This window comes from Vigna unguiculata, chromosome 10, assembly GCF_037176805.1.
Source record: "Vigna unguiculata cultivar grain cowpea cultivar isolate G323 ecotype 2 chromosome 10, ASM3717680v1, whole genome shotgun sequence".
In the NCBI taxonomy this organism is placed as follows: Eukaryota; Viridiplantae; Streptophyta; class Magnoliopsida; order Fabales; family Fabaceae; genus Vigna; species Vigna unguiculata.
The window spans coordinates 3,840,233-3,912,321 of NC_140801.1; the positions used below are offsets into that span (position 1 = coordinate 3,840,233).

General features: G+C 34.4%; 4 protein-coding genes and 1 pseudogene across 4 annotated transcripts; 4 read left to right on the plus strand and 1 right to left on the minus strand.

Annotated features, from left to right (window-relative positions):
• The first annotated feature begins 11,770 nt into the window (after positions 1-11,770).
• LOC146882016 (uncharacterized) lies at positions 11,771-12,798 on the plus strand. Its single transcript, XM_085668147.1, has 2 exons — positions 11,771-12,384; positions 12,759-12,798. Exons 1-2 carry the CDS (start codon positions 11,771-11,773, stop codon positions 12,796-12,798), a joined length of 654 nt encoding a protein of 217 aa, XP_085524273.1.
• Positions 12,799-28,067: 15,269 nt separating this feature from the next.
• LOC114166528 (flotillin-like protein 4) lies at positions 28,068-29,901 on the plus strand. The gene is made up of 2 exons (XM_028051277.2): positions 28,068-28,999; positions 29,143-29,901. Exons 1-2 carry the CDS (start codon positions 28,073-28,075, stop codon positions 29,608-29,610), a joined length of 1,395 nt encoding a protein of 464 aa, XP_027907078.1. The 5' UTR covers positions 28,068-28,072; the 3' UTR covers positions 29,611-29,901.
• Positions 29,902-37,273: 7,372 nt separating this feature from the next.
• Positions 37,274-37,948, plus strand: LOC146882017 (uncharacterized). Its single transcript, XM_085667750.1, has 2 exons — positions 37,274-37,612; positions 37,714-37,948. The coding sequence occupies exons 1-2, from the start codon at positions 37,274-37,276 to the stop codon at positions 37,786-37,788; spliced, it is 414 nt and encodes a 137-aa protein (XP_085523876.1). The 3' UTR covers positions 37,789-37,948.
• A 1,293-nt stretch (positions 37,949-39,241) lies between these two features.
• Positions 39,242-43,049, plus strand: LOC114166234 (DNA-directed RNA polymerase II subunit 4). The gene is made up of 6 exons (XM_028050940.2): positions 39,242-39,440; positions 40,657-40,765; positions 41,097-41,174; positions 41,459-41,492; positions 41,622-41,690; positions 42,634-43,049. Exons 1-6 carry the CDS (start codon positions 39,392-39,394, stop codon positions 42,709-42,711), a joined length of 417 nt encoding a protein of 138 aa, XP_027906741.1. The 5' UTR covers positions 39,242-39,391; the 3' UTR covers positions 42,712-43,049.
• A 3,298-nt stretch (positions 43,050-46,347) lies between these two features.
• On the minus strand, positions 46,348-47,474 carry LOC146882018 (uncharacterized; annotated as a pseudogene).
• Between the last annotated feature and the right edge of the window lie 24,615 nt (positions 47,475-72,089).

Here is a 72,089-nt window from a genome sequence, read left to right on the forward strand (position 1 = left end):
AACTCAAGTAAACTTCTTCCTTGTGCTATTTTCATTTTAGTATCCTTGATGTTTGTTTTGTACTCCATTGTTGATTCAATCACTTAGGGTTTATTTTGATTTCATTTACTCAGTGTTTCTGTTTCTAATTGAGTTTATAAACTCTTGTGTGTTGTTCTTGGGGTGCCACTATTTTGCTCCTATGCTGTCTGTGCCTCGTTGTTTTCCAGAACCATGGCTGCCAGTTTTGTACTGCCTGGCGGTGGCCATTTTGGCCTGTTTTTCCGCCAGGCGGTGGCGCCTAGCAGTGCTCCTGTCGCGAGCAGGCGCCTGGCGGCAGTTTTCGTGGGGCCAGGCGGTGGCCCCTGTTTTTTTTGCTCTCTTTGTCCCATTTTCATTCAATTGCTGTTTGGATTTTCAAACTTTAGAGCTGCATTAGTTTTTGGCATCTGAATGAATCTACATTTTGTTGCTCTAGTTTAGTCTTTAGATGCAATTAACTCTCTTTTTGATTGAATCTCTCACTCCAATGCTAACTTTAAATTGCCTCTTTGTACTAATGTTTATTTTGCAGATGGCATCCTCCTCAAATCCCAAAAGGATGAAGACCACCGTTGGCAACCCTTCGAAAGGGCAAACGCGAAAGGAGAGAATTTACTCTCATTACTTCCTCACAAAGGATAATGAGGACCGCTTCCAAGTGGTCATGCAACGAAAGTTGGTGGCAGAGAGGAAAGTGATTCTTAAGCCCGGGGAGGTCAACGAATTTCAGCTGGAGTTGATCAGGCGTGGCTGGGAAAGGCTGGGTAGCTATCCTAGCACTTTTAGTGTAACTTTGGTGAAGGAATTCTATGCTAACGCCAAGGTTACCACCTCAGCAACCCCCACCTTTCTCAGTTATGTGCGGGGGAAAAGGGTGCCCTTTGATGCTGACACGATCAATGAGTTTTTGGGCACCCAGCTGGCTGATGATGTGGAGTGCCAGTTTTCAGTGTTAGATGATGAGGGCGTGGCGCTTGGAGAGCTGATCCAAGCACTCTGCTTGACAGGTGAAGGATTTCACAGGGGTACGATTCAGAGAGGTTCCCTTCACCCTTTGGCCCGCTTCTGGTCAGCATTTGTACACGCCAACATCTCCCTGTGCTCCCATGTGTCTAATCTTACGGAGGGACGCGCCACCATTTTATACACCATCCTGACAGGTCGGGTGATGGATGTAGGGCAATTCATTGCCAATGAGATCCACCGGTGTGCTAACGCCGCTGGCAAGGCCACTCTTGGCCATCCCTCTCTCATCACCCATCTTTGCAGCCTGGCAGGGGTGGATATTTCTGTACCCCCTTTGGAGAAAGCAACGCAGGACCTAGACTTTTCATATTTTCAGAGGTTCTGCTCAGTTGCTCCCAGACCCAGGAGGCACCATCAGCCACAGCCAGAGGCTGAGCCAGAGCCCGAGCCCGAGGCAACTCCCACCATTGACATGCGGTTGCAGGCTTTGGAGGCCAAGCTCGATCACCTTCAGCTCCTGGAACCCCAGATGCAGGCCTTATACCGGATGAGGATGGCCAATGCTGACATGCTTAGGGGCATCTCCCTAACTATTCCTGAGTTGCACACCCCATCAGCTGAGGAATTTGCTGCCACTGTTGCTTGGCCTGGGGCCCAGGCCACTACTACTGGAGGAGGTGGAGCCTCAGCTGCTGTAGAGGATGAGGAGGAGGATCTAGACGAAGAGGGCGAGGATGACGCCTGAGCACTTGGAGAGAGTGATTCACTTTTTGCAGGACTTGTTTTGTTGATAGTCCTGATTTATTTTATGCTTTTAGTTTTCAGTCTTAACTTTCTTTTGATAGTTTTGAGCTTTTTAGAATAGTGTAGAACTTTGTAACTTGGTTTTGGTGAACTAATCTTTTGCATTAAATTACTACTTTTCATGATCATCTTTTGTGCTTGTTATGAAATGATGTTGAATTGGCTTGTGAGCATGAACATGTGGTTGTTCTCATTTTGATATAGTGATGCTTGAGTTTAATTGTGATCAATGATTTTGGCATATGTTGACAATTGTGGAACCCAAATACCCTGTGAGAGGTTGTGCCCCAGAGTTGATTTGTGTGAATGCTATCACTGTGGACTCATAATTGACTTTGCTTGAGTTCAATTGTTATTCATTTACTTGCATGCTACAGGTGATCAAGGCCATCTTTCTTTTTCTTGTTACATAATTGAGCCAATCCTTTTTAAGTTGATTTCTTGTGCAAATCCTTTGAGTCTTCTTTGAGCCTTAAAGATAATATGTGCCATTCCTTGAACCTTGAGCATAGTGAAGATTTTGACTACCTTACTTTGAGCTTGAGAGAGCAAATGATTGTTAGTCATGAGTATGGTTCAAGTTTGGGGGAATTATTGCTAATACAAGGGAGCATGGGAAAATTTGTAAAGTTTTTGGTTCAATTCAAAAAAAAAAAAAAGAAAAGAAAAGAAAAGAAAAGAAAATTGGTGCAAGCAAGTTGGGAATTGGTTTCATTGGTTCAATAGAGAAGGGAGAAAAATACTTTCATGATTTGATTAGTTGCTCTCTTAGCTCAAGGTACTTTTGTTATCCTGAAAAACCAAATTTCCTTCTTAGCCTAGCCACGATACAAGCCATAAAAGACCTTGTGATGATAGCATGCTTGTGAAAGTTTTAGCCATTTTGAACAAAAAGCAAAGTTAAATTGTGTGACATTGTGATGGTAGAGAGAATGTTGTTTATATCTATACACTAGTGGGCTTGAGTGAAACACATGTTCTTGTGAGAAGTGGTTCCCATTGATCAAGGAAACATTTTGCCATGATTGTTGATCCCTTATAAACTCTTGCATGCACTTGTGATAATTTTGTTTTGTGAACACCATAGCTTTAGTTTGCCTTGCTAATGAAACACATGTGCTACACAATCTTTCAAATAAGAGCAAGCACAATTGACATATGTTTTCTTGATTTGCTAGATCATAGCAATTGTGTTGTTCATCTAGGCCAAGTTACCTTTTTGCTTGAGGCCAAGCAAGGTTTTAAGTTTGGGGGAGTTGATAATGTTAATTTTTACCATTATCCAAGCTATATTTCATTAGCAAAATCATCTCTTCCAAAGCTTTTAACCTACTTAATCCTCAATTTTACCTTACTTTTGTAAATAAATACATTTTGGGTTACATTTATCTAAATATACCACTAATCCCCATTTTTTGTGTCCTTTTTGTAGATGGGAAGCTTTGTCCAAAAATCCAGATTAATGAGTGACCCGGAATAGCAAGGAGAAGAAGAAAAATGTCAACAGGAAGTGCCTGGCGACACGAAGCAAGCGCCAGGCGGAACAGACCGCCAGTCAAGCGCCAACCAAGCGCCAGCCAGGCGCCCCTGTTACGAACCGCCTGGCGGTAACTGGACACCGTCGGGCGGTAACTGCCAGTTTTGCCCCTTGTTTGCTCGATACCGCCTGGCGGTGAGACCCTTCCGCCAGGCGCCAGTGTTCGCTGATGTGGCAAGTTGGCTCTTTTTCTTCTGTCTTCGCGAGGGGAAACGTATCTTGGACACTTTGGAGCTCGAACAACACGTCTTGGAGCACTTGGAGGTCTGCCAGGGCTTGTGGGAACAGCTCCATCTTCCTCTTTGTGTCTCCTCCCTCTTCCATTCCCATTTTGTAAGCTTGAGCTCTCCATTACAATGGAGAGCTAAACCCATTTTTGTTGGGGTTAGATGTAGCCACTGAACTCTTATGTATTTTCGAATGGTTTGAATATATATATGCTTCTTCCATTGATTTCTAGTATCTTTGTTTATGCATTTAAAGCTTGCTTTGTTTTACCCATTCATTGCATGATATTTGGGTCATTAGGTATTGGAAAATATCTCTTGAAACCTTGAATTGGAACAAGATACCTAATGGAACTTGTATCTAGGAATGGAACTTGACCCATTAGTTGTCTTAAATCCTAATTTGTAAAGCGGGTTTGTTTATTTAGGGATTCAAGGAATTGACTCTAAATAAGGAAACCTAGGCTCATTCAACTAAGGGATTAGAGTTTGAGTAAACTTGTGGGTTGACATTAGTAATTAATGGAGAAGAGTTTTATTGCTTAATATACATGAGAGTGAAGTAGGTGAAGTCTAACTCCAACAATATCAATCCATTGCATTTCTAGCCTTTACCATTTTCTAGGGTCTTCAAATATCCAAGTTCAACTTTACTTGTTTATGAAACATTTACTTTATTGCATACAAAAACCCAAATTATGAATTTATTCATTAGTTTAAATTAGTCACTAATTACGCAAATATTTAGTATACACGAGTCTCTTGGGAAACGATATCCCGGTCTTACCGGTTACTACTTGCGCGACTTGGTACACTTGCCAAAGTCAAACTCTTCTAATATTATTGCTAGACTTGTCTCATCAGTATATGGAAACACTCGTATAATTTGTACTGCTAGACTCGTCTAATCAATGCATGTTCAGACTCATCTAATATGTATTACAAGACTCATTTAATCAACGAGTGGACAAACTCGTCTAATGTGTGTTAATAAACTTGTCTAATCTGTGTATGAAAAGACTTGTTTAATGTATTTTGCTAAACTCATCTTATCAGTGTATGAACAAACTAGTCTAGTGTTTATTTATAGATTTTTCTAATCAGTGTATATGCATACTTGTCTAATGAGTATTCTTAGATTCATCTAATAAATATATGGAACAACTTGTTTATTATTTTTGTTAAACTTGTTTAATTAGGTTATAGATAAAGTTTTCTAATCAATGTTTGTTCAGACTTGTCTAAAGTGTATTGTAAGACTCATCCAATTAGTGAATGTACAAACTCGTTTAATGTGTATTAATCAACTTGTCTTATTTGTGTATAAACAAACTTCTCTAATGTATATTGATAAGGTCATCTTATCTGTGTATATTATTGCTAGACTTGTCTAATAAGTGTTTGGATAGATTCCTCTAATAAGTATTTCTAGACTCCTGTAATCAATCTATGAAATGTCTTGTTTAATGTTTTTTGCTCTATTTGTCTAATGATTGTATAAACAAACTCGTTTAATGTATTGTTAGACTTGCTTAATCAACATTGATAGACCTGTTTAATATTTTTTTTTGTTATATTTGTTTGATTAATGATTGAATGACTCATCTAATATTTTTTGTATACTCATTTAATGTATATATTGTTTAATTTTTTTTATACTAATCTAATCATGAGTGTATGACAAATTCATCTAATGTGTATTGGTAGACTCGTTTGATATTTTTTGTTATATTCGTTCAACTAATGAGCAAAATGGCTTGTCTAATGTTTTTTGTTATACTCGTGTAATTAGTAAATTAATAGACTCGTATAATGTATATTGTTTGAATTGTCTAATTCTTTTTTATACTCATCTAATTAGTGTATAAATGAAATTATCTAATGTGTATTATCAAACTCGTCTATTTTGTTTTCTATACTTATCTAGTGTGATATAATCAATGCATGTTTAATGTATATTTTTATACTCATTTAGTGATAATATAAATACATTAGTGGTATACTTACTTCATTGGATGATGGCTTGGGACTCGAGGGATAATTAAGCAAAGACAAAGCTACACAACACACTTGATAAAATTGTGAATCCATAACATCCAATTTTAATAGTATAATATTACTAAAATAAAATATTTCATTATGAATATTCAAAAGACAGATAATCCAATGTATATCATATTACAAGATTATACCTAACATGATCTAACATCGCTCAACCACGCATACAACTGACTCCTCAACATCAAGAGGTGCCTCTACACCTACATCTCCTTCTACTCACACCAATAAGGTGATCATTGCAAAAGAAGAACACAAAACATAATAGACAACAAACCAGAGAGAGTAAGCTAATTTACGAAAAGAATATCATATATTAATAAAACATGTTGTATCACAATACAATGCACTCCAACTAACCATAAACTATATAATCAAAGACTTTTCTAAACTCAATTATCTGGATACGTGCACTGGAGTAAGATTTGTGAAGCCTTGCTGATAATGTCCATTTTTACCTTTTTTTTATGTTTATTGTCATGAATAAATCAACTCTTTCCTAGCTTTTATCTTGTTATATCCTCAAGTTTAGTGTGTTTTGTTTTGGTTTATGTTTTAGTTATTTTATGCTTATTTTGCCTTTAATCTCTCTTTTAAATGTGTTAAATAAGTTGATAGGAAACATTTGTAGTGGAGGAAAACAAGTAAGAACTCAAGGGAGCATGATTCAACAAGAAAATGTTAATTTTGAAGAAAAAACCCGAGTCAAGCGCCATTGGAATCATGCCAAATGCTTCAAATACATAATGCTGTCAAATTGCCCAAGGCTGAGCGGTGGCGAACTGGGGCTAAGCACCACAAGGCTGAGCGGGGGAAAGTGGGACTGAGCGCCATTCAATTCATAAAACCTGACGCTGAGCGCTGTTGAGACAAGGCCTGGTGGCGCCACTGATATGTCAAAAAAAAGGTTTTTAATCTTATTTCTCGTGAGGGTTTGGGCTATTCCTCATTTTTGATGATAAAGAAACACTTTTGAGTGCTTGAAGAGCATCTTGGAGGTTGTTAGGAGTGTTGGGAATCTCTCCTACTCCTCCTTGGGTCTTCTCCTCCATTCATGGTGGTTTTTCCCTTTTTTGGGGTTGGAAAGGAAGATGGGTTGCAAATTGGAGATGGAAACGCAAATGGGAGGCGCAACTAAAGCATGGAGCAATTGCCAAGAACCTTTGGAGAGGGCTTGCATCTTCTCTTTGGTTTTCATTTCTTCCCTATCTCTTTAATTTGTAAAACCTAGGTTCTCCACCATGGAAAGTTAAACCTATTTGTTGAGATTAGATGTAATGAAGTGAATTCTTATGTATTGTGTGATGTTAATCCATATGATTTTCCATTTTTATGTTAGTATTTGATTTCCATGCTTAATGCTTGCTTTGGTTTGGCTACCCATGCATGATTTGTGGTTCTTGAGGTGTTGAAAAATGTCTTTTGAACCTATAACTAAAATTGAATGCCTAATGGAGCTTGTATATAGGGATAAAACATGATTCATTAGTAATCTTAATACTCTTGATCTTAATGCATGATTTCACTTGTTGAGGATTCAAGGAATTGGAACTTGATGAGTTATCATAGACTCAAAGTTGCTAGGAATAGAATTTGAGTATTCTTGTGAGTTGATTTTGACATGAAACTGGAATTGAGACGTTTGTGAATGTATGAATATAAAGTGAATGAAATCTAGTCTTGACAATGGTATATAATCTATGTTAAATTTCTGTTGCACACCAAATTTCTGTTGCACACCAACTTTTTAATAAAATACCAAAAAGAGTTTCTTTGTATTTTTGTGAGCTTTGTTGTCTATTTGAGTTGTGAATTGTGAGATTTGTCATGTGTTGCACAAGTCCTTATGGAGAGAACAATATATTTATTACTTGCTACGTGCGACCGATGCACTTGTCGTTTTTCACCTAACAAGATTTAGGCTGGGGACTTGTGTTCCAACACAAGGCAATTTGAGCATTTGTGAATCTTTTAGACTTTGTTTTTTTTTTTTTCTTTCTTGTGCTTTCCTTTATGCTGTTTGTTAGATGTTTATGCTTTCCATTGGTTTGGTTTGTGCTTAATGCTTGTCTCGGAGTACGCCTTAGAGCATGATGTAGTTGTTGGAAGGTCCTAAGAATATGATTTCAATAGCTGAACTAACCAAATCAACCTAGATAATACAAGTCACCAGGGATGAGATTGTGTGTTTGGCCCCCACTATTCTAGTTCTTAAGGCAAGTCTTGATGCATTCTTAGGTCAAAGGATTGGTTAAGGTATGTCAGGCTTAGATAGGCACAACCAGTGGCGGAACTTGACTAAAAAATTTAGGGGGGCCAAATTATATTTGTTATGTATAAATTATTTTTTTTAATTAAAAAAAATTAATTTCTTTTAATTAAAAAAAAATAGTTTCTTTACATCATTTTTTTTATTCAAAATAAGCACTCATGACAATAGCATCCAAACAATATAACAATAATATATATGAAAGAATAACATAAAGTTTATCATCAACAATAATATATAAAAAAAAGTTACCTTTATTCAGAATGCTCATTTACGCTCTTTTAATAACTTAAAATCTTCAATAATTGAATCAGAGCTGAAGCTAGTTGCAATATCCCTTTCAATATAGATTATCATAGTGCTTGCTAAAAATTCAGCCTCCATCTTATTTCTCAACTTGTTCTTGATTATTTTCATTGCAGAAAAAGATCTTTCAGTTGTAGTTGTAGAAACTGGAAGAGTCATGATAAGACGAAGTAATATATCTATCAAGTAGTAAACTTCAGACTTTTTTGTTGTTGTCAAACATGTACATAACTCTTGCATTGTTGATAAATTTTTCAAATTTGAATCTTGACGAGCATCAATAATGAAATGTTGAAGTTGAAAATTCAAATTAATCTTCTCTTGCTCATTGAAATCCATGGGATAATATTTTTCCACAAGAGTGTAAATTTTACCAGACAATGGATAAGTTTCTAGATGCATTTGATATGGACCCCATTTTAGATAAGCTTCGTACCTCATCAATTTGATTTGGTGGGTATTGCCAAATTTGAAGACGCTTTCCTGGATCACGTTCTACAATATTTTCAAATTCATTATATGTAACTTTAGGAACCTTAGAGAGTTGTTTTTCATTTTCTTCAATATTTGGATTCTCATGAAGTTTCTCAATTTTAGATGACGTAGATGCATTTTTTTCATCTTCATCACAAGCCTTCCTCTTGAAAAAAGAATCAATTCTTTTACTCTTTATCATAATTTTTCTAATATAAATTTTTCACCTCTCACCTATTTACAAAAGGATAAAATTATGAATACCTCGAATTAAATCTTAAAAGTAAGATTCAATATTTTAAGAAAACTAATAACTTCTAAATGATTAGCTTCCCTTACCTTAGAATAGATTCCTAATCTTGTTCTTCCCTTACACAACTTCAAAGCCTAAAATAGCTCTATCTACACAAAGAAGAGTTTGATCAACAATTAAAGCATGATTTTATGATCTCTAACAGTTAGAGATATGCCTAGAGCGTAGAAAAGTCACATACAAGAGAGAAACATATTGCTTCAACAAAAAAAAGAGGAAAAGATGAACTTACTCAAAAGAAGAGATTGTTCGATCCAAAATGTTCCTTAACTCTTCAATTTTGCCATAGTGCAATTTGATTTTGAAAATAATAAGGAATTGGTGGTGAAAATTGAGATGGAAATAAAACGAGAGAAAGAGAAGGAGGCACAGAAGAGAAAAACCAAATAAAAAAGTATAAGAAATTATAATAGAGAAAAAAACGTGATTTTTAAATTTTAAAAAGATTTTTCAAACTAAATTAATATAAACAAGGTAATAATATATAAATAAAGTAATAATATATAAATAAAGTAGTAATATATAAATATATATTTTTAAAATATATAGAAAATAAAATAAAATAAAAATTAATTAATATAAATAAAGTAATAATTTATAAATATTATTTTTTAAATATATAGAAAATAAAGTAAATAAAAAATGGTTGAGGGAGCCGTGGCTCCCCTTGTCCCTTCATTCTTCCGCCCCTGGGCACGACAAGAGGAATCTGAGTGTTTTTATCTTAGAGAACATGGAAAGTAGGATTCATCACCTTTTGAGAGTATTGAATGATCTTACAACAAGAGGGATCTGAATGAGGTTACTTGAGAAATTTGTTTTAACCATTCTGCATATTGGAATTGTTATTTGGTTGGTGTGCTTGTGTTTATGTTCTGCATTTTTCTTTTCTTATTGTTATTTTTATGTTTTTGCCTTTCAATTACCTTTCCTATGATTATGTTTTTCGATTTTCAATTCTCAAATCTCGACTTCTATAAAAATGTGAGTTAACCTGCTTGTTCGAGTATCTTTTGTGCTCTTGTGAGTGCTAGGTATTGATAATGGTAATGAGAATGAAGACATAAGAAACAAAGAGACATAAGTAAAATATATTAAATAATCAAGTAATTAAAAATTTAAAAAAAGAACTAATACTTTAATTATAAATCACAGGTAAAAACCTAAATTACATCTCTAAAGATATGTGACAACACAAAAAGAAAAAAACAATAAAAAAATATCAAATGATAAAAGACAATCGAAATATTTGTCAACAGAATACACATTAATAAGAAGAAGGTAACTTTGATAAGATTATTTTCTTATATTATAATAGATATGTAAAATGTATTTAGCTTTTATCATCATGTAAGTGATTGCTGTTAAGATAATGAAACCTACTTTTGTAAACAAATTGCTTAAAAAAGCTTTTCTTAGTATAGATTTTGCAAATACATCCGCTGGACTTTCACATGATCGACTAAACACATTTTTGTTAGATGTTGATGTAATTGCTCAACTCGTGTAATTTCCCTCCCTTTTTTAACGAAATTGATTAATTCAGTTCACGTTTTTACTTTGTTGTGAATGTTTGTTTCGTTTGATAAGTCAAATCATCAGTGGTTTGGAAACCTCTAGTTGTTACACATTAGGGTGAGAAGACTTATTCATTAATCTTTAAGTCCCTAACTTTAATTAATGTTGGCTCCGCTTAACAAATTTCAATAGGGAATTCATATCTTAGTATAATATTAATTTAAACTAAACCTAAATGTTTAATTTTAATAACACATATTTTTGTCACAGTTAAATAACTTCAAAATATTACGTATTTTTAATTCACACACTTTTGTTATACAAAAATTCATATTAAAAAAAAAATACTATAGCACTTTAAAATAAAAAAATTACATATATCATCTTATTAATAACCACATAAAGTAATCATGTTCATTAACTTAATTCAATATGTAATAGGATATAATTAAGTTAATAAACTTCTTCAAATAGTCTAAATATTTAACAGGATTGTAATATATTAAAATTACTTTTTTGGTTATTAATTTGTTAAATCAGCTAATTCTTTTTTTAATTTTTTCAATTTCCCTCTAACTTCTGTTCTCCTAAGGAAAATCTAAATCTTAACGAATTTTTTCAGAAACTATAATATTTGTGGTCCTAAGAATTCCCCTTTTGTTTTCGGTGTCTTTTTTGCAATATAATGAAGTCTATAAGTAAGATGATTATACAACATGATTATCCTAAAAGCTTGATGCATGAGTGTGGAAACGTGGAAGAATATTTTCTGGATTACATCATTGTGTTGTCGTGAATCAAAGGTTTAAATAATTAGGGCACATAATTTATTCGCCTTTGAATAATTAGGGCTTGTTATGAGGTTGAAATGAAACAACTCAACCAAGTTTCGTGGACATTGGTTGTCACTCAACATCTTTCTATTGTCCTTTTCTTGACATTATATGCTGTTTCCACTTTTAACATTATGATGTGTTCATATGAATTCACTATATATTTGTGTCACAATGATGTGTTTCTCGCATTGTCACGTCAAATCTATTACTAAAGTAGTGTTTTTACCCTTTCCCTTTATTACCATCTTGGGACATCAATATCTCTCCGAAATATTTGGGACATTTTTTTTTTTTTATTGAATACAAAATTAGAGTTTCAAATTTGCAATTATAATATTTGGAAGCTAAACTTTTCTGAGATTGTGATTATAGTTCTGGGATTTAATTTCATAAATTTTAATGCAGTTTACCTATAACAACAGTTACCAAGCGAGTATAGGGATGACGCCTTATGAGGCTTTGTATGGAAGGAGGTGTAGGACTCCTTTGTGTTGGTACCAGGACGGTGAGTCAGTTATGGTTGGATTTGAGTTGTTGCAACAGACCACAGAGAAGGTGCAGTTATTGAGAGATAGGTTGCAAGCATCCCAGAGTCGGCAAAAGGCATACGCAGACCGAAGAAGGAGACCCCTAGAGTTTGAGGCTGGGGAGCATGTATTCTTGAGGGTGACCCGAACCACTGGTGTGGGAAGGGCTATCCGCTCGAGGAAGTTGTCACCTAAGTTTTTAGGTCCGTATCAGATCTTGAGGAGGATAGGGCCCGTGGCTTATGAGATTGCATTACCACCTCAGTTGGCTAATCTACACCCAGTCTTTCATGTTTCACAGTTGCGGAAGTACGTGTTCGACCCATCGCATGTGTTGGAAGCGGAGGATGTGGAAGTCAGAGAGAATCTCCAGGTGGTGGTACAGCACGTGGCTATAGAGGATCGCCAAGTGAAGGAGCGTAAGGGAAGAGCCACGAGTCTTGTGAAGGTCATCTGGGACCGGAGGACAGGTGACACTACTTGGGAGCTAGAGGAAGATATGAGGAGTTCATACCCGCATCTGTTCTGGTAAGTCTAATTTTTCGAGGACGAAAAATTTTTGTTGTTGGAGAGATGTTGTAAGCCCCTTTTTCCAGTGCTTTAGAACTTTGGGCCTGGCCTTTTCGGAGGCCCAAGGCCAGCCCTACAGTAGGACCCTATACCCTGCAGTGTTCACTCATTTGCTTTTGTCTCCCTTCTCAGAAAACAGTCCCCTCTGCTCTCTTGTCCTCTGCTAGGGGACACCAGCCGCACGCCTCCGAGCTACCAAGACCCTTTCTTTTCCAAGTAAGTGAACTCGGGGCTTCTGGTCCGTCCATTTCCTTTTCCTCTCCGTTTAAAACGCGTGGGTCAAATTGGGGTTGAGTTCTTGACTTCGTTTTGTCCCTTTTTCCATGTTTCAGCTGTACTCGAGTTTCTGGATCTGTAATACCCCTTAGTTAGGGTCTGCTTGCTTTTGGGTACTCCAAAACAGAGGTAAGGGGAGCTATGTGTTTAAGTTCAAAGTTATCGTGGCATGTTTATGTTCTGTTCCATGTTGTGGGTGCTTGAATGGTGTTGAATCGTGAAAATAAATGGTTGGCTATGTTCTGGATGTTGCTCTGTGTCGTTTTTCTGCCTTGCATGTGTGTTTGGGAGTGGATCTGGGCGGTTTCCGCCACTGCATGTGGGTTGACAGTGGTGAGCTCTGCTATTCTCGCCCAAGCGAGCTCGTCTCGCCTAGGCGAGAGTATCAGGATGGTCACCCTGGTTCTGCCTCGAGCACTCGCCCAGGCGAGGGGCTGCAATTTTTGGGTGACAGGTCAGCTCGCTCAGGCGAGACAGCGTCGCCTGAGCGAGAAATCGTGAAACCTTCCAGGGCCCAACGTGGTAGGCTCGCCTAAGCGAGAGCCAGTCGCCTGAGCGAGACAACTTCTCTCGCCTGGGCGACGTCTCCTAGCTTGAGCGAGGCTACTGCAGCGGGTGGTTCCAACTCTGTTTTCCTCTTTGTTTGATGGGTGAATGGTGTGATTTATTTATTTACCCCCTTTCTTTCAAAACCCAAAGCATGTGAATATATATATATATATATATATATATATATATATATATATATATATATATATATGGTTGCTTGAATCTTATTAACAAAAAGTTGGTATGTTGGCATGAATAACACATGGATTTTGTTTGGTTGGTTGGTTGAGAATTTGCATGAGAATTGGATGTTTCAAGATAAAGGTGGTGGATATGTGATATGAACCATGAGGTTGGTGTGAAATAGGCGTAATTCCATGAGTCTCGTGGGGAGACTTTATGGTGGCGTGTAGTGTATATATTAAGATAAGGATTCAAGTAAGGATTGCATCCCGAAACTCTAAAGGGTCAGTGAGTCTCAAGTAGAGCAAACTGACCCAAGTGGTGAGAGTAGCGGGAGGCCCTAGTCTTTGGCAGGATAATGGCCTTAGACGCTTAAAGGCTAACCTTGTGAGTGGTAGGGTGAAACCCATTGGCAATGGCTCTGCAGAGCAGTAGAGGCCACCACAAGTGCAAGCGTCCAGTGAATCCGATCTTAGTATATGTATCCGGATAATTGAGTCATAGTGTCTTGCTTGTCTGCCATAACATGATTTATGTGTCTCTGTGTTGTATGCCTGTGGATGTTTATGCACTTATTCTTTTACACTATGCTAAGTTTCATGTTACACTAGCTTACCCTTGCATTTTGTGTGTGTTCCTGTTATGTTTTCTCTTTTGCGATGATCACCTTTTGGTGGGAGCAGATGAGAGGGAGGTTCGAGATAGATCCGGGAGACGCAACAGTGCAACTTAGATCTTCTTGTCTGGATGTCTTAGGAGTAGTTTCATGGCCATGAGGCCTTTTGTATTAGTTGCCTTAGTGGCGACCTTTTTGCAAAACTGTTGCACCCTTTTAAATTCCCTTTTGCTCAGGACTATGTGGTATGCCTAAGTTTCCTTTTAAGTATTTCCGGATGACTGTAATAGTTATCTTCCCTACGTTTTATGTTCATCTAAGTGCTTCTCATCATTATAACTGTGTGATATTTTATTTAGTAGTATGATCTTATTAAAATGGGATGTCACAATTGATGTACCAACTTTTGAAGGTAGATGATGTTGTTTACTTGATCATTTTACAACTTTATCATTGTGCATGGCTTGAGACTTAGGAGTATCGTATTATTAGATTTGTACGAAGTTAAAACAAGAGATAAGATGTTTACTAATTGAAGTATGTTTAAGTTTGATGTATGCATTACCGAGGGCATGGACTACATGTTTATATATATATATATATATATATATATATATATATATATATATATATATATATATATATATATATATATATATATATATATATATATATATATATATATATATATATTATTTTGAAATATTTGGGTACTCCCAATCCGTATACAAAAAAGTATACACAATAATTCATCAACATTAGGTTTTTATGGCGTATGATAAGACCTTTACATTTGAAAAAAACATATACCTACCTATCCTTTCCCTCATCACATTTTACATTAAAATTGTTAAAGATGACATGGTGATATTAACAAATACTTAGAAGTGTGGTTGAACATTTTATTTAAAAGTTTATTTAATGTTGTGACTTTCAATGTTTAGTCTGTTTTGAAGTTTGAAACTTTGACATGATTTTGTTCTTAAAAAACATTTGAGAGGATTGAAAGAGGAAGGTGTATTTAAAATTTCATTTGCCTTGACTTCTAAGCGACATGAAATTATTGGACATATTGGAACAAGTATTCTAGTTGAGGGTTAGTAGAAACAAGGGTTCTTCTTTGAGATAATATTTTTGTTTCCAAAGATGGCATCAATGTTCCTACCTTAAGTTCGTTGAAATAATATTATAGGGTCAATTACCATATATTATATATTGTTTGTTTTGAAACTAAGAGTTTCATCATGATTTTGTCCTTAAAAGACATGTCAGAAGGTTAAAGGAGAAAGTTTGTTTTAACTCCTAAGTATGAGACTATTAAGCGTACTAGAATATTCATTATATTTTACATAAGCTTCCTATTATATAGGAGACAAGATATTGACAATAGTACTATAATAAGACACAAATAAAATATAAGAAAAAATAGTATCCAAAAGGAGTTATATATGTTTTTTTTACCAAACCATTATAATGTTGTGTTTTTTCCTTAAACTAAATTATAAAGTATTTAGTGTGTGTTATAAAACATCCTTTACAACAAATGGCTTGTAGAGTGTTTCTTGTAATACCCGAGAAATTTAAATAAGTAATTGAATAATTATTTAATATATGCGGGTAGTAAGAGCCTTTATGGCATTTAATACAAATTGTGGTGACGTGAAAAAGTACTAGCTCAAGTGGTTAAGAGTACTTGTTTGTGTGAGAGGGCTTGGGTTTGAGTCCTATGTATGCTAGTTGTATGTTGTTTTAAATGGTGCATATCTTTTTATGTTATATATTGAATGTGAATAATGATAATGCAATCCTAAAATTATAGGAATTATCATGAAACATGAATTGGTTGAATTGGTCGTGCTTTGACTTTGTGATTCCATGGTTGATTAGAAGGGTTTTTGGAAGTTTGAAACCTAGAGTGAAAAGAGAGCATGAATTTTGAGTGAAAAGAGAGTCAGAGGGAATCAAGAGAGTTGAGTTGGGAGAGCACTAAGGGAATCCAAATTGGGGCAAGAAGAACTATCAACCTTCTTTTCTTTTTAGGCAAAAGAAAACCAGGTTAGGAGAGCTCTTTTTGTAGGTATATACATGATTGTAATAATTTCGTATACTCTGTACTATGTGTGAATAAACGCATGTTCACTATAAAAATTTTCGTACTTTATGTGATTAGATTGAACTTTGACTGTTTTGATGTGGTATAAGTAAACCTTTATGGGATTGTATGTAAGTAATGAGGGTTTCTGCATTGTATGTGGGTTATGGTTCAATTTCGCATTTGGGACCAATTTAGGGTCTATGTCATGTTCATAATAATGGTGTTATGTGATGAATTGCTTGGGTAATGTTGAATGTGGAATTTGGGCATTTGTGTTGGTGTCTACGTGCAGGTCAGGGAGAATGTCTACTATTCTCGCTCAAGCGAGCAAGACTCGCCTAGGCAAAAATAGCAGAAACTCGAGTCTCGTGGTATTCGAGTATCTCGTTCAGGCGAGCGTGTCTCGCTTAGGCGAGAACTCGTGAATACTATGTGGTTTTGCTTGAGCACCTTGCTCAGGCGGAGAGCCCTATTTTGGGCGACGGAGCATCTCGCTTAGACGAGTGGTTTCTCGCTTAAGTTAGAAATCGTGCAAGGTTTTAGTGTTCTGCTTAACTCGCTGCCTAGGTGAGGGTTTTAGTTTTTAGGCGAAGGGCGATCTCGCCTAAGTGAGGAGAGGCTCGCTTAAGCGGGACTTCGCAGGGAGCCACTATAGCACGCTCGCTCAGGTGAGAAGGTTTAGCTTAAGTGAGATAGGCCTGGTCGCTTGAGCTAAGGCTTCTAGCCCAAGCGAGTTTAGTGCAATTTGTGTGTGTTGTTTGTACACATTTATGCGGATGTGGATCAGAAGATGATGTGCCATGAGCTGGTAGGTTCAGGGATGGTTGTTAACACATGATGGTATGAGCAGAGAGGTTCATATCCAGTTACTCTCGTGTGGGGATATGAGCGAGGTAGGTTCATATGTTCCATGCTCACACTTGAGAGATGCTGCGTGTGGGCAGGTACGTAGCTGGTGGATCACGTGTGTTGGACTACGGGCGAGCAGGTCCGTAGAGTAGGACTACGAGCGGGGAGGTTCGTAGAAGTAGGACCACAAGCGGGTAGGTTCGTGAGAGCATCATAAATCCTGAGTTCATGGCTAACCTTGTTATGTGAATTGAAGGTTGAAAAACCTTGGGGTATTAAGAACTTGGCCAAGGTCTAATTTTAATAATATAGTTGGGTGTAATTATATTATTGAATTGATGTGTTTCCTTTAATATTGAGCTCACCCTTTCTGTTTGTGCTTGGTGATGATCGTGTAATTATTTACATGAGAGGAGTTTATGATACAGGTGATGCTGCTAGTTCTTGAGACGGAGAGAGGGGCTAGCTTGGGATGAAGCTAGGGATTTTTGTTCTGTTTTTTTATTACTTTATCAAAATTTTGGAATTTGTAATAAGATTATTACTCTAATTTTGTTTAAATTGTGGCGCCTTGTTTAATGTTTTGAATTTTTTCCACGTTGAGATTAATAAAAGTTCGACGTTTGATATCTTTTTCTTATTTTTTAGTTTATTTAAATAATTTTTAATAGGGATGTTACATTTTTCGTATGTCAAAGAGTTTATAGTAAAAAACTAAAATATAAAATTCACATACCATTTGTTGGAAAAATATTCGGCTCCACTCATAAATTGTAGGAATGAAATACTTTATAATTTAGTTTAAAAAGGAAACACAACTCTTTATAATAATTTAACCACACAAAATATTTTTATCCCAACCTAAAAGTGTATTTTGGAAGGAAAGAAATATTAAATAATAATTCAAATGTGATAAATATAATCTCATGATCCCTTTCTACATTAATGGAGGAATGAGATTATAAAGTGTGGAGAACATGTATAACACAAAATAAGAATGAATATAGAAATAGGGGGAGGATGAACGTATATGAAAGGATGATGAAACACAGCTAAACCCTTGCCATAAACCCAAGACTTTTTATGGTGCTCTATAATCATCATAAAAAGGGAGTGTTATATTCAGGTGTTCATCAGTTTGTGATACAAATAATTAGGATACGGTTTTTTGAGACAACTAGGTACACGCTTGATGCACACCATATCATGTAGTATTATATTATGTAAATTTGGAACCGAATATTTTACGTGACTTTCATAAAATATTATAAGAACAAAATATCTTTTAATTTAATTTAAAAATGAAAATAATTTTTATAATAATTTAAACATGAAAATATATTTAACCCTTTAAACATCAAATACAACGCATTTGGTTATAATTACTTAACCTTGTGTTTAGATGAAGCATTTCAACAATTCTAAGAAATTGAAATGTATTGCATTTGAAATTCTTGCAATTGAATATCCTTCATTTTCTAAATGATCTATTTGGATAGAGTAATTGGAATACCATACATTTCAATTTCTTGTTTAGATAAAATAATTGAATTTTTCTTATGAGATAAAATTTCATTTTAATAAAGTTTCTTTTAATATATAAATTTTAAATTTGAATTTAAAAAATATAATTGTCAACTTAAAATATTTAAATTAGGTCAAATCTTGATCGAGCCGACTCGACCAAATTCGGCCAAATTTTGGTCGTCGACCCTGCTCAACTCACCCGACTTGTCCGAGTCGTTAGGGCGGCCCAATTCGTCTAGGTCGTTGACTCGGCACGTCTGGGTCGTTGAGTTCGTATGGTTCGTTAGACTGGCCTAACCCGTTAAGGTCGTCGGGCCCGTCTGGATCGTCGGCTGGTCAGACTTGTCTGGATTGTTGAGCTAGTCAGATTTGTCTAGTTCGTCGGGTCCGTGCAGCCCGTGTGGGTTTCAAGCCTACCTAACCCATATGGGTCTTCGGGCTTGTTTGGGTCATCTGGCCCGCTAGTCCTGTCTAGGTTGTTAGTCCCATTTTAGTAGTCGGGCCCCCTGACCCGCCTTGATCATTGACCCGTCTTTGTCACCGATTCTGCCCAATCTGTCAAGATCATCAGGTCAGCCCAACCCTTGTATGTCGTTGGGCTGGCCCGACCTGTCTAGGTCATCTTGATCGTCTAGGCTAGATTGACACCTCTAATCTTGAATAATGAGGAATTCCACAAATTGTAGAATTTCAATTACCTTCCTTTTTGAATAAATTTCAAATTCTACTATTTTAGTGATTTGAAATACCTTCTCAAAATTTCTCAATTTTAATTTCCTTCTAATTTTCTCATCCAAACAAGTCATTTAACTTGAAAGAAATTCAAATTCTCCAAATAAATGAATTATTCTGTTAAATTATCTCATCCAAACAAACTATAAAGATGTATTTTTCTGTCATATTGGTTCATTTTGGAGATTTTGAAGTTCCCTCAAATTACCCCATGAGGCCATTAGTAAAACCCAAGTTTTTGATGCAAGTGTATAAACATGGAAAGTGTTATTATGTTTAGACTTTGAACCTTTCAAACTATAATACTTTTCTTGCAATAGTATTTGAAAAGGGACATAGTTTACTATAATACTTATTACTATGTAGTGTTTTGCTACAAATTTAAAACTAACAAAGTATTGAATTTTAATTGTTAAAGGTATAAAGTTTCGTATAGTTTGTTGAAGTACAAAGTATTGAATATGGTTTTGATACATAAAATTAGTTTGATATAGTCTTTCATCATATATTAGTTTATGAGTTTAATATAAAAGGAAATTATATATTGAATTTAAATGATGAAGCTTGAATTGAAATGAGTAAATTATGGTTGTCATGATCATTTTAAAGTTTTTTTGAAAGTTGTAAATGTTAACTTGGTTTTGAGTAAAACCTTTGCAAACAACTTTTTATGTTGCATGAAGTTGATTCTTTTAGAGGGTGGTAAAGTGAGTTGTGGCCTGCAGACTAGTCTACCAGTTTGGATTGGAATTTTCAAGTTATTAGTCCGTTTTGGCCCGATTCGCATAACTCGTCAAATTGGTGGGACAAAGGGAGGTCAGACTAAAAAATATATTTATATGACTAAATATGTTTTTAATATTTATTTTTGATTATATATAAACAAATTTTAAAATTAAAACGTAAAAAAAAGTAAAAATAAAAAAGTGAAGGGTTACTCTGCCAATCCGCTCGGTGGTAGGGTAGGTTACAATTTCTGGCAAATTTTTTTGTGGTGGACTAGCCTTATCAGACCTGTTTTTAGAGGGTCACGGGCAAGCCAGGCTGAGAAAGGTCGATGGCTAGTTTTGCCACCACTAGATTTTTTGATATTTTTGTTCAAGCAAATGGATTTTTTCTCAAGCAAAAATAGAATAGAAACTCAACTTTGCTCTCGATGTAAATAGATGTAAATCAAGATAATGATATTCGGCAAGGACACTCACACGTGACAATACCTTTCCACGTGGCACTGATAATGTCATGTGTCACACCAAGAATATGACACATGGCAATTTTTTTTAAATTTCAAAAAACAATTAAAAATAAAAATTAAAAAAATATATACGTGGCACGTTGTTAACAACATTAATAATTTATTTCTGAAAGGGATCTAATTGAAATACTTCTGAACAAAAGTGTGTACTATTGGACTAATTAAGCCTTAATATTACTAGATTACTCGTTTGTTTCACTTTTAAATATTTTTCATTATATTATGTCTTTAACAGTAATTTTTACTTTATTTAAAATAAATAGTGACTTTTACTATTATTTTATTTTGAATGGAAAACCTAAGTTTGAATGCAAAAACTGAAAGATCATATAAAAAATACTTAATTTGAAGGTGTCGAATTCTTTTTTATAGATGTACAGTATATAAAGAAAATCCTCAACTTACATATACTTTCTAATATTGTCTTTTTCTATTTTTCTGGTTTTTGGACCTTAGGCCTAGTCCATTCTTTGGATCTGCCCATTCCCATGTTCTGTTTGTTACATACATAGAAAAGGTATCCCTTTCTGCACAGTATCTTTCTTCTTCCTGCACCCTACGAAAGATGTGAAATACCATAGATTACCTTTTTTTACTTTAACCCTAAGTTTGTAACAGTTTAATTCCCCAAAGCTGCAGTGTCTCGTTGAAAACATGATAGGGTGTAGGAAGCAATACCCCATAGAAAAATGAACATTGATTCATGTATTTTTTTTTTTCTGTCTAGTTTTCTATATAGAAACTGCAACAAGGTGAGAATCTAGGAGTGGTTCATGGAATAAGCAAAGAAATAGAAACATCATTAATCATGTGTGAACCGAAAACAATTACTTTTCATGGTTTCGCAGAAAACATATCTTAACATATATGAGAATAATCAAGCTAGTGAAATTATCAATAGTGAACGAATTCAAGAGCTTTTGAATTCCTTCATGTTGTGTTTGGATGAAGTATTTTAATGAAGTAATTCATTTATTTGAAAAAATTAGAATGTTTTGAAGTAAAATGACTTGTTTGAATGAAAAAATTAAAAGAAAATTGAAATTGAGAAATTTCAAAAATGTATTTGAAATAATTAAAATAGTATAATTTGAAATTTACTCAAAAAAGAAGAAAATTAAAATTTCACTCCTGGAACGAGTCGGTCCAGAATGAAGGTCAAGCTAAGTCGGTACGGGTTGATGGTCAAGGCGAATCGATCTGGGCCGAAGGAACAACTGAGTCAGCTGGGGTCGAAAGTCAAACTGAGTCGATCTAGGTTGAATCTTCGTGAGTCAACCCAAACCGAAAGTCAAGATGAGTCATTGTGAATAGAAAGTCGAGCTAACTCAACTCGAACTCAAGGATAAAACTAAGTTTGTCTTAAAATAGAAATTAAATTGTTTTATTCAAAAAAAAAATTGAAATCTAATATATTTTAATTACTCAATCCAAACAAACTATTTGATAATTGAAGGGAATTCAATTATAAAAAATTCAAATATTGATATTTCAATTTCTTGACATTTTTGAAATCCCTCGTCCAAACATATGGTTAATTCTACTAAAACAACGCAAAGAAGTTCAATATATCTAACATTCATTATAATGATAAGACAATTTGTGATTCTTGTAATTATACCAAAAACATAGCTATCTTTTCTAAATAGTAGTACAATATTTATAAGTGAATTTGATTTGTTTCATATTGATATTGATAGATGGAGATTCTTTGCTCCATCTATATTTATTACTATTTTAGATGATTACTTAAGGTATACCTTGATATATATGATGAGAGCTAAAAATGAAATTAGAAGTCTTCAACAAGATTTTTTCAGTTTATACTCTCAATCATTTTAAGAAAAACATTAAAGTTAATATTAAATATTCTAAAGCAAAGATTCATTACAAGAAAATCCTCAATTAAAACTCAATTTTAGAAACAAAAAATAGTTGATCACTATAGTGATCAATTTAGATATTACAAAATTAAAAATTATTGACTACTAAAATAGTCACTATTATAAATAAAAAATTATAATTAGTCACTAAATTAGTCATTACTTAATTAGAGACTAATTTAGAAACTAATTCATTTTGATAATAAAAACTTAGTAGTTAATATTTAGTAACCAATTTCTTTTTAACGGTCAAGACCATGATAACTTATTTTAGAGATAAATCTAGGGGCTGATTATAATTTTTTTATTTATAATAGTGACTGTTTTAGTAGCCAATAATTTTAATTTTATAAATTTATATCTAAATTAGTTATTATAATTAATAATAATTACCGGTCATTATAGTTTTATAGTTTTCTTGTAGTATTTGTATAGTGACAAAAATACTTACAAGTTTATTATGCATATAATATTAACTTAATATTAAATAAAATATTTAAGAAATTTATTTCTCTCTTAATATTTCATATATATCTTACGTATTTACTTTTAGTTTACATTTTGACCATTAAAAATAAAAAAAAAAGTACAAAACACTTCCTTATCTTTCGCTATGTATTGATCTCACAAATGAATATATATATATATATATATATATATATATATATATATATATATATATATATATTACATCAAACGTATATTCTCATGTCTTTTAACGTAATCTATAATCATTTATCTTTTTATTATATCTTCAATTTTAAATATATTTTTTAATAAAATAACTTACACATATAAATTGGCTGATGATTTTTTATGAAAATATATAAATCAAATATATTTACTAAAACAGGTACAGCTGAAAGTTATGTTTGTTTATATTAATAATATTTTATGTTTTAAGATAAATATATAATCAGGTCGGCTTAAAAATAAAGCGAGTAAAGTATTTGCTTTAGACCTTAAAGATAAGAAGGCCTAAACAAAATTACTACTAATATTTCTCTATTAAACTAATTATAAAATTATGTTTAATATAAAAAAGACCTCAAAAAAATATTTTATTACTAATATAGTTTTATTAAATTAATTAAAAGCTTATGTTTGGGAACAAAATTTAATTAAATTATTATTGGTAGTAAAAATGATAATTAATAAGTTAAAACATTTTTTTAGTAAATTATAATTTTGTTTACAAGAAAGAAACTAAGAGAATAATTAGCTATCTTTATTCTCTTATAATCTTGTCTAGATTTTATTTTTTTCTTTTATCTCTCTATGACTTCTCTTACCTCTCCTTACTTTATTTTCTTCTAATAGTCATTTTTCTAGGGTTTTGGCAGATTACATCCCTTACATCTCTTGACTGTCATGTTGTCCGTGTGTACCAATTTTTTTATCCTCATTTATACTTAGTATGTTTTTTATTTATATTTGTGTTATTGTTATTTTTATTTTGTTTTGGATTTGTATTAGAATTATAAATGTATTTCTTTAGTTTTGTTTTTCGGTAATTTTAGATTAAAATGTTTCGAGAGTTTTTTTTTTTTTAGCATATACATTGAGGAGAGACTGAATTTTTTTACAAAACTATTAATTAGATTATGGTTTAGTCTTTTGGTGAATAATAAAATAATTGGAACATCATTCAAAGTTGAGTTTTATGTAGAAAGATAATTCAAGTTTAGGAAAAAAAAAGACTCACTATCGAGTTTAGAAGAACAATATTTTTTAATTATTTTTATTAATAATTAATCTTAAAATAAAAAATTGTAAGTTTTTGAAAAAGTTGAGACTTAAAAACGAAAAAGAGACTTGAGACTTCAAGATACTGCAAGTCTAATATTGAGTTTATTTTCTTGACAACCAAAACCAAAGTTTTATTGTTTTAATTCATTCATTTTATATATTTATCTTTATTAATGTTTTATACATTATCATTTTTTATTTCATATAAAAATATATAAATATGTCAATTAGAAAATTTGAATAAGACTATTCAAAAATTCAAAAGAAAAGAAGAATTGAGACTTTAATTGCATAATTTTTTGGATATCGATGGATTTAATTTAATTTCAGAATTAAATATATTAAGGAAAATTATAGGTTTGGAAAATAATAAACCAATTGACATTCTTAAATATATAAAAGAATAAATTATTTTCCAAATGCATATATAATTTATAGAATAATGTTAATAATTTTGGTATCAGTTGTTTTGACTGGAAGAAGTTTTTCAAATATAAAGATAATAAAAACATATTTAATATTAATAATGTCTCAAGAAAGATTAAACGGATTAGTCCTATTATCTATTGAAAAAGAAATGTTAAATGAAATTAATTATGACAATTTAATAAATAATTTTGCATAAAAAAATCTCAAAAAATAAATTTTAAATAAAAAATCTCATTTTTTAAATTTGCCATAGACATTCCAAACCGTTGAGCGTCCCTGTATATAATATTTTTCTTTTTGAATTTTTTATTTATTTAATCAGACAATCATTTTTAATGCTTAATTTATTAACATTCTGAAATTTATATTCATTATTATCATAATTTCATTTTCTTGATAAAAAAGATGCAGTTAAAATTTGTCAACTTCCTGTTTATCTCTTTATTTTGATAAAATGTAAAAAGTTAAGTGCTAATCAAAAAATTAAAGGGGTTGAACACAATTATATAAAAGAACAATATTTATAAACAATGTGAGTAAATTTAATAAAATGTAACAAATAAAATAAAGAGTGACACAGGTTATAAATTACATGAAAATAAGTTGTAGAATTGTAAATAACATAAAAGTTAACAATATAAAATGATAAAAAGAGGCAATATTAATTTAAATCTAAATATCTTGAAATAAGAATAAATAGAAAAAAAAAATCAGGATTTTATTTGATGTTTCTGAAATTTTAATTTTATCAGGGATTTGCAATTTTCTCCAAGAAAAGTCTCCGTGACTAACAAATTACTAAAGTTTTTAGCAACCGATAAAACGCAACTTATTTAAAAAAAGGCTAAATTACCCTTTTGGTCCCTCTATTTGTCATGAAATTTCATTTTGGTCCTCGAGTTTTTCGTTATCTCAATTTGGTCCTCATATTCTTAAAAATGACTCAATTTGGTCCTCACCGTTAACTTTGACCAGACGGTGTTAAAGTCAACGCCACGTGTCAATTTCTGGTTTTTTTTAATTTTTTTAATTTTAATTTTTTTAATTTTTTTTTTAATTTTTTAATTTTTTTTTTAAATTTTTTCTTTTTGACACGTGTCACTTCATAGTCGTGCCACGTGTCAAAGTGACTCAATTTGGTCCCTATATTTGTTTTTAGTTTCAATTTAGTCCCAATTTTTGTAAAAATGAAGCAATATTGTCCCTCTTTAGATTGAGACTCAATTTAATCTTTATATACAACTTATGATGATATTCTTAATAAAATTGACATTTTTATTAAATATTTATAGAAATATTTTTAAATAATTTTTTTTTAGTTTTATTATTAAACAAAGTTAAACCCCAAACTTAATTTCAAAAATTAACAATTTTTTCATCATATATAAAGGCATCAAGTGTATCATATTATACAAACTTGGTAAAGATTAAAAATCAAATAACTTGTCACACATAAATTTAGGAACTAAATTTCAAGTTCAAAACAAAATCAAAGTCTAATGTTTTGTGTAGAATTTAAAGTTAATTTAAAATATTTATAGAAATATTTAATAAAAATGTTAATTTTAGTAAGAATATCACCATAAAATTTATAAAAAAGTAAATTTAGTGTCAATTTGAGAAAGGACAATATTGCTTCACTTTTACAAAAATTGGGACTAAATTGAAACTAAAAACAAATATAGGGACCAAATTGAGTCACTTTGACACGTGGCACGACTATGAAGTGACACGTGTCAAAAAGAAAAAAAATTAAAAAAAATTTTAAAAAAAATTTTAAAAATTAAAAAAAAAAATAAAAAAATTAAAATTAAAAAAATAAAAAAAACCATAAATCGACACGTGGCGTTGACTTTAACACCGTCTGGTCAAAGTTAACGGTGAGGACCAAATTGAGTCATTTTTAAGAATATGAGGACCAAATTGAGACAACGAAAAACTCGAGGACCAAAATGAAATTTCATGACAAATAGAGGGACCAAAAGGGTAATTTAGCCTTAAAAAAATTTAACCCCTATTATTATTTGTGATTTTTTGAAATCTTCGCTACTGAGGTTTTGGTACTCATTAAAAGATCGAAAATATTAAAAATATTATGTGCTACAACTTTTGGAAACATAGCAAAATACAGCTGGCCTTTGTCGTTATTACGAGGTTGGAGTTTTTTATTAATCTTAATTAATTTGTGAAAAAGATAAATTATTAAAAATTACATTAAATTATCATTATAATTTAGTTTTTGAAGATGAAATGGTAAATACGACAATTTTAACATAACTTATTATATTAAAAAATAAATTTTGAAATAGAATGTTTGTTAATAATAATTCAAATGATTGAGACACTTAAAAAAATTAAACAAATTAAATTTTAATTAAAAAAATATTTATTTATATTCAATTTAATATTTCAACCTTGATATAATTTTGAAGAAATTTTTTTTTTTGGTATACATTTTTATAGTTAAGTTTGATACTATTTAACTTCATGTATACTATTCCTCTTAAATATCATACATAAAATATCTAGAATCTGTGTTTGATTCTAATGAGTCAACAATTCAACGTGAGCGACTCGAGGAATACAAGATAAACCATTTAAGACTTGCAAGGATGAAAACAAAATATACAAAAAATAGTAACCAAAGGCCAAGAATATTACAATCATATAAACAATAAAATATATATAATCCTAGTAAGAATTGTAAGGATTGAGAAATTAAAGTTTAAAATATCTAGTTACAATAAATAATATATTTGTTTGCGATATAAAAGAATATTTAGAGGATTGACTACTTTTTTGGATGCACTTGTCTACGAAAAATCAACGTTAAATTTATTTTTCCATCAATATTTTATCAAATAATTGTTAGATTTATTAAGATGTCTCAGATACACGTGGGTGGGTCTGGATGTTGTTAATATTACCTCTGAAATACGAGGAAATAAAATATTCTTAAAATACAACAGATAATTAAGCTATTATATGTTACCAAATTCAGTTAATATTTCAACTAGTTTATGTTAATATCTTTTAGATATTCACGAGGTTAAAGGCTTATAAATACATAATTTCATACTATTCTAAAATTTTTATTATTCTAAAACTTTGACTTAATAACGTTAGAGTCTTTATACACAGATCTTCATCTATCATTCACCCACAAGCTTGTAATCGTCGCTCATTCACCACTTCAGAAACTGTTCGGTGAAATTCGGTAAGAACATAATCTAAATTCTTTGTTCATCTAAACTTTTTGTTCATCCAGGTAGGACTAAATAGTTTGAGTTAGAATTGTACTATAGCAATTATGTATCACTACTTTTAGGAGAAAAAACATCAAGATGGTGCAACTTTTGTAAGAAATTACTAAAAAATTACTAAAAATATATAAATTTTCATTTTTTTTATTAAGTTTGTTTATGTGATGTATTTTATTTTACATATTTATTAAGGTTTTAATTTGTGTGAATTTAATTATTTTTGGTAGGAGAAGAATAAAGATGTACAGAGTAGCAAAGGCATCAGAATATCTTGTGATAAGCGGGGTTGGAATAAAAGACATAAAGCTTGCAAAGAAAGCATGGGTTCTTCCGGGACAGTCATGCACCGTCTTCGATCTCTCTCCGGTGAACTACACTTTCGAGGTTCAAGCCATGAGCGCAGAGAAGCTCCCTTTCATTCTCCCAGCCGTCTTCACCATCGGGCCCAGAGTGGACGACCGGGACAGCCTTCTCAAATACGCCAAACTCCTCTCTTCCCACGACAAGCTCTCTAACCACGTGAAGGAGCTGGTCCAGGGCATCATCGAGGGAGAGACACGTGTCCTTGCGGCATCCATGACCATGGAGGACGTTTTCAGAGGCACCAAGTCCTTCAAACAGGAGGTCTTCGAGAAGGTTCAGCTGGAGCTTAACCAGTTTGGCCTTCTCATCTACAACGCCAACGTGAAGCAACTGGTGGACGTCGCCGGCCACGAGTACTTCTCTTACTTGGGCCAGAAGACTCAGATGGAGGCTGCCAACCAAGCCAAGGTTGACGTGGCGGAGGCCAAGATGAAGGGCGAGGTTGGAGCCAAGCTCAGAGCGGGGCAGACGCAGCAGAACGCTGCCAGGATCGATGCGGAGACCAAGATAATATCCACGCAGAGGCATGGAGAGGGTGTGAAGGAGGAGATCAAGGTGAAGACGGAGGTCAAGGTGTTTGAAAATGAACGAGAGGCGGTGGTGGCGGAGGCTAATTCCGACCTTGCCAAGAAAAAAGCTATGTGGGCACAGATGGCGCAGGTAGCGGAAGTTGAGGCCACAAAAGCGGTGGCACTCAGGGAAGCTGAGTTGCAGAAAGAGGTTGAGCGGATGAACGCTCTCACAATGACAGAGAAGCTTAAAGCCGAGTTCCTCAGCAAAGCAAGCGTTGAGTACGAAACCAAGGTTAGCTTATTAATATTTTTCATCATACTTCGTAGAATAAGAAGTGGAAATCTAAGACGATTTAAATTTCTATTCTATCTTCTACGATGGACCTTGACAATGATTCTATCGTCTGAATTAAGATAATTTTGTGTGAGAATTAGGTACAAGAGGCGAACTGGGAGTTGTACAGGAAACAGAAAGTGGCGGAAGCAAAATTGTTTGAGAAGGAGAAAGAGGCAGAGGCACAGAAAGCATTGGCAGAGGCTGAGCTATTTGCAAAGCAAAAGGAGGCAGAGGGACTTTTGTTAATGGGGCAAGCGCAAGGGGCATACTTAAGCACACTTCTTGGTGCATTGGGAGGCAACTATAGTAATCTAAGGGACTATTTGATGATAAATAGTGGCGTGTTTCAAGAGATTGCGAAGACTAATGCAGAAGCAATTCGTGGACTTCAACCAAAGATTAGTATTTGGAATAATGGCGGAGAAGGAAGTGAAGGTGGTGGTGGAATGAAGGATGTGGGTGGTGTGTACAAAATGTTGCCACCTTTGTTTGAGACGGTGCATGAACAAACGGGTATGCTGCCACCCGCTTGGATGGGAACCCTCTCATCAAACAAAACTCCTTAAACATTACAGAGAAATTTTTGTAATGTTTCGGGGTCGATTTCAATTCAAATTTATTAAAATGGGTCTGTTAATTTTTTTTTTATGTTTTGTAAAATAGAGTCAAGTCGTTAGGGGAGGACGACATTATTGGTAAAGTCGTTCTCCACCATGCCTGTTTTTTTCTTCTTCAAAAAGTGAAGTCATGTTGTGGGAGATAGGTTTCTGTTCATGTGAAAAGTGAAGTCGTGTTTGTACATCACTTCACTTTGTAATTTTTGTTATATATTTTTTTAACATTGCAATTTTATATTATTTTGTTAACGTTGCAGTTTTATTATCTTTTAATTTGAGTTGATTGGAAGAATAAATAGTAAAAATAAAAAATATTATTGGAATAAAAATAAACATTAATATATTTTAACATTGATTAAAAATTAAAATACAACAATTAAGTTAGTGGAAATTAATAAGACAATCATTTGTGTCCTCCAGTTCCACATGGAGGTCGTCTTCTAGGTCTGGTTGGTCGTCTTGGTGGTTGTTGTTGGAGTGGTTCATCATCATCTTCATCTTGATGACTTTGAGAAAATTGGGGATGGTGAACCATTGATTGGGGGGTTTGAGAAGGCATTGCTGAAGGATAGAATGACATTGATGATGAAGATCCTTGATAATGGGCAATTGGTGGTGTCATGGTTCAGGTGCCAAACATCTGTGATGGATCAACACTATAACTTGACTTATGTGGGAAGAAACTGTATGAGGAAGGGACATGTTGGAATGAGGTGTTTGATGGCATTTGACCGTGACCCATAGACGACTGTCCAAAATATTGGTGGGGATGATGTATAAAATTTGGAGAAGACCTGACATAGCCAGTGTAGGGTTGTGAAACAGGCTGGAAGGTTCTTGTGACATATAAAACTAACCCCATCGTCGAAAGATTTTGTAGATGGAGGTATATAGCGAATAATGTGGTTTATGTACCATTGCATGTAGGGTGTTTCATCACGCAAATGGCCATTTCCGCTGAACGGCGTATCTTGAATGACCCGATTTTGTCGGTCATTCCAAATTGCAATCCATTGGTGATGATGTGCTACCTAATCTCTGTCATTTCTCTCCCTTAAGTCATCCTGTAAACTTAATCCAGGTTAACCGGGTTAGGTGGGATGTTTTGTCTTAAACCAAATTGACGCATGACCCTATCTGTCTAATGAATTTCGATTGTCGTGAAGCAAATTATAGGGACTGTTGCTTTGGCCACTGGCGGGACGTCAACCACAATCAATCGAGTAAGTTTGTTTTGAATGTAAGGCCTCCACAAGAACTGAAACAAAATTGTAGACATTAGTTTCTAAGTAGATATAGAAAAAAAAAACAAAAATCTTTCAATTACCTTAATTATTACTTGTCTTATATGTATTTGATCAAATCTCAAGCAAAATTCACTAACTGAAATGGAATTAGGATTTGTCTAATGTGTTAGGTTCATCCACCTAAAAAGTGTATCAATCTCAAGTTAGTTAAAGTACATGGCAAGCAGAAGAAAAAAAATTAAGTTAAAAGTTAGCTTTTTACCTTCTGCAGACGGGAAAACCATCCCTACCAGCCACCTACTCATCACTTAGAGGCTTAAGTTGTGGAGCTATAGAAGTAATCCTCTCCCAAGCCCAACATTTTAACAAAATCATGCATCCACCAATATTTTCTTGGCTTAGGTGAATGCCATGATCTAGGCCACGATATAGACAGGCCAAAACTGCAGACCCCCAACTATAATTCCCAACTACATTCAAGTCAGCTAGCTTAAGTAGATACATCACATGTACCCTAGCTGCAGACGTGTCTAGCATTAAAATGCTTCCAATCAATGTTAGTATGTATACTCTCGCATATTGAGCAATAATATTATTGTTTGCCTATTGTAGAAGTTGTTGGAAAGTATTATTTAACCAAAAAATTCTAATTGAGTTTCCTTTTATCACCGTCGGTGATGGAATGACCCCAGATGTTCATGGAAGGTGGAGAATATGTCTTCCATTATAGTGGGACCGGTTACCACATCTTCATCTATCGATAGACCAAGGAGGACGACCACATCCTTTAGTGTCATAGTGGTCTCTCCATGGAGGAAGTGGAATGTGAGTTTCTGATCTCCACCTTTCTAATAAGGAAGTGATGAGAAGGTGGTTCACATCCATGTCTGGAATATACACGGTGTGTCCGAATCCAACCTATTAAATTACATTTTTGACACGTGGATCAATTAAGTCTTGGTTATTTAGAATCCAAACTCCAACTCGTTTGGGTCTAAGAACTTGTTCGTTCCCCTTTCCCATAAGTCCTTTATGATATGTTCGTGCTGAAGCCGGATCGAGGAAGGCGTCAATTTTGTCCCATGCTTAACGTGATAAGAAATAAGATTTCAAAGGGGAAAAAATTAACAAAAGTTAGACCATAAATATGGAAAATAAATGAAAAAAAAACAAAAATGTTAAATAAAGGTAACTAAATTACGTAAACCTTGAAAGTAGAAGCAACGAAGTAAGTGGAGAAGTCTTTCTAGAAAATGAATGCACAAGTGGGAAACTCTTTCTGCCAATTGAATGAGCAATGCAACAAACCAAAGTGATGAAATTGAACCAATGCTAACATTTTATTGACGTGAATCTTGGTGAATGTTGGTATCCAACTGCCCTCATTCAATTATTATTGAATGCATTCAAATTTTCGTTGAATGTGGTTGTAATGGCAGTCCAATAAAGCTTCAAAAGTTGCCACCTGTTTAGACCATTCCATGCAAATTTTAAACTATGCATGGCATAGGGAATAAAAGGAATCTCTGAATTCCACTATTTACCCTGATTCCTGTGGTAGTGAATAAAGCAGGTTGCTAGCAAAAGCAAATCCATGCGCGTGATGGTGTCAGTATTTTGGGGAAAGCGAAGTCGCTATGAATGCGGACGTTTCCCATTTGAAAGTCGTCATTAATGCACATGGTTTGTGGTTAAAGTCGCTAGGACATGCAACTATTTCAATTAATGGCAAACCAAAGCCGTCCAAATATGCACCAGTTTCATTAAAGCATCATAACTAAAGCCGCTTTCATTAAATACAACTTGTTTGAAATATTTTTAAAGTAAAGTCGTTGGCATTAATAACGATTTCTATGCAATAGTTAAATCTATTGGTAGTGTCTTCATTAAACCATGCACTGAAGTCACTAGTGTTGAAGACAATTTCTTTAAAATAATGAAAGCAAAGTTGTTGGCATTGATTACAGTTTTTGTGGCCTGTGTCTATGGTTTATGTGCACGAATAAGGGTTTCTGCATGCTTAATAAATTATTGCATGCACACTTATTTTGAATGGGCTATTTAATACTACGTTGATCAACACCTATTTCACTAACTTGTGCGAGTGTCATTCAGAATTTTCTTGGCTTAATATTATTAGTTATTTCTTCATCCAATTTGCACATAATGGTCGATCCCTCAAGTCAATATCCTGATATTCTTTCTGATTTTAGTGAAGAGAGATGGATACCACATGTGAAGTATATGAAAATAATTTTCAAGACTCACAATAGGATCAACCTCAGCAATATTCACAATGAAGTTCATGGGCACAAGTGCCTAACCAATACACAATCCCTACAACGGGTTGGGGCTCAACAAGTCACAATGGCTATCAAGTCACACCTCATTTGAAGCTTCAACTCTAGTGAGTGAACATTCAGTAAGTATCGACATGTCTTTCGACACAAAGGAGTCCATAATGTCATATATCAAGCAGTACCATATCGATAATGGTTATAGATTTGTGATTGTTGAGAGCAAATATGATAAATATATATGTCGATGTGTCGACTACAAAAAAGGTTGCCCATGGCATTTACGAGCTGCTTATAACAAGCAAAGTTTCAAGTGGGAAATAAGGAAAATTGACGGATCACACACGTGTTTATCAATCATGCAACCTGCAGTTCATGTCAATCTTGATTCCAACCAAATTGGTTCTATTGTGATGAACTCTGTAAAGGAAAATCCTTCTATACCTATCAAAAGTTTGGTAGCTTAAATAAAAACTCGTTTTGGATATTCAGTTTCATATGACAAAGCTTGGAATGGTAATCAAAAGGCGCTTCACTACAACAAATCATGTATATAACGATGTTTTTAATACCACGATTAATTAAAACTGTCGCTTTTCGCAGTATAATATGTCAGTTTGATAACTGCCATAATGTGCATGTAGAATATGGCGTTTCTAACCACCATCTTTTACATTGTCATATTATTATTTAAAATTGTGTCATTTTGAAATGCCACTTTATATAAAACATTATTTTTATAATTTTATGAAATTATTTCATGTCCCACTTTTGTCTCGGTACCCTCTTTTTTTTAGTAAAACTTTGTTCCCTCTCTTTTCTATTTCATTTTCCCACTCAACAATTTAATATTTTCTTAACTAAGATTACCTTTCCAAAGTCACTGACACCCAAATTACTCAAACCCAAATTACTTCACTCTCACAACGTTCACTCACCTCTTCGTTTCACCTCTTTCTCTTTTCTCCTTCATTTCACCTCTTTGTTTCACCTTTGTTTCACCTCTTTCTCCTTTCTCCTTCCTTCTCAATCTGTGTTTGCACCTCCATTTGTGCCTCAGTCCACGATTGCCTTCGTTCGCATACACATTAGCGCCTGCATTTGCTCGATTGGGTTCTTCAACCTCGTTCGGAAGGAGAAAGGTTCGATTGGGTCCTGTAACCACTCCTTTTCTGTTTCTGGTATGACATTCATCAAATTAGTGTTGCCTTTCTGAATTTACTCTTGCCTATTTTTAATTTGAGTGGCCAATTGTACGATTAGGGTTTTCTCTTTGATTCCTTCGTGCGGTGGACAACGCCAGTTCGACATCGAAGGCCAAGGAACTCGCACCCTTTGTCTCCCTCACACCGAAGCTTGAAGCCGATAGGCAGGTTTACAGGTCCGGTGTTAAATGAGAAAATTCTACAATATAGCTATTTGTGACACCATTAATTGTGTAATTAATTTTGTAGGCTTCTCTTCCTAAGAAATTTTAAATGAATTTCACAAATTTTGCAAGGTTATCTTTGGAATGGTGGTTGCTTTGCCAGTAACAATAATATACTACGTGATTCTTGGAATCTAAAACTTTTCTTGGAAAAACAACTTTGTATGTGTAGCATTTGAAGTAGTGTTAAATGAGAAAAAAGAATGCTATTGAAGAGAAGAATTGATATTGCGATTCTAAATACAGATTGTATCGTTGTGACCATCCAGATTCGGTTTTGAGATCAGGGGCATCGAGAAATTGGACACTTAGTGGTTCGCCGCGCAGAAGCCTATGTCTGGCACAAGACATATGAGAGGTATGTTGTTACAACAACAACACTTAAATTGGAGTTTTAGTTCTTTTAGTTGCTGTTTTGTTTAATTTGTTAACTACCAGATGGAAATTTATAGTTTCTATTATATCATTATTATTATGATGGTAAAATAAGTTTTGTTCTGCCAAAATATCTTGAAATTTAGGTTACTCTCTCTACTCCCTATAGAAATTTTATACTTGTTTTAGTCCTTACTTGAAGTGACATGGTTTTCTTTTAAGATAAATGCTAGCAACACATAACACACCCTTTTGATCATAATATATATTTTTGACTGAAATTTATTAACAAATACATTTTTTTTTTTGTGGTTCTGCATACTAGTTATTTATGTTGGTACATTATTGATGTTGATGTTTGTAAGGTTCTGCAACAATTTTTTCTCTCTAATCGGATATTACATGGCATGAACTCCAATTTCATATATCATCGTTTAACATTTTCAATTTATAAGTTCCAATTAATGTATTTGATTTTTATAGATGAAGATGGAGTTAGTAAACATCTTAAGGTCAAGGTTAAGGATGCTCACAACTTGCCAAATGGATTACTTGTGGTCGTGAATTATGATGATAAATATAAACCAATTGGAGAAGCATCTGGTTTTCTTGCTGGAGTGTATGGGCAGCTAGCAACAAATTGTATATTGTTGCCCATAAGTTTTGAAAGGTGGTCATCTGTGCCAGATACTTACAAGGACAAAGTGTGGGAAAGTCTAAAGGTAATTAAACTCTCTATTGTTATTTCTTCTATTAAATATAAATTATAAATATTGACTAACATTTGAATTCTTTGCATGGTACTAGATGTATACTCTTATAAGGCTTTCTTATATTGTAGAGTAGTACTAATTGGTATTCACATGAGAATTGAGTTATGACAACATGCTTTTCTGTTGGTCTAAGTGGAAGCCATTAGGACCCCAACTGGGCCTAATAATGCCTAGAGGTTTTCTTTAGATAGGTCTTAACTCAATTAACCAAATATGTTCAAGATTTGATTTTGGGTTGTGCTGGACTAATCCATGAATTGATTTCATAATGGCACATCTACAGCATTCTGGATCATCTTTGCATTGTCATTTTTCTGCTGTAAAACTCTGCATCAGTTTTTGTCTGCAGTTACTGCATCTGCCTGAGTTCTTTCAACATATTCTTTTCCTATCCTCATTACATGATGCATTTGCATTACATTTGAAATATTTCTGCTTTGGTATTCGACTGTTGTAATATTCTGATGTACTGATGTCATGCACTGGTTCATAATGGCACATATGTAGCATTCTATATCATCTTTGCATTGTCATTTTTCTGTTGTAAAACTCTGTATCAGTTTTTGTCTACAGTAACTGCATCTGCATGAGTTATTTCAGCATATTCGTTTCCTTTCCTCATTGCAATGTCGCCATTTTGTTTCAAGTTTACTTTCACTAAGTTGACTTGAAATGCTGCCATTTTGTTTCAAGTTTACTTTCATCAATTAGCAACAACATTCATTTTTCCTAACTGCATTTTAGTCATGTACAATGGTGCATAAGCTTTGAAATTTCATCCACTATTTATCTTGATACAAGTTTTGAATTCTAATATGAACTGAATTGTGTTTGACGCTATTGAATTGCATTGTTTTTCTACTATCACAAATTGGTTTTATTGGCACCATTTAGGTTTCATGCAAGTTCTTCTTTTAAGATCATTTTGCATTCAATTTTAGCATGTTCATGGTCTCTAATAATTCCTCAAGTGTGCATAACATCTAGAGTTGCATACAATCTACATCTTTATTCATATTGCATTGGGATATGTTTCATTCCATTTTGAGTTTGGTCCATCATTCCATTCTAGATTCGATTCATCCTCCCTCCTATTAGGTCCCATGCATTGCATTCATTCTTGTCTTAATTTAGTTTCATCATGCATTTAGTTTCTCTTATGTACTGTGATTTTAACATTCATTTTTGATGTTTCTTTGTATTGTAAGATTGTGGTGCTCATATGAGCCCTTGAGCTTGTGCCACATAATTAGGGGATCAGGGGCATTGAGCACCCATTCTGACCATTCATAATGTTTGGGAGAACTTTATTCTCTGCATGAAATTCTAGCTATTTTTTCTAGCAGATAACTTTCCATGAAAAAGGTTTTTCCCAACTTTGGTGTAATTGTTAATGTTGTGATGGAGATAGAATAAATTGGAAACTAAAAATTGATAAATTAAAGTTGAATTAATATTCCTATTTTTATGCAAGAAAAAATTGATGAATTGATGTTGAAAAATCCGGAAACTGCATCTGAAATATCTCCAAATGATCTTATTGGTGTGATATTTGGAAAAGAACATCCAGGTCGGGTTAGAGAACTTTCGTATGGCGCGTGTTCTACTCTTGCTTTTCAACAATCAACTACAAGAATAAGAGGAATCAACTTTGCTTCACCTAATGCAGCTTCACCACATGACAAAGACAAGTTTGTGAAGATTGAAAATGAACTTGCAACTGTCAAGAACCAAGTGCAAACACTGCTTGCCTATATTGCTTTTAAAGAAGATGTTCCGGAACATGTTGCTGCAATGGTTGTTGGTTTGGTATGTCCATCTATTAATGAGGTATAATTTACATTAGTAAATTACTTAAACTTATTGTATGGATCTCATAATTTATTTCAATTTCACTTACTCATATATACTATATTATTTCTTCATTGCAGGCACTAGATATTGGAAGTGGTGTGCCATCTCCGCATGAAATACTAGGATCAAGTGGTGGAAGCAAAATACCTTAGACTTAAGAGTTTTAATGTTGTCTTTTTTTCTTAGATGCTTGAATATTTTGGTACTCTTAATGTTGTCTTTTTTTTTTTCCAAATGCTTGAATTGGTACTTTGGTGTAGTTATGTTATATTGACAATGAAACAATTTAGTTTATCAATTTCTATTTGATAATGCTATAATTTTTTATATATTTTAAATTATGATGAAAAAATAATTTTATCAAATTATGAAAGTATAAGAAATATTAAAAAAGAATAAATAATTAAATATTAAAATTACGTCACTTGATACATTTGATAATGATGTAATTAATCTCAGAATTAATTATAATTAATTAAATTGGTGACATTTAAAAATGTCATAATATAATGATAATAGTGTCAGTTTAAAGTGTCGTTTTTCACATTATATTTGTCATGCAGTAAAAATATTATGTCAGTTTTAACTGACGCTTTTTGCCTATTTAAACCGTCACTTTATACGTTGTATAAAATGACGGTTGTTGCGGTGGTTCATCTATAACCGCCATATTATACTTTGTGATGACAAAAATGACGACATTTTAGAAATCGTCACTCAAGTAAATAACGACAGTTAAAAATGACATAAATTACAAAAATAAATGTCAGTATTTACATGTTTTTTTGTAGTGCTTGCTAAGGAGTTTGGAGATTGGGAAAACTCTTACAATGAACTTCTCAAATGGTATCAAGCTGTACAAGAAAATAACCCTGACACAATAATTCAATGCACTAGACCTCCAGTAGTTGTAAGTGGTTAACCTGACCCTTCTTGCTATATTACAGAACGAGTATTTTGGTCTTTTGGACCATGCATCCAAGACTTTAATTATTGCAAGCCAGTTGTCCAAGTAGATGACACATTTCTCATAGAAAGATATCAAGGAACATTGCTAATAGCGCTAGCTCAAGATGGGTCACGTAATATATTCCCTTTGGCTTTCGTAATACTGGAAGGAGAAACAAAGGAAGCCTTAATCTGGTTTTTTCAACTCTTAAGGGAGCACGTCACACCACAATCAAATCTTTGCTTGTCGCGTCTATGTATACGTATTTTTTAAATATGCATGATATCATATTAGTAGGTAATGATAATGTAATGTTATTAAGTTAATATATAAAATAAAATTATATTTATTAAAAATAAAGTAAAATATATAAGAAAATATGAGAGAATAACTATTGATAAATAGAGAAAAAAAGAAGAAACAAATATAAACAATTTTATAAAAAAAAACATAAAAATAACGGTCAATTTTAAAAATTTAATAAATAATTATATTTTAAATGATAAAATAACTTAAACATTTAATTAAATGATAATAATTATAAGTGCAACTCAATATTATTTCAAAGTTTTAACTAAAATAACGTATAAAAATAACAAATAAAAACATAAAAAATAGAAATATTAAAATAACAATTTATGATAAAACATAACAGACCTTCCCAGAGTTATTCAAACCGAATAGCTGAATCCCTCATCGTCATTCTTTTCTTGGCATTCCTCTTCAAGCGTGCTTCCCCTTCTTCGTTCTTCTGCTCACTGTTTCTGCATCTGTTTTCTTCTCACATATCTGAAAGTCTCTGAAACATGTCTGGGGAAGAGGAAGAAAACGCCGCAGAGCTCAAAATTGGAGATGGTAATTAATTTCTTTTTATTTACAAATTTATTTTCTTATTTGAATCGTTTTGCTTGAAATTAATCTCTTGCCCTATAGAATCAGTGTGCTTTTCGCGTAGGGCTTGGGGTAGTGTTTTGCACTCTGTTACAGCTTTTCAAACCAACCCTTTATTGTAATTTGTAAACTTTTACTTTGTTCTTTGTAAATCTTCAGGTTGAATTGATGGAATGTTTGATGAGGTCTAGCATTGTGTTACGATACGTATATGAATTGGGTTAACCCTAAACCCTAAATTATAAGCATCAGTTGTTTTGGTGTGTAACTTTATGAAATTTTTAGTTTAGTCCCTGATTTTAGGAAACAACATTGACGAGAGTGAAAAAGGAAATGCCTTTTTGACCCAATTGTGGGTTGCGTGAAATTAGGGACTGAAGATCGACGCATAAAATTTAAGCATTAAAATGGGATTTTCTGTTCTGAATAATTTAATTTTAAATAAACGGCTTATTGATCAATGGTAAAATTTGATGCTGTTAACAAGAATGGCTTACCAAACTGCATCACTTGCTGGCTGGTTCTGCGGGGTTAGGGTAGAAGGCTGAATGGTCTGTGCTACTAGGGCATTTAGTAACACCACCGTGAACAAACTTAACTTATATGCTGAAGTCTATTAGGAAGTGAGTTTAAACCTAATCCATTCTCAAAAAACCCGCTCTAAGGTGACATTGTCTCATTTATGTGTAAATTGGTGTTATTTATAGTTGATGTGAGATCTTCAATACATAATATACCCAACATCTTATGAACATCTTATGTATGGAACTAGATATTTGTGGTGGTTTATGTGACATAATATACCCAACAAACCTAAGTTGGATATACTCTGATACTATATTAGAAAGTGAATTTTGACCTTATTTCTAGTTGATGTAGGATTTTAACAAAGACCAAGCCATTGGTGGTAGTTTCTCTATGATCAATCTCTTTTGTTATAATTTGCGCAATTTTTGGCTTTGATTATCCCCTGATTTTGAGTTATATTTTTTCTTGCCAATGCTGAGATAGTGACTAAACGTGAGGGCTTGTTGTTGTTACATCACCAGATCCAATGGTTCTGCTATGTATATGGTTTGATTGTATCATATCATACTTGAATGCTTGAACATGTTTTATGTTGGTATACATGTTTCCAGCTTTTTTATCTCACACTAATTGAATAGGTTTTTTTCTTCAGAGTTTTTGAAGGCAAAGTGCTTAATGAACTGTGAAGTTTCCTTGATTCTTGAGCACAAGTACGAGCAGCTTCAACAGACATCTGATGATCCCATGAATCAAGTTTCTCAGTGAGTTGAATACTTTATCAAGTTCATGGTTATTTGACACAAAGGTCCTGGAATAGTGTCTTTTTGTGATGCCCTCAAAATAATTAGTTTTCATGACAATTGGGTTGCAATTAATTCCTTCAAGATTTTATCTTTTATGACACAGTTGAAAAAATATGTTCCTCTTTGGTTTCCTTTAAATATTACATTAGTGTCATAAAACATATTGGCAAACATCGTGGTCCTAATTGAATTTTTTGCCTCAACTAGATTTGATATTGATAATGAGATGGAAGAGGAGCAAAGTAGTTGATCACCTAATGACTCTGATTCTTTTTCTCTGCTGTTTTAGGGTATTTGAAAAGTCATTGCAGTATGTGAAGCGATTCAGCCGCTATAAAAATCCAGATGCTGTTAGACAAGTTCGAGAGTATCCTCCAAAACTAAATTAAATGACCCATCAGTCATTTCTCTTTATCACTCGTTTAATTTTGGTCAAATCATGTAGATTCCTATATAAAAATATTGATCTAAGTTTCTTTCATATCATTATTGACTTTTTCATTGTCTATGTTTATGATTGATTAAATGACTATTGTATCTCATTTAGTACATCTTAGAAAGTTGGTCTATGTTAATTCCTCTTTTCTGGAATTAAATTCAAAGAAACTTGACATTTATTGCCTTAAGAATTTGATCTTAACTAACGTACAGAATACTTGCAAGATATCAATTGGCTGAGTTTGAGGTAATACAACTATTTCCTTCATGAATTCAGTTAGAGATGCAAGTGTTCACATTTTATATAAAAAAAATAGAGTTACCAGTTTCAGACAATACAATATATGATTTTTTTGTCAAAATGAATCTGTTGCAGTTGTGTGTCCTTGGCAACCTTTGCCCGGAAACTGTGGAGGAAGCTATTGCTATGGTTCCATCTATCAAGGTAAAATAATTTGCTTCTCCCTTTTTCTGTGTTAGGTAGGATTTTCTTTTTGAGAGTATGCAAAGTTTAAGTGCTTTCCATTCTCCCTTTGATGCTAGTTAGAATGAAGGAGATAGTGGATTAAATAAAAGCAAAATATGATATATGTTTTTCTATAATTTTCTGCTTTTATAACTGATAAAATTCAGTTTAGACAAGTAAATTTTGAAACACCAGTAAGGGTGTAAAGTAATTTAGTTTACAGAACACCTTGAAGTTACACAGACAAAGTAAATACTGATAATTGAAGGATTATAGTACATATTCGAGGTGAAGTTTAAATTACCTTCATTTTCTCCGCATCCTTGTTATGTGACAAAGAAGGATGTAGAGGATTTAATAAGGGCAAATATGATATTTTTATGTAAGTTTATGTTGTTATTGGTAAAATTCAATTTTCCAACCAAAGTTTGAAATATCAGTGATATTGAACAAGAACAAATATAAGTTTTGCTTTTTTATAAATTTTCTGTTCTTCTGATTGTTAAAATTCAGTTCTGACATGCAAAGTTTGAAACACGAGAAAGGGTATAAAGTAATTTAGTTTCCAAAGCACCCGTACTGAAAGAAAAGTAAATGCAGTAAATGCTGATAGTTGAAGGATTTTGGTACATTAGCTAGAGATCTTGTATTTTTTTTTTCTTTCTTAAAACTCCCTCTGAAACAATTCTCTTCATTTATTCACCCTCTAAGCATGACATATTGGTTACGTAGTTCCCGTCATTTACTGGAACCTCACCAGCTTATAATCTGCTACGTTGTTACTTTGAAATATTATTCATGCCCTATTGGGTTCTGTGTAGCTGCTAATAAGCAAGTTATATTTTTGCATAATATATCTGAATAGTAAACGTAACTGCCATTAAATCATTTACGTTAATTTCTTCTGATTTTTTACCTGCAGACAAGAGGACGGGCTCAGGATGATGAAGCAATTGAGAAAATGTTGAATGACTTGTCATTGATTAAGAAATTTGAATAGAAATTTCTTAAAGTGGGAGTATGATACAACGTAACTTATACCATATCACGTCGCCTGATGCAAGCAAAACATTCTCGTGGTTTGTATTACAGAAACCCTGGATAATCTAGTTTTCTGTGACTATCTAAGAAGGATTTTGACACATGCACTGGTGTATGAAAGTGGCTTGTGTGGTTAGTGTGTTGCTATAGCCTTCTTTTTATTGAGACTTGATGTAAGTCTTGGTTCCTACGAATGTACATGTCCTAGAGTTAATAGTCGTCGTTACTGAACAAATTTTGGCATTTGTTAAGAGTGCTCAAACCCAAAAGTCTTTGCAATGCCTTTATTTTGGTTAATATGCGTTACCTTTTAAACATAGTCTATTAGGTAATTTTTACCATAACATGAAGGAATGAAGATTGTCGGTGAAGAAAATAATGAAAATGTAAGCCATAGGAAATTTGGTCACCACCTGCTTAAGGTCCACTCTGTTGTGTTAAGATTCAAGGGATTATGAGAAGATTTTTTAAGAAGGTGAAACTAAAAAGGTATTAGAAGGAAGATTGAATGCCTTTTAGAACTCCAGAAATCAGTCTATGGAATGTAAAAAACCAGGATAAAAAACAGGGGAAGTATAGAGTTAGTATTTGGAGGTCCAACTGAAAATCCTAATTAGGTGAGAGGACCTGACAGACATGAACTCCAAGTAGTTTCTTACAAAAGGATTGTGAGAAGAGTTTCTTACTTTTCATGGGGATGAGAAGGTGGTGATGGCTCTGGCAAATATCTTATCTATCATTAAGCTATATATCAGGAAGGAGTTCTAGGTCTCTCAAGGAGGGATTTACTTATGTAAGAGATTTCATGAGAGTTATCCAGAAAAATTGAATGATTGATGTAACAAATTGTGTCACTAAGGGAAAGGAGGGGAGTTAGTAGGAAGATAAGGAATATGAGGGAGTAAAGAACAATCAATGATCATGGCGTCTCAAAGACCACATGTTCCTATTTTCAGTTTCAGTCTTTGTCTTGCATTGAATATATACCACAGATATTGATATCCAACTATACCAGTATCTATAGACGAATAACGTAGTGGACTTGGTTGATTGAGTGTTTAAATTCATTTTTCATCATGCAATGATGCTCTTCTAGAGAACTTGGAAGTTAATCCTCACTTGGTTCATGCTAAGATTCACACCCATCACAAAAAACAACCCTCATTCTTGAATATGTTCTCTTAATTAATAGTAAAATTGAATATTATATGTAAAGGGAACAAAGACAGATCAAGAAAGAATCTCTGATGAGTTTCTAACTAATGGTATTTATAACCTGGTGGTACTTTTCCATTCCAATAAAGTGAAATCCATTGAAATTATTCTCTTAATCATTTAAGGTAAATGATGTTTCTGTCAAATGATGTTACTAAAAAGTTCTTCTCTATTAGCATAGTTTATTAGCTTCTTTTTTTTTTCTTTTTCTGTTAGAGTTTTTTTTTGCTTTACCTTGTATAAATATACGGGGTTTCTCCTTGCACCTTCGATAGATTCTTCTGTAATCTCTGCATTGATTACATTTATGTCCGTACCAACTAAAGTAGGTGAGGTAATTAAAATACTTATGGGTTAAGTATGTTTTTAGTCCCTTAACATTGGTTCAAAATTGGAATTCGTCCTTGGTCGAAACTTTGATAAATTTTGGTCCCTAAACTTTAAAAATGAATGAATATAATCCTTTTAACCCAATTTTGTTAACTCATTTTTAAGTTTCAAACGCATTTTTCAGTAAATATTGGAGTTGTTTACGCTGTTTGACACATTCTCGACTCAATTTTTACTGAGAAATGCGTTCGAAATGTAAAAAATAGTTAACAAAATTGGGTTAAAAGGATTATATTCATTCATTTTTAAAGTTTAGGGACCAAAATTTATCAAAGTTTTGAACAGGGACGAATTCCAATTTTAAGTCAAAGTTTAGGGACTAAAAACATACTTAACCCAATACTTATTATCCTCAAATAATTTTTAAGTGAAATCCTGCACCTCCAAAGTTTTTCCGTTTTGAAAAAACACTCCAACCTCCAGAGCTTTCATGTTTTGAAAAAACACTCAAACCTCTATTCACCAACATTTCTAATGGCGTTTTTTTATTTTCTAAACGTTTTGACTATGCACACGAGCAACAATGAACAAAAAGAAATAACAACAGAAAGATATCGAATGACCAAATCTGTAAGTATAGGATATAAAAGAATTATTGGATGTTGACATCCGCAATGCAAATCACTATACTAGATGTTGATATTTGCAACAAACAAAAAATTCCAAAACAAAAGCATTATCGAATGTTGACTTTCGCATTATAAACGGTTGAAAAAAAAATTCACACATGCTAAAAGAATATGCAATGTAACTCACTGTGGTGTTTTTCATTGATGGAGAATGGGTTATTATATAGCCAATTACAAACAAAATATTAACAAACCAAACTAAATCTTAAATACTCCAACTAACTTAAATCTAATTCACCCAATATAAAATATCCTGTCACTTTGCTAAATAAAAAACAACTCCATAATCTAAATATTATCTAACACAATTAAAGATTATCAAACAAAACTCCCCCATAATCTTAAATTTTCTTTTCTCTCGTTCCGAACAATCTTCTATCTCCATAACCGACTTGCTTTTCTCTTTAACGACTTGATATTCTTTTTGACCGACTTCATCTTAACCTTGGCTAACTTACCCTTTACTGGGTTCTTTATTATCTTTGTGTCTGACTTGCCATTAACCGGGTTCCTCTGAATGGGCCGAGCTCTCTTTAAGAGATCGGAAAATTTCCACTCCTTCACACCAAACTTATCATTCATTCCAAGTCGCCACTTCTCATCTTGCACATCTAGTACAACTCTTAGATTCTTCTCGGCACGCAACTGCTCTTGCAAACTTAACACTTCTTGTTCAAGATCCGAGCTATCCACCCTCCACGAGCTATCCGAGCTATCCACACGTCTTGACGACCTCTCCATGCTACTGGACTGATTTATGACACTCAACCTTCTTGCTAGCTTCTCCACTTGTTTGTGCTCATCCCCCGAGCTACATCTCATCAACAACAACACTGCTTCTTCTTCAACTAGATTGGTTGCCTCTTCTCTTTTTGATCGCACTGCTTTAATTTGCTTACTTGTCTCTTTCTTCACCATGTCGTTCCAAACGGATCCCACACCATTCCGAACAGATCTTGCATCGCCTTCATTGTCCACACGTTTCAAACATCTTTTCTGCAGGATGCTAAACTTCAATTTGTACATCCAATTTTTCTTCTTTTCTACCCGGGTTGCTAGTCGATCATGCTTATCCTTCAAGTACAATACCTAGTTCTTTATCAAAATTGAGTTTCCTTTCTCCACTATCTGACCTATGCTCAAAATATTACTTTTCAGCTCAAGAACATAGTACACATCCCTGATTTCTCCAACCCGTCCATCCTTATACATGTGCCGGATTGTTCCACGCCCTTTTATCACCATCTTGGAATCATCTCCACATGACACTAATTCGGCCTCCACCTTGGTGAGTTCGTTGAAGAAACTCTCATCTCCACACATGTGATTGCTCGCTCTAGTATCCAGATACCAAACCGAGTTTAAATAACCTGGACTAAGCTCGTCAGTGATCTCTTTTCCTTCACACGGCCTGAATGCCACTCAGCTTTCGATTCACCGCTCCTGAGTTCAACATTTGAGTTTTGCATCATCATTAAAATCCCTATCTCTTCCTCGTCATCTTCCTCTATAAGAATATTTTTCTCCTTTTTTTTTTCCGATTAACAATATTTTGCTATATGACCAACCTTGCCACAGTTGTAGCAATTTGCCGATTTGCATTCTCTTGCATAATGGCCGTACTTGCCACACCCAAAACATTCCACTTCTGACTTGGACCAATCTTCTTGGCCCCTTTCTTAACCACGACCATGCCAATTCTGCTGCCTGATCTGACCTGTGCTCTCTTCAACTTCATCTTGGTCACGTCCACCTCGACCTTGTCTACCTCGACTTCGGCTACCTCGTCATTTGCCTCTAAGACCTCAGCTCTGAGTATTTCGAGTTTCATTCAAAAAAAGTTACGCCTGTAGTGCTTGATCACGCGGTTCGTGCTTCTTTCCTCTCCTTTGTTCATGGGCCTCCAATGACCCGACAAGTTTTTCCACTAAGAGAACTGACAGGTCCTCCGAATCCTCGATGGCGCATACAATGCTCTCGAAATCATCTATTAGTGATCTTAGGATTTTCTCCACAACCCGGCTTGCTGGGATTGGCTCTCCATTCCTGCCGTGTTGGTTGGCCACCTTCTCTACCCGAGTTATGTACTCGGTTACCTGCTCTTTATCTTCCATCTTCAGCCTTTCAAACTCTCCTATAAGAGCTTGAAGTCGGACTTGTCTAACCCAGTTGTTCCCTCTGTATGCAAGCTCCAAAATATCCCATGCTTCCTTTGAAGATGCAACGTTTGCAATCTTCTCGAAGCCTGACTCATCCACAACATTGTACAAAAAATACAAAGTTGATTTGTCTTTCACTCCCGTTTTCTTTAACGCGGTAATCTGGGCCACCATCTGATTTGCGTCCTCTGCGGGTTCTTCATATCCGCTCTCCACTATATCCCAAATGTCTTGAGATCCCATAAGGGTCTTCATCTGCAAACACCAATTACATAATTGGTTTTCTTCGTTAATTGTGGCACCGTCATACCATTCACAACTTTTGCCATCTCTCCTCTATTTTTTTCTCCCAAAGCACTCAAGCGCACACCTTTTTTTTTCTCACTGTTTCACTATCTCTTCCTTTTTTTTCTCACTCTCTCTCTGTTTCCTTTTCACTCGGTACTAAGAGCATAAAGTTCTGATACCATTTTGTTAGAAAAAACTCACACATACTAAAAGAATATGCAATGTAACTCACTGTGGTGTTTTTCATTGATGGAGAATGAACTATTATATAGCCAATTACAAACCAAATATTAACAAACCAAACTAAATCTTAATCTAATCTAATCTTATCTAATATCCCATATTATCAAACTAAATCTTAAATACTCCAACTAACTAAAATAACAACTAACTTAAATCTAATTCACCCAATATAAAATATCCTATCACTTTGCTAAATAAAAACAACTCCATAATCTAAAACATAATCTAAATATTATCTAACAAAATTAAAGATTATCTAACAAAATTAAAGATTATTCAACATAAACCAGTATACCAAATGTCTACATCTGCAAAACATAAAATTAAAAAAAAAAAGGTCACTGGATGTCCATATCCACAACACCACCTACATATCGGATGTCAACATCTGCAACACAAATATTTTTTATAAAAATAGTTTTCAGATGTCGACATCTGCAACACAAAAATACTATATTGGATGTCGACATTCGTAATAAAAAAAATTATAGAAAATGGGTTTACGGATGTCGACAATCACAACACAAACCGTTATATCAGATGTTGACATCTGTTTTACTTGAAACTTCGTAGAAGAAACTCACTCTGGAAATCAAAAAGACATTGAAACGAAATTGATGTGGATCTACATGTAAACCAATAGTGCAAAGTAAAATTACATCTAAGTAAATATGAGTAAGTGTTGCGAATAGATAAACTAAATTGATAAGGAGAAGAAGAGTTGCTATGTTGAGGATGTGGAGAAAAAAAGAAAATCACGTTCTTGGTTGGATTTGGAGAGAAGAAAAAAGTTTGGCCAAATGAGTATAAAAAGGGGACTTGCGGATCTCACACTTGCAACACACACAATTAGGTCAAATTGGGGTGTTAGTGCATTAAATGGGTAGGGCTGTTGCATTAAATAGGAGAGAGAAAATTTGTTTTTAATATATAGGTATAATTAATCACAACATACCCACTTTTGTGTGAATGTGTCTAAATGGTACCCGCTTTTACTTTGTGTCTACTTAGTACCCAAATTTGTTAATTTGCATCAATGTAATCCCTTTTCTTTGACGTTGTTAAATAAGATAACGTTCGACTTTGTGGACCTGGTAAGTGAGCAAAAATGTTGTGATGTGACACGTGAGTTGTGTGTGATGTGGAACAGTGCAGTGATAGGAAAACAAAACTGAAGTGACACATTTGTTCCCATTTCTCTATAGTTGATGGTGAATAGGGGTGAAAAGGGTTTGCTGAATTTAGGAGAGTTCATGCGATTTGGACAAAATTGAAGGTTCCTTTAACATCAAATTGGCTTCGATTTCGGATCCTAGTTGTGCAAACTAGTATTTGTGTGTGTTGATTGCATGCTTTGTTGTTGGGATGGTGGGGTTTAGGGTTTTTGTTTGAATCTTGTGCGTGGTTTAATTTATTGTTGTTATGCGGTGTTGTTATCAATATTTTACCCCTGCAGCAAATGAGTTCCTCTGGCTCAAGATGAAGATGGCAATGGACAATTAGTGCTTTCAAATGGGGAAAATAATTTAAAAGAAACTTTAAAAGAGAGATATGACTCGTTAAACCAAAATTACCATTGTACAATTATGTTCATTGACACGTATTCGTTATGCTACGCCACATTAGTGTATTGTTAACGACGTTTTTGAAAATTTAACGGGATGAACTACATTAATGCAAATTAACGAATTTGAGTACTAAGTAGACTGAAAGTTAAAAGCGGGTACCATTTAAACACATTCACAGGAAAGTGGGTATGTTGTGACTAATTATACCTAATATTTACTATGGGGTAATTTGGGAATTAATGTATGTTTAGAGGGTACTGAAGAATTTATTGGAGGTGCAGGGAGAAGCCCCCTAAATGCACTCATTCATGCTAGAATCATGCAGTGGAATGTTGATGTTTGTGTGTGGACAAAACCAAAGAGGAAGGGTGAATTGATTTATTAATAAAAATTGTGCTTTTAATTTTTTTTTTAATATCAAAATTCAATTAAAATAATTTCTTTTATTTTAATAATCACAATAAAATAAAGAAGGTAGGAAAGAAAAAATTGCACAAAGTATTATATATTGGTTCGGATCAAAAGACCCAATGTCTAGTTGTTAATTTCTTTAAAGAGAGATTAACTAAACACTAAAAATAAACTTGAATTAAAAATATAAGTGAGAGTAGTTTAGGATAGAAAACACTTCTCTTGAAGTCATAAGGGATGAAAGACACCTCCCTTGAGATCCACAAGGGATGACACCTCTTTTGAGCCCCACAAAGGATGAAGACACCTTTCTTCAATCACACAAGAGATGAAGAAACATCTTTCTTGAATCCATAAGGAATGAACACCTCCTTTGAATCATACAAAGGATGAACAACTTTTCCTATCAACAATAACAACACTCAATCACACAAGAACCCACTTGGTGAAAGTTATCGCTCTACCCACACTAGGTTTTTCAAAGCCTTTCCACAAAGAGTTCTCAAGTACTCAGACTTCTCTAACTTTTGTATTTCCAAATGAAAACCTACCACTTTAATTATAAAATTTTGAATTTAGGTCAAGAAATTGGAAGGTCAAGTCACAACTCACAATGGCTTTTCTTGGAAAATATTTTTTGCTAAGATAATCGATTATTCCAGAAAGTTTATAAACTTTCTCAATGTATTTTTTTTTACTCTTGACCTACTAATTTAACTATTTTAAATAAGATACACAAATGACTAGACTTCAACAACTAAAACTACCAAAATCTTAAGTCTTTAATGTATCTCTTGAATTCGAGCATTCTTTAGGTCTTCAACATTTCTCCATGAATCATCATCATTAAGTCTTCCACACTTCATAAGTTATCATAATCAAAACTCTTTATTGAAGCAAGATGTCCATTGTAACATCCCGGTCGGATATTACTAATTTAAGTAATAAAAAAAATGATGAAAACCTCATTTATTATACTTCGCTTCCCAAAAATCCATAATTTATGAAACTTCGATATAGTATCCAAATTCACAAATCAGTAAAACACTGTTTACAAATTTCATAAAAATAATAATGATAAAATGTGAGTAAAAGCTTTTCCCAGCTAACCCTCTCTCCGATTCTATGCCTCACCAGCACCACCTGCAACATCATCTGCTCCTGTGTAACGCATTACACGATCATCGCCAAACACAAGTAGAAAGGTTGAGCTCATAAACAGTTAACATAAAAGTTAATAAAAAAAAAACAAGATACACCCATCTGTTTTATTCTAGTTAATTCTAGGCCAAGACATTAATCCCCAAGGCTTTTCAACCTTCACAACACACAAATAGTTAGTCTCAGATTCAGGGTTTATGATGCTCACACGAACCTGCCCCCTCATGGTCCTGCCTCTACAAACCTCCCCGCTCGTAGTCCTGCTCTACGAACCTCCCCGCTCGTAGTCTTGCTCTATGGACCTACCCGCCCGTAGTCCAACACACGTGATCCACTAGCTACGTACCTCCCCGCACGCAACATTTCTCAAGTGTGAGCACGGACTTACGAACCTACCTCGCTCGTATCCCCACACGAGAGTAATAGGATATGAACCTCCCCGTTTATATCATCACGTGTTTACCACCACCCATGAACCTACCCGCTCATGGCACAACATCCCCTGATCCAAGTCTCACATCACAGCAGGATAACGAAAACAAGAAAAGCACACTACGCTACACAAGGTACATACTTAAGCTGGTCTTAGGGATTCCAATGCTTCCACGAACCTGCTCGCTCGTGGTCCAACTCTACGAACCTCCCCGCTTGTAGTCCAACTCTACGGCCCTACTCGCTCGTAGTCCAACACACATGATCCACCAACTACGTACCTTCCCGCACGCAGCATCTCTCAAGTGTGAGCACGGAACATACGAACCTACCTCGCTCGTATCCTCACACGAGAGTAATAGGATATGAACCTCCCCGCTCATATCATCACGTGTTCATCACCAATCATGAACCTACCCGCTCATGACAAGATCAAGCATATCCCAGACCAGGACCAACTCAACAAGTCATGCAAAACATATCACAATGCACCTTGTCACTACACCATCGCCTAGCGCAGCCTAAGCGCCACTAGGCGAAATGGCAGTACAGACTGCCTGGCGATTCCACATCACTACCAGGCTCCACAACTTACAAGACATTCTTGTTTCATTATCGCCTGGCGGTTCAGTCTACATCGCTAGGTGCTACACCAGTAATGTCACACTACTGGTTTTAGGTACTCTATTTCATTTCCTAGAATTCAACCATTTAATTCTCAAACATCCAGAAATCAACATACACATTAATATATTCCAAATTACAACATCACAACACATATGCATCTTTCAAGTATAAATACATATTCCCCTCTTTTATAATTCATATATACTTACCTCTTAAATAAATTCCAACACACACTTTATTTTCCCCTTCTCATTTTCCCAACCCTTTGCATGCTTACAATTCACATACCCCACAAAAGACACAATGAAAGTTATACACTTATTATGCATGCCCTCGCAATTCCATTACATTTAAAGTATGATTATCATGTTCCCATACTTTTCCAAAACCTGTCATGATCATGCAATACTCGGTCATAGTGATATCATCAATAGTGGCCTTATTCCCACACTTATAACATCTTACATTCGCTAACATATATAGGTTCATATATTCAACATGTCTTAGCAAGCACTGCCAAAAACATACTCATCAATCATGCATATATATATATATATATATATATATATATATATATATATATATATATATATATATATACATTCACCAATCAAGGCCATACCAGCACTTGATCACACTTAATCATCCCTTAGTAATCATACAATTAGAGAATTCAACAACCAATCATGAGTGACGTATATCTCCCTGTTCAGGCCTCCAATTGCAATCTCCACCGTTCAAAGTGAAGAACAACATGTTGTGAAACACCTTCCAAAATTTCACCTAAATCAGACGGTTAACGAAGCCGGAAATGCAGTTTTATGAAAACTGCGCAAACCAGAAAAATTTGTGGCGCCTGGCGGCATGAAACTAGCGTCGGGCGGTTCCTGTTCCACGAAAAGTACGAAAAACAACATTTTTCGTGAATCAGAGCACCACACCTCACTGGTATGGCGCCTGACGGCCAATGGGTTGCCGCCAGGCGGTTCCTGCTGTTCCAGGAACCTAGAAATCCTCCTTGCACCTACGAACTTTATTCCAACCCCTACAATTCTGATTCCCTTCGATTTCAGACTCCATACTCACAACTCAAGTGTTTAGGTTTGCAATTTATTTCATACAACTTTCAATTCCATTCTGATTACAGCATAATAGTCACACACAATGCACACCAACAAATTTCCAAAACTTGTGATGACTCTTGTGCCAAACAACATAAACAACCAAGAACAACTTCACGCCGCCTGGTGGAAATACATGGCCCGCCAGGCGGTTCATAACAGAACCCAGTAATTAGGTCACTCTTGATGCATCGCCTGGCGGCATCCTCATGTCTCACATTCAAATATACATTAAAATAATACACAAGTTAAAATAACATACAAATGGCATACATAGGACTTGAACCCAAGTCCTCTTGTAAGACCCGGGAAAATTATTAATTAATTAATTAATTAATAAATGTGAGTAGAAAGAGCCTTTATGCCATTAATTGTTGGTTGATGTGATGTGGAAAAGTACTAGCTCAAGTGGTTGAGAGTACTTTGATTGTGTGAGAGGACTTGGGTTCGAGTCCTAAGTATGCCAATTATGTGTTGTTGTTTTATTATTAATTTTAATAATATGTATGAGTATGGAATTGATGATGTGAACTATTTTTGATTGGAGGGTATAACCAAATGTGAATTGGCATAGTGGTTGTGCTTTGGCCTTATGAGTGGAAGGTCACGGGTTCAAACCTTGGTGGGCAAAGAATAAACTTTATTTTTGCAACTAACTATTAGTTATGGTATGAATGTGAAGGGGTAAAGAAAACCTAGGTAACCGGTAAAGAAAACCTAAGTAACCATTAGGTACAATTTATTGAATCATGGTTATTCTTATGCGTTTCATATTGAATGAAACCTGAAGGTATTGTAAATTGGTATTGGTTTTGTGTTTTTGGTGCGTTAGCAGTGGCGAAACTCTGCAAGTTTAGCCCAAGCAACTCTTTCTCGCCTAGGCGAGAGTTGCAAGGCAAGTTTAGCCCAAGCGACCCTTTCTCGCCTAGGCGAGAGTTGCAAGGTCTTGTATTGGGTGCGGGTTCGCCTATCTCGCCTAGGCGACCCAGTATTAGAGTTGAGCGACCTACTTCTCGCTCAGGCGAGAGACGCTCGCCTCAGTGAGGTTCTGATGAAGTTGCGCGTGTTGAGCGCGACTTCTCGTCCAGGCGAGGAGTTTATGGATTTTAAGCGAATCAGGGTCTCGCCCAGGCGAGATGTCGTGGTCATGTGTGGTGTTTTGCTTGTATTTTAGCCCAGGCGAGATGGAAATGGGTGTTTGGGCGAGAGACGATCTCGCCTAGGCGAGATAACTTGCTGTTGTTGTTGATTTAAACTCGCTCAGGCGAGGTGGATTAGCTTGAGCGAGGCTGAGGGTCTAGCTTGGGCGAGAGGTCCCTAGCTTAAGCGAGTTTATGTGAGTTTCTATGTTTCTATGTGCTTGTGAGTGTGTTTTGGCTGTTTATACCAAGTTTAGGTTGTATATGCATGTGGTGTGATGTTTGGGTTGAAGGACTAAGTCCAATAGGGGTATGGGATGTGCTCGGTGGTTGGACACATGATGGGCATGGAACTGGTTGAGTTCCCGTCGGCTAGTAATGGGCGAGGAGTCCTTAGTATGGTGATTGCATGTGTCGGGCGCACGATGGGCAAGAAACTGTTATGTTCCCGTCGGCTACTATTAGGCGAGGAGTCCATAGTATGGTGATTGCGTGCGTGCCAGGGTCCAAGTGTGAGACTTGGATGTTTTACTACAGACGAGGAGTCTGTAGGGCAGGACTATGAGCGAGATAGGCTCATAGGGTTGGACAACGAATGAGTTAGTTTCGTGGGAGCACAGGGAAGTCCCAAGACCTAGTTCATGCATATGACTCATGAAGGACTATGAGGTCATGGTTGGGTGATTTGGAAATTATGAATTTAGTTATGTTATTTTGGGTTGGGAAACATATTTATATCCATGTTTTGTTTATATATGTTGTGCATAGCTCACCCTTTCTGTGTGTGTGGCGATGATCGGATAACTTGTTATCCGGGAGCAGATGATGTGACAGGTGGGCCAGGAGATGCTTAGACTCGAAGCGAGGGCTAGCATGGGATACTTTGTAGATACATATGTTATATGTTTATTATTTTATCTTTGAGAATATTATGTAAACCTGGCAGGAGCCATTGACTTTTATTTCAGTTTTATGAATTATGGACTCCTGGTTTTTATGACTTTATATATATTAAAGTTTTAAAATTCCCGTGTTTTGGGAAATAGTTCATATTAAATGCGACACTTATTGTATCTTGAATTTTATTTATTAAATATCAGTAATATTCCTTAGGGATGTTACACCTCTCACATAATTAAAATTAAGTACTCTCAACCACTTGAGCTAGTACTTCTCCACATCATAGTACTCTGCATTAAATGTCTTAAAGGCTCCTATTACCCGCATTTAATAAATAATTATTTAAATTTCTCGGGTCTTACATCCATTTTCTTCTTTTTGTCAACAATTCATATCATAATAATACAGGAAGCTTACATTAATCATTCTTATTTCTCTTTTCTTTCTATTAAGATCTTTGTTATGGTATTAGAGCGCTTCATTTGAAGGGTTGTATTGCACTCTACACTTATCTTTTCTTCTTCGTCTACCATCATGAGTGATAATTAAACACCTAGTGTGCATAATTATTTGTATCTCTATCTTAGTGAAAATCCAGCAAAAATATTGGTATCTCCTCTTCTTGATTCCCCTAATTACCATTTATGGACACAATCTATGTTCCAAGTTCACAACGCGAAGAATAAAATTGAATTTGTCAATTGAACAACGTCTCACAACCTTTGATTTTTGATCCTCTCCGTCATGCTTGGGAACAATGTAATAATATGGTGGTTTCATGGATTCTGCACTTTGTTTCTATTCCAATTTGTCCTAACATCCTTTTGATGGACAATGCAGAAGATATATAGCTTGACCTAAAATCACGTTATGTAGAAGGAGATATGTTATACGTGTCAGAATTGTAATATGAAACATCTTCTATGAAGTAAGGCAATCTTTTCGCCACCAATTTCTTCATCAAGGTCTACGTTGTTTGGGATGAGAGAGAAAATTTAGACCCAATCCGATAAGTACTTATGAACCTAAATGCTCTTGCAAAGTTTCATCTCTCATCGCTCAAAGAAAACTTGAAGATAGAGCCATGCAATTCTTGCGTAGGTTAAACGAACAATATAACACTGTTTGATCTCATGTTTTTCTTAGGGATTCATTACGTTCAATCTTTAAAAGCTTATCTTACGTCGCTCAGCAAGAATGCCAATTAGTTGCACTTGTTCTCTCTCCATCTGAATCGTTGATTATTGCTACTACTGTTATTTCTTACACCTATTGTGGTTGCATTGGTCACGTAGAAACAATTTGTTATTGCAAATTAAATTTGGGAGCTACTAGTCATGTTTCATCTTTCTTAACACAATTTTTTCCCTTTAAAGCCATTAAACTAATCCTTGTTAAACTTCCCACGAGGCAACATCTATGTGCTACACATTCCAGAAATGTTCATTTTAGTAATTCTTTACACCTCACAAATGTTTTAGATATTCCTAGTTTCACGTTGAATCTCATTTCAATATCTAAACTTGTGTCTTCCCTTCACTATGAATTGTTTGTCTCACATAATTCTTGAATTATACATGACATGAACAACAAACAACAAATTGATATAGTTGATGTAAATGATTGGTTATACACCATCACTTTTCCTGCGAAGGTGGCGAGTTATGTTCACACTATCATCGTTCACCCTCAATGTACTAAAACTAGAGTTGTCAAAATAGGTTGGAACCCGCGAGCCAACCAAGCCTACCACGAGTTTGGGCTGAGTTGGGTTAAAATTTTTTTACAAATTTTACTATGGGTTAATTTTTGACCCGGTCCACCCGGCTCACCCGAGTTGAACCCGTGGTGAGTCGAGTTGGCTCACCAACCCGCAAATAAAGGGTCATATAAGTGTTTATTATTATGTTGGGCTTTGCATTTGGGTCAGTTAGGCTTTTTTTTAAAGCCAACACGTTAGTATTTTTGTGATTTTGGTTTGTAGTTGGAGTTTATCATCCTTTTGGATTGCATTTGGATTCTATTGAAGTTTATTTAGATTTTAATCAGAATTACAATTTAGTTTTTTTTTTAATTGAAGAAAAAATGTATTTTTTTTAATTGAGTCATCTCGTTTAATCTACCAACCCATGGTGGGTTGGGCCAGGTTCGAATTTTTTTGGCTCACTAATAAATGAGTCGGGTTGGGTTGATTCACTAAGTAACCAACCCGTGGTGGGTTGAGCCGGACTGAGCTGGGTTACCCATTTTGACAGCTCTAACTAAAACCCCCATTGACTTGTGTCATTTTCGTTCGGGACACCCTTCCCATAAACATATACAACACATGAAACACGCTTATTCTTGGTTGAGCAATGATAACTTTTACTTGCAATACATGTTATTATGCTAAACAACTAAAATACCTTTTTCCATTAAGTCATTCGCAGGCTAATACACCTTTTGAACTTTTAAATATGGATAGAGCTGTCAAAATGGGTTATAACCCGCGAGCCAACTCGACTCATCACAGATTTGGGTCGGATCGGGTTGAAAAAAAAATTACAAATTTCAGTACGAGTTAAAAATGAATTCGACCCACTAAAAATCCGACTCATCCCGTAATGAGCTAGGTTGGTTCACCAATCTGCCAATAAATTTTAAATATTAAATTAATATATATATATATATATATTATACAGTATATATATATTATATATTATATATTATATATATATATATATATTATATATTATATATGTATATATTATATATTATATATTATATGTCTATATTTATATATATATATATATATATATATATATATATATATAATATATACATGTATATTATATATATATATATATATATATATATATATATATATATAAATATATACATGTATATTATATATATATAAAATATGTATATATATATTATATATATAATACATATATAATATATATATATATTATATATATATATATATATATATATATATATTAATTATATGTATATATTATATGTATATAATATTATGTATAATATATATATATATATATATATATATATATATATATATTATATATATATATATTATATTATATTTGTATATTATATATATATATATATATATATATTATATTTTGTAAATGGGATAAAGAATATGCTTTAAAAGATGAAAATGTTCTGGATTTGTTTATTTAACATTCTAATATTATAGTTTGATAAGTGATAATAATGATTTGATGTTAGATAGTAATTTATATTTTTGTGATTTTGGTTTGTATTTGTAGTTTAATATAATTTGGGATTTTATTTGGATTGTGTTAAAGTTTATTTAGATTTTAATCGGAATTATAATTTAGTTTTCTTGAGATTGAAGAAAAAATATTGTGTTTTTTTTTTAATTAAGTGAGCTAGTGAGCCAACCCGTTTAACCCGCCAACCCGTGGTGGGTCGGGTCGGGTTCTAATTTTGTTGGCTCGCTAATAAGTGAGCCGGGTTGGGTTGACCCACTAAGTGGCCAACCTGTCGCGGGCCGAGCCGAGTTGGGTCGGGTGACCCATTTTGACAGCTCTACATATGGATATTTGGAGTCAATGTTCTATTACTTCAATGTTTGGTCATCAATATTTCTTGACAATTGTGGATGATCATACACGTTACGTTTAACTTGTTCTCATGCAATATAAATTTGAAACACATTCTCATATTATTTCACAACTCAAATGGAAAAACAGTTCAATACACATGTTAAAATAATTCATACGACAATAGTGTTGAATTTCTCATGCATGATTAGTTTTCTTCAAAGGGTATTGTACACCATGTCACATGTAGTGAAACTTCTTAACAAAATGAAATTGTATGTTTTGAATGTTTCAGTAGCATTACTTTTCCAATCCAATCCAATCTTACTTAAAGTTTATGGTGTTTTGCTCTTTAACATACTGCATATCTATTCAATTCCATTTATACTCCTCTTTTTATAAGATGTCTTACCTTTTGAAAAGCTTTATAAACATGTGTGTGGCATTACTAATTGACGCATTTTCAGATGTTTATGTTATGCGACATACTAATTGTTCAACGTAAGAAACTTCATCCTTGTACTCGTCCATTCATATTTCTTGGATTTAAACCCCACACTAAAGGTTATTTACTATATAACCTTAATTGTCATGATCTTATTGTCCCTCAACATGTTATATTTTACGAGGACCATTTTCCTTCCATTCATTCCACTTCTCCTTCACAATCTTCTTCCTTATCCTTACCACATCTCACATCATTTCCCTCTTAAGATCACTTGACCATCCTGCATAACGCTTCTTTTGATACACCTATTTCTCCTCTTGTTCCTACCCTTCATCTTTAACCATAACTCATCAACCTCTTACTTATTTAAGGATTCTCACAATGCATTTACATCAACTTGTCATGCTACTGATATTGTTCGTTATCCTCTTGAACATGTTATATCAGATAATGAGGCAAGGGCAGAATTGGAAAAAATGAAGTCTGAGAAGTTTGTTGAGAAAGTGGGACAGCCGGCAATTAATAAACCCAAAGGATAGCAGAGGACCAGCAAAAGGGAGAGAATAACGAATTCACGTTTGCAGGATTTTGTGTGGGGCCTCAAGTAAATATAGGGCCAAAATGTTAGAAAAGGGGGGGGGGGGTTTCTGGTTCTGCAATCTTTCTTCTCTGTAATTGCTGATATCAACTTCTTCTTTTTTTACAAACAATTTCCCACGTTACGTAAATAATACACAGAGAGTTATTCAGTCTTTTGATTGTGTTTTGGTTTGCTGTTGTTCGGCCCCATTACATTGGTGCTTTCATTTTGCTCTCATGGCGGAAAACACACGTTTGAAGGAATTGACGTTTGATGTCAAGAATTTATCGGCTGATGTTAAGCGACTACTCGAAATGATGGAGAAGCGTCATGTGGAATACTCAAACCGCTTCGACCACATGGAAACGGGAATGCAGTCCTTGAATTTAAACGTTGTTGCTGCTTCGGCTCCTTCTGGTTCCCTGCTATCAGGTTCTCCTACACCCCCATTTCAGGTTCGTAATGTCAAACTGGATTTTCCTAGATTCAATGGATCTAATGTTCTGGAGTGGATTTTTAAGGTAGAGCAGTTTTTTACATACTATAATACTCCTGATGAACAACGTTTGACTATTGTTGTTGTGCATATGGATGCGGATGTGATACCATGGTACCAAATGCTTACTAAGAACAACCCATTTCAATCTTGGGTGGGTTTTACCAGAGCATTGGAAATAGAATTTGGGTCATCCCTATATGAATGCCCACGTTCTATCCTGTTTAAACTTAATCAATTGGGTTCAGTTCAGAAATATTACAGAGAGTTTATGGCACTGGCAAACCGTGTGTATGGGGTTACTCCAGATGCATTATTAGACTGTTTTATTAGTGGTCTCAAACCTGATATACGTAGAGATATTATTGCTCAAGATCCTACGTCAATGGTTCGAACAGTATCCTTGGCAAAATTGTACGAAGAGAAATACAACCCTAAACACAAAAATTACCCAAACCAACCATTCTCCAAATCCAACTCTTCAACCTCAAACCAAACCCACAAAACCAGTAGCCTTCCTCCATTACTACCCAATCCTACCAATACACAAACCATGCCACAAAAACCTAGATATTCAAATGTCAGAAACATGTCTACAGCTAAGATGCAACTAAGACGTGAAAAAGGCTTATGTTTTACTTGTGATGATAAGTTCACTCCATTGCACCGATGTCCTAACAAAAAATATTTGTTATTACATATGGAGGATGATGAGGAAAATGTTGTGGAACCAGACCCACCTAATGAAGATGCTAGCAAAATGCAGGAGGGGTCTATCGATCATCATTTATCTTTTAGTGCTCTAAAAGGGGGCTCCTGTGTTGGAACTATGAAATTTCAGGGCACTATAAATGGGGTTGCAATTCAAATATTACTTGACAGTGGAAGTTCTGATAACTTTTTACAACCACAACTTGAGAATTCTCTGAAGCTACCTGTCGAATCAACTGCAGGTTTTCAAGTTTTGGTAGGCAATGGTCACGCTTTAACAGTTGAAGGAATGGTAAAAAATGTGGAGGTTCAGATTCAAGGTCATATGCTACGGTTACCAGTGTATTTTTTACCCATCTCGGGTGCAGATTTGGTACTTGGTGCTGCTTGGTTAGCAACCTTAGGACCTCACATATCAGACTACAGTGCCCTGTCTCTTAAGTTCTATGTAGATGGAAAATTTATCACGTTGCATAGGGAGCAGGCCAAGCTACCTAGACAAGCTCAGTTTCATCATATCTGTAGAATGAATAGAACACTTGCTATTGTAGAGGTATTTACATTGCAGATGCAGTTGCCGTATTGCTCGGAGGATCAGTGGGTACAAATTCCTGATAATGTAGAACCTGAAATTGCTCTATTATTACATACTTATAAAGATGTATTTGAAGTTCCGCGTGGCTTACCACCAAATAGAAGCCATGACCACAACATTCCTTTATTGCCAAATGCAAAACCTGTAAAAGTCAAGCTGTATAGGTATCCTCATAGCCAAAAAGAACAAATTGAGAAGATGGTCACTAAGATGTTAACGGAAGGGTTGATCACGCCTAGTAATAGCCCTTTTTCTTCTCCAATTGTACTAGTGAAGAAGAAAGATGGTACATGGAGGTTCTGCACAAATTATAGAGCTTTAAATACAATAACTATCAAAGATAGTTTCCCTATGCCTACGGTGGATGAACTGATAGATGAATTATTTGGGGCAAAGTTCTTTTCCAAGCTTGATCTAAGGTCAGGATACCACCAAATTTTGGTGAACAAGGAAGACAAGTTCAAAACAGCTTTTAGAACTCATCATGGCCACTACGAATGGATAGTCATGCCTTTTGGCTTGACTAATGCCCCAGCCACATTACAATCATTGATGAATGACATTTTTAGAGAATTCTTAAGGAAATTTGTCCTTGTTTTTTTTTATGACATACTCATCTACAGCTCTTCTTGGCATGACCATTTGCAGCATTTAGAGGTGGTTCTACAGAGTCTAAGAAAGCATAAACTATATGCTAAATTTTCGAAGTGCTCATTTGGGTTACTCCAAATGGACTACTTGGGGCACACAGTATCGGGAAAAGGGGTGACAATGGATGCTTCCAAGGTTGCTGCGGTGTTAGCTTGGCCACAACCCACAAATTTGAAACAACTACGTGGATTCTTGGGCATTACTGGATACTATAGGAAGTTTATTCAAGGATATGCCACAATTGCTAGTCCTTTGACACAACTTCTAAAAAAAGACAGTTTTAAGTGGGACTCTCAAGCCACAATTGCGTTTGAAGCTCTTAAAGTAGGTTTAACAAAGGCACCAGTACTTGCTATGCCTGATTTTTCCCAACCTTTTGTATTGGAAACAGATGCATCCGGAACAGGTGTTGGAGCTATCTTGAGTCAAAATAATCACCCCATAGCTTTCTTTTCAAAAAAGCTCAATCCCACTTTACAAAAGAAGTCAGCTTATTCCCGAGAATTATATGTTGTCACAGAGGCTATTGCAAAATTTAGGCATTATTTGCTTGGACATAGGTTTGTTATTAGAACTGATCAAAAGAGCTTGAGAAGCATCACGGAACAGGCAGTTCAAACACCTGAACAACAATTGTGGTTGCATAAATTGTTGGGATACGAGTTTACAGTAGAGTACAAGCCCGGGAAAGAAAACATCCCTGCATATGCTCTTTCTAGATCTTTCTTTGTGGCTTGGTCCCAACCCAAATTAGAGATCTTGTCAGCATTACGGGAAGCCATTGCTGCAGATGTAACATTGGGTGCGATTCAAAAAGAATGTAGACAAGGAAAACCACCCCACCCTATGTACTCTACTCAAGATGACTTGCTGTACTAGAATGGAAAACTAGTGGTGCCACATGAACACCCCATGATTCAACAAATTCTTCAAGAATTTCACTCATCTCCTATTGGTGGGCATGCGGGTATCACAAGAACAATAGCCCGAATTGCTTCTCAGTTTTATTGGAAGGGAATGAAACAAGACATTGCAACATTTGTAAGGACATGTCTTATCTGCCAACAAGCAAAGACTTCTAATGTTTTACCTGCAGGTTTGTTACAACCTTTACCAATCCCAAACCAAATATGGGAGGACATAACTATGGACTTTATCACGGGATTACCGCCATCCTTTGGCTTCATAGTGATATATGTGGTTGTAGATAGATTGTCAAAATATGCTCACTTTGTAGCATTAAAGGAAAACTATTCTAGTGTGCAAGTTGCAGATGCTTTCGTGAAAAATGTGGCTAAATTACATGGTTTTCCTCGAACCATAGTTTCTGACAGGGATAAAGTATTTGTTAGTCAGTTTTGGAAGCAGTTGTTCAAGTTGAGTGGCACCACACTAGCTATGAGCACGGCCTATCACCCGCAAACAGATGGCCAATCGGAAGCTGTGAATCGTTGCTTGGAGATGTATCTGCGTTGCTTCACATATAATAATCCAAAAGCTTGGTCAAAATTTTTATCATGGGCTGAATTCTGGAACAATACATCTTATCATCTTAGCACAGGACTGACTCCTTTTCAAGTGGTGTATGGGAGAGAAGCACCTCGGGTGGATAAATATGTTGTGGATAACAAGGATCCTTTGGACCTTAGGGAGATGTTGCAACAAAGAGATTTAATTTTGTTTCAATTGAAAAGTAATTTAACCAAAGCCCAACAACAAATGAAGAAGAATGCTGATAGAAAGAGAAGGGATGTTGAGTTCAACGAAGGGGATATGGTATTGGTCAAGCTTCAACCTTATAGACAGAATTCGGTGGCACTAAGAAGAAACCATAAGTTGGGAATGAGGTACTTTGGACCATTCCCAATTATAAAGAAGATGGGCCCTGTTGCTTATAAGTTGTTGCTGCCGAGTCATGCAAAAATTCATCATGTCTTTCACTGTTCTCAGTTGAAGCCCTGCTATGGTGAACATATAAAACCGTATATTCCTTTGACCATGATCACTGATGAAGTTGGTCCAGTTCTGCAACCTACAACTATTCTACAAACAAGAAATATTATTAAAGGGGGAAAAGAAGTGCAACAAGTGTTAATTAAATGGGAGGGCTTGGAAGAGATGCATGCTACGTGGGAAGATTGGCTATCAGTTAAAGAAGTGTATCCGGATATTAACCTTAAGGACAAGGTTATTTTTAATGGGGGCGGCAATGTTATATCAGATAATGAGGCAAGGGCAGAATTGGAAAAAATGAAGTCTGAGAAGTTTGTTGAGAAAGTGGGACAGCCGGCAATTAACAAACCCAAAGGATAGTAGAGGACCAGCAAAAAGGGAGAGAATAACGAATTCACGTTTGCAGGATTTTGTGTGGGGCCTCAAGTAAATATAGGGCCAAAATGTTAGAAAAGGGGGGGGGGGTGTTTTCTGGTTCTGCAATCTTTCTTCTCGGTAATTGCTGATATCAACTTCTTTTTTTACAAACAATTTCCCACGTTACGTAAATAATACACAGAGAGTTATTCAGTCTTTTGATTGTGTTTTGGTTTGCTGTTGTTTGGCCCCCATTACAGAACATTTCCTATCATATCATTTTTTTATCACCATCGTTTCATAATATATCTTGTATACCTATCATATCCTCTTGATTGTTGATTTAAAGTTATGCATGCTAAGCTCACTGCTTTACCAACCAATGATACTTGGGTTCTTACTCATCCACCTCCACATAAAACTACTATTGGTGTAGATGGATATCTAAGATAAAACACAATGTTGATGGTTCCATTGAATGCTACAAGGCACGTTTGGTGGCAAAGGGATACACACAATGGAAGGCATTGATTATCTCGATACTTTTTCACCTGTTGTCAAACTTACAATAGTTTGCCTTCTCCTTGCTCTTGTCGCCATCAATAACTAGCATCTCAAATAGCTTGATGTAAACAATTGATTTTTACATGATGATCAATAAGAGGTCTACATGCAACCACCTTTTGGTTTGTCTATTGTCAATCCTCATCGAGTTTATAAATTGTATCATCTCTAATTTCATGGTGCTCTAAGAAACAATCTATAGTGTCTAAGAGTTCTTTAGAGGCCTAGCATCGCGCTCTGACTTCTACCTGAAAGCTTCAATGACTCACATATTTATTTCAAGATTTTTGTGTGCCTTTTATTTGTCCCGCATTATTGTATTGTGATAATCAATCCACCCTACAAATTGCATCCAATAAAGTGTTTTACGAACAAACTAAACATATCAACATTGATTGTCTCGTTACGAGAGAACGTGTTAATGATAGTTTGATCAACTTTTACCAATATCTTCCTCTTATCAACTTGTCGATGTTTTCATAAAAGCTTTATCTCCAATATTGTTCCAAGTTGGAATAATTAATATTCATTCCCAACTTGAAGGAGCTCTTAACTACTTTTCTGTTAATTTGTTAGCTTTCTTTTATTTTATTTTTTTTGTTAGAGCTTTCCATCGCTTTACCTTGTATAAATACACTCATTTGTATCATAATAATATATAAAGCTTACATCGGTCATTCTTATATCTCTTTTCTTTCTATCTTTGTTAAGAGTGTTATAAAAAAATAACTAAAGATGTTGTTAGTTAGTGCCTTAACAACCATGCTCTAAGAATTCAATAAATAATTTTTTTTCATCAGATTTCACTCAGGAAAGTATTACAAAATCTGGTATTAGTCCACTTATTAGTCTTTGTTTTTTATTTTCTTCATATAAAAAGAAAACAATTATTTGTCAGATTTTACTCTTCAACAAAACAGTCTGATAACAAATCTTGTCTATCACGTATATTAAAATAAACAAATAAATAAAAGGGGAAAAAGGTTCGATAAGTAGAATTTTGTAGCACTTTTTTTCAGTACATATTTCTAAGTTAAAATTCATGAAAATCACATCCATTTTAAATGGAGAATCCATTAATTAAAAAAATAAAACCTGCGTACTAATAAAATGTATGTAATGTGTTTGAATTCGAAATAGTGGTTAATTTAATGATAGTGGATCCAATGCTAGCTTAATATTTTAATTAAGCTATAGTCAAATACACAAGATGCTCAACCAAGCATGTTGTTATACATCACTCAATAATAGCGTCTGCCATTACAACAAGAATATTGAAAACGTGATACTCACAAAAAACATGTTTTGCGACATTGTTTCGGTTTATCCTACACTTTGTGCCATGGTTCATTATTTATTGCACATTAAAACAACTAACATGCCCCACATGATGCAAAGAAAAATCAACTAGTGAAGCATAAATAATAAATAAAAGGCCACCTCAAAGAAATGTCATAAAGCATTCTTTTTATACTTGTAATTTGAGAATAAATTATTTCGATTTATTTAATTTCTATTTTTTATTTTAGTTTTTCATGAATTTTTTTATAGTCTTTATATCTGATAAAACCTATCATTTTGTTCCTATGTTTAATTTTACATACTTTTATCTACACTCAGCATGTTCATTTAAAAACCATTAAAAATGATTTACTTATCCCAAAAACATAATTTCATTAATTAAAAAGTAAAATAACGAACACGAATAATCCATAATTAAATAAAGATTGACTTAAAATTACAGATTTTTTAAAGCACCGGAAACTAAAATCGGAAAACAAAAAGGGAAGACCAAAATCGCACATCAAGAACTACAAGAGACCAAAATTATAATCAATCAAAACTTTATTATTAGAAATTCTTAGTGAACAATCAAATATATATATTTTACTAACAAATTAGAGTAAACTTTCCTCGTGTATTGTGTGCACGTTCTATGGATATGGTCCAAGTTAAAAAAAGATATATACTCTACAAATTGAAAAGATAAGTTGTTGTCCATGCATTTGGTGCTCTCCTATACGTTAGGTTGTTATCTCTCTTTGGAAAATATGGTTGCTATTTTATTATCCTTAACGACGTATTGTTATAAATATGTCAGCTTTAATTAAATTGAGATTAACAGGTTTTAATATAATCTAGATACTCCTAGGATATAGGGTGAATATTTCTAATAAGGTAATTAATATAAAAATTGACATGTTTCTCATAAAATACAAGTAGAAAGTGGTAATTATACTCCTCTACGCACTTATTTTTCATTTTTACAGAAACTATCCAACTTAATTTTTATGGCTTTTTTAATTTATAACTTTTTTAATAGTCAAATATGATGATGCTAACATAGAATAAAATTATGAATAAAATACATTCATAATTGAAAACATTAATAAAACTATACCAATAACGATAAGAAAAAAAATGGTAATAATAATAATATAGTGAAAACAATTATAATAACAAGATAATGATAACAACAATACGATGGATGACTATAATGGTGAGTGAGAATGATGGTAGAGGTGATATATAGTAAGTTGTAAAGGTAGTGATGATAGTAGTGGTGGTTGAGAGAATGATGATAGGAATGATTGTTGCTTATTGGCTCCCTTCTTGTGTAAAAAAAAATGCTCAAAATGTGAGAAGTCCAAGTCTCTCTTAACCTATGGAGAGGGGGTTAGAAAATAAAAAAGAGAGACAGACTAATAGAGTCAGAATCTATTGAAAATCCTAGCACATTGAGAGAGGGATACAGAGAAAAATATGTTCACATTTTTCACTGAGCTGCCACCGTAAAATCGCCACTATGGATTCATTCACCGTTGGATCGTGCTGAAAATTTTACAGCAGGTTTGGAACACATTGTTCTTCATTTTGACTAGTTGGATCATCGATACGAGGTCGAAGTTGAGAGAAATTAATTTTGCACTGTAGTAGTGATTTTATAAGTTTTTCTTCTCTTTGTTCTTTTCTATTTGAATGCTTTGTTGCTTTGCTATTTAGTTGGGTGTTGGCACTAATTTTTGCAATTGATGGAGATTCATTTGTACTCTTGTTGATGATAGTTGAGCTATTTCTTTGGTCTAGACGACTCGTGGTTTTTGCCATTGATTTGAGGGGTTTTCTACGTTAAAAATCTTGATGTCTTTATTTGTGATTGTGGTAATTTATTATTGTTGTTCTTTGATAGTTGTTCCTCATAGATTCTTGTAAGTTAGGGGAAATTATATCCGCTACATCCTCTGGTATATTGTTTGTGTTGTTGTTTTTCCCATAAATGATAACATCAATATAAGTGATAACATTATAAGAGTTGTGGTGACAATATTGTAGTAACTGTTACAATTGAGTAAACATGGTGATAGTATTGCACAAAATGATAATGATAATGACAAAAAGTAGTGCTAACAGTTGTTATTGTTATGTCGATAAAGATGATAATAATTATAGGTGGCAAAACAGGTCAACCCAACCCGTTTTAGGCTGACTCGACTTTGGCCTGTCAAAAACGAGTCGAGCCGGGCTGGCCCGCCAAGTTAAAACGGCTTAGAGTTTACAACAGGACCCGCATGGGGACGAACCGGTGGGCCGATGAGCTGGCTCGCCAGTTTTAACAAGCATTACAGTAGACCAATATGCTTCTGATTTTGCTGCTTACAATATATGCAAATATTGATTCTAAGCCACCAGTCATTGCACTTGTAGGGTTCTTTGATGCAACTTGGTTTAAGGAATTTATAAGCAAATATGGAAAAGCTTTGGATGTGGGCACCCATAACATTTATAAACTTGGATGAAGTACCCCTCACTAAACATGCAAATACTCATTTTATCTTTCCATTTTCCATGACTTTGATTATATTTGAAGGTTGCTTTATCTCAACGTTTAGAAGTTGATGAACTTCTTGTGGAAAAAATTATGGACCCTTCCCTTTTTGATAATCACAACTTGTACTATTGTCGCTAGTAGATGTTAATCACCAGCAGATAAAATCACAAACTGGGGTACAAGTTTTGGGAAAAAATTAGGGCAAATCGCAAATTAGGGAAAACAGAACACACATGTTCGCCGTCGGTCACCCTTGCTGCTGCATCTAACTGGTGGTGTCTCTATGAGCTTCATATGGACGAGAAAGATTTGTGCGTTCTAAGAAGAAAGTTGTGTGTGATGCTGAGATTGATAAAACATGAAACGAGGAGTAAGACATGTGTTGTGATGTGTACGAGTGAGTGATGACAAATTTTTTAATTAAAAGCGGGTTGGCAAGCTTAAATCTCTGTCCTGACCGATTTTTTATGGTGGGCTGGCCCATCCGGCCTAGCCCAATTTTCCATTCCTAATGATAATACAAGTGATGTGTATATGTTGACGACGATAACAACAAACAAAGTGTTGATAGTGAAAACAATGATAAGAGTGATTATGACAACACTGGTAATTGTGATGAAAAAAGTAGTGTGATGATGATTATAATTGTCATAATGTGAGAATGTGATCGACTATCATATTCTATTATTTTCTAACTCAACTCCTTTGGGATAGAAATTATACCACACATAAAAGATAAGATAATCTATAAAATAAGAAAATTATATTAGTTGGTGTATAAAATAATTTATTATAACAATATATTTTTTTATCTATAAGAATACAAACAATAAAGTTTTAAATATATGAATGAACATCAAATTTAAAATAACGTCAAAATGAAAGTTAATAACTAAGGTTGCTCAATTTATCAAAGAAGATGGCAAAATGTCTTCTTAGTGAAAAGTTCAATGAATAAAAAAAAGGAGAGACATATGTCATTTGTTCGATAAAATAAATCACAAGATAATTATTGACAATTTAAAAGACAATGGGATAAAGGTTACAAAGTTTGGACAAATTTACTAATGTGATGTAATTTTATTTGAAATTTACCAAAATAGAAAACTCTTTTAAAACAATATGTATGTAAATAAGTCGGGTGAACGTGCCACAACTTCATTGTCGAGAAGTCGTACTTTTCTAACACAACTTATAACTTCCACAGTATAGTTGTGTTTGCCCAACACAACTTTTTGTGAGTGTGAAAGTTGTTTGAGTCAAACATGATTTTGATTAGCATAACTTTTAATTTTCATTGAAATCTTGTAAGATCAACACAACTTTAGGTTTATTGTAATGAACATTGAAGCCAGGTATGGAAGACACAACTTCACTTACTTCACTTAGAAACATTTGCCTTTTATTTTTCATTGAAATCGTTTCATTGTCAACCAACTTCATCAATTATTTTCAATATTAGTAAATTTAACTCACTGAACAAAAGATCCCAAAGAAGTTTAATAAAAAGGAACACTACAAGAAATTCATTGATTACCGACGGATATGTTCCGACGGATAACTATCTGTCGATAAAGTTTATTTTTCGACGGATGTACCGACGGATATTGATGATTTATTTACCGACGGAAAGATCCGTCGGTAATGACCTATGTGAATTGGGTTTCTTATTTACCGACGGAAGGATCCGTTGGTAAAGTTCGATGTGAAATGGGTTTCTTATTTACCGACGGAAGGATCCGTCGGTAATGTCATAGCGTAAGTTATCGACGGCGTGTTCATATTTACCGACGGAGAAGATCCTTCGGTAAATTCTCGGCCAAATGAAAATAAGATTTCACTTTCCCCTCCACCATTTTCAGTTTCCCCCCTTCCCCCAAAATCACCAAAACCCAGTGTCATTCTACAAGTCGTCATGACCACCGCGTGTGTCGCTCCATCGTGATTCTTCCGTTCATGCCCTGACGCGCGTTCTCTGGCGCACTCTGCCGCTTCCTCATCTGCTTCGTCCATTCTCTGGCGCGAGCCTCCTGTAGCGTAGTGTGTGGGGGTCTTGGACGACGACGCGTTCTCCGACAACGTCAATGTAGTGGTAAGTGTCAACTGCCATGATGTTTGTTTGAATTTTTTATCCCAAAACTTGTTCTCATTGTCGTTGATTCTGAAATTGGTAAGGGGAGATGATGTCCGGTTGAGTTTAGTAGTGGCGGGCAGGCGTGAAATTCATTGATATTGTGGGTTGTTTGCAAGAGACGTGTGACACTAGGTTTGATCAATTTTCCCTTTCTAATTTCACTGCATTTCCGAATTGATTGCTTTGTTGAATCCGAATTTGATTGGTTGGTTTTGTTTTGGATTCCATTAAGTTATTAAGTTGATTGATTCATTGTGTGAATGTGTTCATGTCTCATACAAGCATGTCTCGATTGGTTGTGTGGAATTGTTCCTGAATGCTACAAGCAAATGAGAACAGAGAAGTTACATCTAGCCCATTCTTGCAATGACATGATTCCTTGCTCCATTAAAAGAAAGAACAAAATCAAATAAATGAGAGAATGAATCTGAATTTGAGTTGAGTAGGTGTTAGAGAAAAGAATAGGATCTGAATCTGATCTAGCACGTTTGCAATTCCCTACATTATACTCCCTTGGAAATAATTTCAGTGTGACTCTTCACTCTTGTTCCTCTTACCTCGTTTAGTTTCAATTTCAATTTAAGAGCATAAGGAATGTGAATTAAAGTCGTGCTATCAATTTATAACTCCAATGAAAAGTGAAAAGTAGAAATATATCATCTAACAAAAGTCATCTTTCTACAAACGATTTCAATGTTCATTATAGTAATCAAAGTCGTATTGGACCTATACGACTTTCACAATCACACAAAAGTCATGTTGGGAAAACACGACATCACTTGAAAAATTTAGAGGTCATATTGGAAGAACACGACTTCTTCACAATATAGTCATGTTATGTTGGCACTAAAGATGGCAAATAAACCCGTCCCCGTGGGTATTGCCCGAACCCGTCTCCGGTTTGACGAGGAATCCCCGCATTGACTGGGTATGGGTATGGGTATGGAGAATCCCCGACTTTTTCAATTGGGTATGAGGATGGGTATGGGGATGTACATATCCCCGCCATAATACCCGTCCCCGCTATATCTCCATTCCCGTTTAAATTATTAAAATCTTCATAATTAATTAAGTAACTATATATATATATATATATATATATATATATATATATATATACACACACTTTATATTTTTTATTTCTTCTAATTATTTGGTTTGTAT

Excerpts from the sequence above, each read along its gene's own strand:
- LOC114166528 (XM_028051277.2), top strand. The coding sequence starts at position 28,073 with ATGTACAGAGTAGCAAAGGCATCAGAATATCTTGTGATAAGCGGGGTT. Across the intron at positions 29,000-29,142 it reads GCGTTGAGTACGAAACCAAG|GTACAAGAGGCGAACTGGGA; the intron begins GTTAGCTTATTA and ends TGTGAGAATTAG.
- LOC146882017 (XM_085667750.1), top strand. The coding sequence starts at position 37,274 with ATGTTGAAAAATCCGGAAACTGCATCTGAAATATCTCCAAATGATCTT. Across the intron at positions 37,613-37,713 it reads TATGTCCATCTATTAATGAG|GCACTAGATATTGGAAGTGG; the intron begins GTATAATTTACA and ends TCTTCATTGCAG.
- LOC114166234 (XM_028050940.2), top strand. The coding sequence starts at position 39,392 with ATGTCTGGGGAAGAGGAAGAAAACGCCGCAGAGCTCAAAATTGGAGAT. Across the intron at positions 39,441-40,656 it reads AGAGCTCAAAATTGGAGATG|AGTTTTTGAAGGCAAAGTGC; the intron begins GTAATTAATTTC and ends TTTTTTCTTCAG. Across the intron at positions 41,493-41,621 it reads ATCAATTGGCTGAGTTTGAG|TTGTGTGTCCTTGGCAACCT; the intron begins GTAATACAACTA and ends AATCTGTTGCAG.
- LOC146882016 (XM_085668147.1), top strand. The coding sequence starts at position 11,771 with ATGACGCCTTATGAGGCTTTGTATGGAAGGAGGTGTAGGACTCCTTTG. Across the intron at positions 12,385-12,758 it reads TCATACCCGCATCTGTTCTG|CTGTACTCGAGTTTCTGGAT; the intron begins GTAAGTCTAATT and ends TCCATGTTTCAG.